Source organism: Dermacentor variabilis, chromosome 3 (assembly GCF_050947875.1).
Source record: "Dermacentor variabilis isolate Ectoservices chromosome 3, ASM5094787v1, whole genome shotgun sequence".
Taxonomy (NCBI): domain Eukaryota; kingdom Metazoa; phylum Arthropoda; class Arachnida; order Ixodida; family Ixodidae; genus Dermacentor; species Dermacentor variabilis.
The window spans coordinates 189,979,008-190,051,096 of record NC_134570.1 but is presented as its reverse complement, the minus strand read 5'-3'; positions in this window follow the sequence as shown (position 1 = coordinate 190,051,096).

Sequence of the window (72,089 nt, the reverse complement as noted above, 5' to 3'; positions counted from 1 at the left end):
TCAACCTGTGGGTAGGAAGCAATGATACTCACTGATTCACACGCGTCTTGCCGAAATGTTCATAAAGGAAGAATCTCTATGAAAACCTTAAATATCCTTACGGCTACGGCAAAGAAGCACCTGCCAGATATATACATGATTTAGCTCCGGCCCACTTGTCGCTGCTGGGTTATCAGGCAGGCGAGACCACTTTCCGAGCTCACGTTAGCCGGGCTTTCCCTTATGCGGCAACTAAAATGTATTTGGTAGGAGGCACGAAACTTGCCAAGAAAGATATTAAACGGATCGTCAGGATCCGTCGTGCGTTCGACATCGTCCCACTTAATGAGACTTAGGTCTGCCCGAAAATGCTAAAGCCAAATTGGTGTGATCAGCTAGGCGGTTTCTGTGCAGAAGTCAGTTTTCTTTCGCTGCCGCGATCAAAAGTTAGAAAACCTGACATGTGGTCACTAAGGCTGCATCAAAGAACGCCTGACTTGATGCTGCATAGGGTGACAATAGTTAGTAAAAAACCAAGGCATGTTTCCGTAGAGCACTTAAACCTCGTGGGCGCTTTGATAGAATTGAATCACCCATGATATTACGAAAAAAATAAGGAGGTCGCGCTTAGGCTGTACGGTTTGCTAAAATGTTTGTATCGAAATCTTCGCCACCATACATCATTATATTAATATTCAGAGGTGTAAAAAGTAACTTTTCCTTGAAACAAGAACAAAAACTCAGCATTACCAGATGGCAGGCGCTAGAAAGAGGAAAATACAGTCCGCCCATAAGAATAGAAAGCTCTTCGTATTGTTTAGTTGTAACAAAGAGCTCTACATAGCACTTTGCTTAAATTTAAGTTGATAACCAAGCTGACGCCTCCAACTTGTGTAGTTTTTCTGCATTGGGTAAAGCACTAGTAATTAAGGAAGTTCAAAAGAAGCAAGTTCGGCTCATACCCTGTTTATGAGAGCATTCTGACGTTGTAGAAGCACAGACTACCAAAAAATATGTCAAGGTCATGAAATTTTTGTTTGGCTGACTGGCAATAAACAAGAAGCATCGCATATATTTTTGTGCGCAGGAACAACCTAATCAGTGCATGCAACGATTGGGAAGACACAGCATTCATTACCCACCATAATTATTTCACTAAATGCTCAAAATCAGTTGCTAATGTTATCACTTGCACACGTACGCCTTCGCCTTTGCGTACGAAAATATTTCCGCTGCAATCACACCCAAAGCAAGAGTGATTCTTTTCAGTCCATGGTTTGGTTGCACGAAGGAGGGCCCTGTTTTGCGCTGTCAGGTATTCTGTCATATACAGATCAGATTGGACGGTAAGCGGGATGTTTCTTTTGCAAGCCATTCTTCCTTGACATACAGATGGGCGAAGCGGACAATAATTCCAGGAATCTGATCAGTTTTAGACGCCATTGTATGAACCACTGAGACGACATATTCAGTTAGTAGCGGAAGCTCAAGTTTGGAAGCAATCTTGTTGATCTCTGTCATGAGACATTTATCTTTTTGCCGCTTCAAGCCGTGAATTTCGGTGTTGAGCTTACGGGTCTGGAACTCAAGGTCACTAATGGCAGTACATACTTTTTATATCGCGGTGTCTACTTTGACCTCTTCAGTCATTGTCTCCCTAGAGTTCATTTTCTTTAGTTGAGCATTAAGATTTCAGACCACCTTAAGGCTTTCATTATTTTTAGTGATATTAGGTTAAGAGAAGATTCAATGTCACTGACCCTTTTCTTTAGAGGAAACAATTTATCTAGCTTACCGTTGAGGTCGAGCCGCAATACAGCAATTTTTGGCAGTTTACATTCTTGTCCAATCGAAGCGCACTTTTTCTCCTGTAACAGTCCTCACATTTCCAATTCCTTTCGTGCGCTTCATCCTCAGATTTAAACGTGGATTTTGCGATTCGACAAGAAGATACAGGATAGTATTGGCGGGAGCACGCGGAGCGCTACGTAAAGCTATCATGTAGTTGTAGTGTAGCTTAGCATCTTGTACAATTGACTGTTAAAAGGGGCATTTCAAAACACACTACGTACAGTTCTACAGATTTACCATCCGTTAAGGCAGGTAACGCAAGAGGTTGAAAGATAACGAAGTGGCAGCAATAGCGGGGAAAAAAATATTGCTAGCAATAACTAAGTATTTCATATGTTTACCTGTGTAACCCGCATAAGCTAAAATAGTTTGATGTGATAACAGAAACGAAAAATGCAGCGCACATATTGAAGATATATGCAGGTCTCTCCCGCATTGCTGCAAAACTATTTTAAAGTAAATTATTACATCGGCCGCCAACTAAGCATAACAAAAAGGCACGAATTCGTTAGAGTTTCAACGTGGATTGGATACCCACATGGCTGCGTGCGAAATTCGGTGGCAAATAAGGGTGAAATTTTGGTATTGTCACCACTGCAAAACAGCGCTTGTAGTGGTGAGCGAGTGTCCCTGTATATGCAGCAAAAATGGCTAGAAAACTGTGCATACTTCCCGTCAATTTGTTCCAACGCTACGAGGCAAAGCCGCTTTTTTGCTTGCGTAGGAGCCGATGTTGGAACAGCGCCTTTACGCTTCTGTCGCCATGCTATATTAATGCGAAATATTTTTTCGTCTACCTTGGGCACATGGAGTCCGTCTGTACATTTACGACGTCTTGATGCCTTAGTGGCCGTTTCTTTAACTAAATCACATTTGAATGGGTTCAATGATGATATAGTTGACATGAATTGACTGTATGGCATGACATGAATACACTCTTACGCAACGTGATGCCACCATGGCCATTATGTATGACATGTTATGCCGTGTATGCATAACATAGCATGTAGATTATGACTGAATTACGCAACGTGCATTGAATGTTTCCGCTGCAATCACACCAAACATTATTATCACGATGCAACGTGATAATAATGTTTTTTCGGTCATTACTCACTCCATCGTGTAATTCCCTATACCTGAGGCATTTGGGGCGTATCTTGAAATAAATTTCTGCAACTCTAGAAAGTAAGGACTGGATTTGAATTGCCGTGCTCAACAAGCACTACTTTTCGATAGTTCAGTTGAAACTAGACAAGGCTACCATCTGCGTGGTAGCGTTCAAAGCTCGGCCCTGCGCAAAGAGCCTTCTCGCCCCACCAGAACCCGATCCTGGTTTCCTTGCAGACGTTTTTTTTTTATTTCCATCTCGCTTCATGTAGAAATCCACGCATCTGCGTGTAGGTTATTGCTTCTTTCCTGTTGGTGGAATGTGCGACGGAATGTGGCGCTAAGCAAACCGTTTCATGTTCAGAGGAAGTCCTGGCCGCCCTTTCTTCTCGGTACCGCCGTTATGGGAGTACTTGTTGATGATCTCCTGAATAAGTTTCAGCCTGTAATGCAGATGAGATGCTCTGCCCCCTCCTGTATGATACAGGACGAATGAATTGTAGGCTACATCATACAATAAGCGTTGGAAGATGTTCTGTTATGAGATCTTCTTTCGGTTCCACAGCACTCAGTAACTAGACAGCATCTGATCGGCCCTTTCGACTCCCCCCATTGTATAGTTATAATCCAGGGTAACTACTGACTTCATGGTTTAGTTGCCCGTTTTCTAAGTGAATGGCACCATTTCAGCACTGTGTGCCGTAGATAAAACCGTTACCAGCTTTTTATTCATCCACAGTACTGCCAAACACTTGCCCCCTTTAGAAGGCGTTCATCTCTCCTTTCTTGAGCTTTGGCGTGGTGAAACCAGGAGGAAGGTCTTTGCTTGTGGCTCGTGTTGTGCCATAGATATCGGTAGACTTTTTAAGAAGGAAATCAACCAGTTCTGGTGATGTGTAGAAGTTGTCGGTTGTGATGCAGTAGTCATTGTGTGGCAAGAGCTCTGCAGGATTCAGTATAACTTTCATTGCTATTCCAAAGATTTCTGTTCCTACTGACGAGAACTCAAGGTGAGCGCATTTTCCTGTATATATTACTGTGTTTCAAGTATAGCCGCTTTAATATTCGGACTGCAAGAATGGCTTGATGCCAAGCCTTGCGCTCTTCAAAGGCATGTACTGCTTCCAACTAAGCCGTCCTTTGAATAGCAACAAGCTCTCGTCGACACTTAGGTCAGGCTCAGGCACGTACAACGTGTGGTATTTGTTCAGAAGCTCCTGGAAAATCGGCCAGCTTTTTCCGAGATGAGTTTGAGGGTGTTATTTCAAATATTCAAGGGTGGGGTTGTCAAGAAAGTGCAGCATTCTGCTGATGAGTTGGAACCAGTTTCTGGGCATTATCTCACCAAAGGCAGGAGTCTCAAGCAGCTGGTTTCTCGACTAGTACATCCTCTCATTTGGTTTCAGTACAATTGCCTACAGCAACAATATGCTAATAGAAACACGAAGTTCTTCTCGCGTAAGTGAAAACCATTTTCGGAAACGGGAATGTTGGCCCAGCTTACTCGAAGTCAACAGCTGACACGCGTACTGGTTTGTCTCCACTACGATAGCATCAAGCAGTTCATCATCGAAGTAAGCCTCATAAAGCTCAAATGGGAGAAGAAACAGCGTACTGTGATCGTCACCCACGGAGAACCCTTGAATTCAAACTCTGTATGAGATGTTGTCGGGGTCTATCCGGTACCATGCGCGGGAACTGGCCATCTTATCATCGCTGCTTTCTTTCGCTTCAGAGTTGCTGTGCGTAAAAAAACCATCACTAACTTCTTCACTTGAAGAATCAAACACCGACATCCTCATAACTCGCGCTTTCATCATCTGAAGCAGAAATATTTCCCGCACAACAACGCCGCACGGATCTGTTCATGTTTGTTCGTAAAGCATGGGAAACACAAGGTACAAATTCCTGCCATCTAGTGTGCACACTGTCATTGAGTAATAGCAGCAATGACGGAACCCGTGCTGCCATCTATGTTTTAAATAGAAAAGCACCATTTGACGTGCTGCGCTCGTCAAAAGCCTCTTGAAACATTGCGAAAGACCTATGACGACCACAGGTTGTCATGAGCAAAAAAAACTGGCGACTGCATATGACGAACTTAGGTCATCATGAGCCATTAAGGGGTTAACGTGCACCTAAATCTAAGTGAGCAGGTGTTTTTCACAATTCCTCCCCACCGAAATGCGGGCGCCGTGGCCGGTATCCGATCCCGGGATCTCGTGCTTGGGAGCCCAACTTCATAGCCACGTCATGCATGCATGCCCACTCTTGTCATGTCATACCATGTCATTTCATGTCATGCACGAATTTCATGAGATGTATTGTTATCTATGTCATTTCACATATGTCATGTCATGCATGCCTACCAATGTCATGTCGGCATTTTATGTCATGGAGGCAATGCCAATCTTGTCACCGTACGTCGTGCTATACATGACATTACATGTCATTCATCTCAAGCCACGCGTGTTACGAAAACAGCGAATTGCGATCCATGGTAGAGTGTATAAGCGCGACTGGACGAGGACGTAGAAAGAAACAGATACACTGTATCTGTTTCTTTCTACGTCCTCATCCAGTCGCGCTTATACACTCTACCATGTATTCTAACCAACTAGCCCACCAACGTGTTTTAACCAAGGATTGCGATCTTCATGGTATTGAAGGTAAGGAAAAGTCGACGTCAGGTACGTGAAGTTGGCTTCCCTGGAGAGCGGAGAAACATTTAACGTCATTTTACACCAAGTGATGGCACTGGGCGAGTAGCGGTGTGAGCTGCGAAACGAAAAGGTAGGCGCTGCTGTTTGTGAGCCTTCTGTCAGCGCCACCTATACAACGCGCCTGCCTACTTCGTGGCGCTTAGTTCATTTCGCCGCGAATGAAAGACACAATGGTGCCATAATCGAGAGTCGCCGTGTGACCGCTATATACATTCTGCACAACTGCGCTTGCTTTGCCGGCAAGATAGTTTTCAGTGCCAAATTTAGCACAAAACGAAAGTAATATACTTACATATAAATTATCGTTTCAGCGGGAGGCAAGCATGTGGCGCCTACAAAAGCGGGTAAGAATGATGGCCGCTTTTTTGATTTACTATTGCGTTCGAAGCACTCATGTGTGTTATTGAGTGTGCGGGAAACAGAAGCAAAAATGTATAAAGAATTGAGTAACGCCAACCAACCGCTTTTTCTCTTCTTGGCCAACTTGCTGTATGCAAAGGGTTTGCCAACGCAACCAGCCGCGGTAGTTAAATGGCTAGGCCGTTCCACTAGCACAAGTTCATGGGTTCGAACTCAGCCGCCGCGGCCGCATTCTGATAATGGTAGGAATGCAAAAACGTCCTCATGCCCTGCAGTGGGCACACGCTGACGTTTAATCCGGACATTTTCACTACGAATAACCAATGATTACCTAATTCTGCACTTTATTGACGTTGAACCGAACGAGTTAATTTATTGTCGCCCCGTAAGAGCCGGCTCTTCAGGGTTGAGTTTTGCAACAAACATAAAGCGAAGCGCACTTGGCGAGCGCTCCCGGGCATTGCAGACCATGGCTGTGTTGTCGAATAGCTAGCGCATGTATAGAACAGCAAATATGCAGGATTTTCAAAGTTAAAGTGATTTTAGTGACCATGCCATGCTAGCTACGTAATACGTGCTCGCACACGCGGACGCAGTTTTGAGACAGAGCCACCAAACGCGTCATTAACAAAAACATCTGAGATCAATTTTTCTGCACTCACGATTGTGATGTGCGGTGCGGAGGCTATCTCACGGAAGTATGAACCACCACGGGTTCGGGCGTAGCGGGCCTCATGGTCGCGTCAGTCATCGCCTCGCTTATCTGGCGCCGCTGCGCGCGCGAGGGCTCGGCCTGCAAAATAGTGGCGAGCACTGTGCCCGCAAGGAGCACAGTGTTGTTCGACGTTTAGAGAAACATTTTATTTGTCATGATAGAATGTTACACTGTGTCAGCTAACTTCATCCCCATTCAGGGGCATGAATCTCGACAAAATCTCAAACCGTGTAGAAACGTCAACGGGCTAGAAAGGAAAAAAAAATGTTGCCGTTTTGCCCGACAGGCCAAGCATCGATTGCAATAAAAATTTTTTTAGAGAGCTACACGAAGAAAGGATAGTAGTTTAATGGCCCGTATAAACTTCCAAATATCCGCTTACTAAATAAATTACCAAGAATGGTGTTACGCGCACAGGAGAAACATGAATACATCTCACTCGTTTACCGCCCAGCCTCGCTGTCAGAACGCTGGCGGGAAAAAGCGCGGCAGCAACAGCGAGAACATTTACCGTCGTGCAGCCTCTCGCTTCAGCGCTAAGCGGTGAGAAGACAGCGCCACGCGGTGCTATCGGCACTCGGCACAACCTGTTCCCATCGCAGATCGTTTTAAGGAAGGGCCCGCACGGCCGCGCGATACGCAGCCGCCGGAAGATTCTTGCCCGATTTTCTACCTGACCGCCCCGCTTTCCTTCCTTGCGCGCGCGCGACTGAGGCACCCTCGTCGGCTCACGCTAGCAGACTTTCACTCGAATACACGGCGCGCGGTGACGATGTTATCGCCGTTGGACTTGATATGTAACGCGAGGGTGACGACGGCAGAAAAGCGCCGGGAATGTCCACATATTGCTATCGCAATGAAAGCATTAATTGCTTGTTTTCGCCGATCGGTAGCAAGGACGTAGCTGTTTCCATCTACCTCTAGCTTCCAAGCCACATGTCATATGTAAGCTATGCGAGAATGGTGGTCTGATGTTATGTCGAGATGTGCGTCCCTGAACGGTCATATGAACACACTGAATGTGAGATTTGATGATGAATATCGCCGAACAAGATTGCTCCTGGAGAGTGAAAGTGAAATCATATACGACAATCGCGATAACAAAAAATTACTAGGAACTTCTTTGTTATTATCTGTTTGTTTTTATTGTGTCCGCAAACGGAGCATAAATTGCTTTCGCAATTATATTGTCACAAGCTGTCATGAACCACGCCTGCCGCGCAGACAACCAGATGAAAGAAGGAAGAGAACGACGTTAGCCAAGCGGCCGCGAGACCGCTCTTCAAGAACCGCGCCTATCAACCAGATTCATCAGGTTCTGCATTAAAACACCTCGTGTGTAACATTTGGTGGAGGTGCGGGGTAACTCCCACGACCTACAACGGAGCCACCAGCACAAGAGCTACGCCGAAGCCGTCGCCTCGCCGTACTTTCGCCGTCGCGCTCAGTCATGGCACAGAGCAAAATACCCTCACCAGCAGTGCCTCGGCGAGCCCAGTCCCTATCCAGCACTACCGAGAGCTACGCACGTTCTCGGCGAAGGCAGAGGAAGATGTAGATGAGTGGCTAACCCATTACGAAAGGGTAAGCCAATACAATAACTGCAACGCTGCCAGTCAGCTTAGGAACGTTGTTTTCTTCTTGGCCGGCACGGCGTTGGTATGGTATGGCAACCACGCGGACATGCTAACTACATGGAGACGCTTCGTTGAGGAGATCAACAAGTGTTTCGGGGACTCGGACGCAAAGAGGAAACGTGCGGAACTCACATTAGCCCAGAGAGCTCAGGTACCCGGCGAGACTTGCACTACCTATATCGAAGAAATTTTGAAGCTGTGCCGCACCGTCAGCCCTCAAATGACAAAGGAAGATAAAGTGGGGCACGTAGTAAAAGGAATAGCGGAAGACGTGTACAACTTCCTCATTGGTAAAGAGTACTTGCACAATGTATCAGAACTGATACGGCACTGCCGCACATTCGAGGCGCTGAAGACTCGCCGAATTACACCAAAGTTTGGACGGCTGGCCAATGTAACGACCGTAGCAAGTGTTGACACGAGTCCTCCGCTCCCAGACCTTTCGTCCGCCGTCCGCCGATAGTCCGCGACGAGCTCCAGCGACATGACGAACAGGCACGTTATGCGGCGCCACGTTGCAGCTCCTTTGTTTTCCGAGACACTCTTTGGGAACCTCCTTCGGCTACTTGGAACCACTCGGTAAACGTCGCGGATCTTAACGGCTCCAGAGACGAACCGCATTACATTACGACCGAACCACCACGCAATGATTCGCCCCCTCAACGTTTTGATCCACGCCCACGCAACTTTCGTCCACGAAGACTCGCCGCTACCTACGACTTTCAAGGGGAAGGGCCTCGTTACCCTCAACCGATGTCTTCGGCAGAATACTTCAATCCGCATTCTGAAGTTCGCCCTTCGCCAGTGTGTTACTGCTGCGGCATGCCTGGCCATATAGCTAGGTACTGTAGCCGACGCCGAGCATCAAACTACGGATCGTCAGCGCCGACTATGTGGTCTAGCGTTCGTACACTGCGCACTGAGTGGCCAGGAGACTCCACTTCAGGAAGCCACTTTCGAGAGGACCGATGCACCGCCCAGCAGACCTACTTTGGAAAAGAAAGAACCCGGAACCGCTACCGCTCCCCTGCCTCCGACCCTACTCTGACGCCACCACCAGCCTTCCGAGCCTCCCGATCACCATCCCCTCGGCCGCGATTCACGTCACCATCGCCTCGGCGCCGTTTCGTGTCGCCCCCGCCGGGAAACTAGCCAGCGCGACCGATGGAGGTGAGGTCGCTGGAAAATGTGTGCTGCCGACTCAACTGCCTCCAACTATTTTCATGCCAAAGAATAAGGTTCATGTACTGATTGATGGGGTCTCTACAATGGCTTTAGTTGACACGGCAGCAACTGTCTCCGTCATGAGTGTGGGGTTTAAAGGCCTTCTGGGACGCAAGGTTTTGTTTCGTTGGGACCAGTGCACAAGTTTCCGTGGAGTCAGTGGGGAAGCATTATACCCGGTTGGTGTGTGTAACGTGGATGTGTATTTGGGTGGGAAAGTTTTTAATGCAGAGTTTACTGTTCTTCCTCGCTCCTCACATGACGCGATTCTGGGGAGTGACTTTTTGCAATTGTGTGGTGCGAATGTTGACTGCCGGACGGGAGAACTGAGCGTCGACACCAGTGTTTCACCTGTGCTCTTGAAAGGTGAAGCTTGCCCTGTGAGTGTGTTGTGCGTGTCTGAGGATACAGTTGTGCCCGCCTTATCCGCGATGCGTGTTGCCGTCGCCTGTTCATCTCCGACTCCTATCTCGTTCGATGCTGCAGTGGAACCTGTACATCGGAACTGCCTCAAGAAAAACGTGTTAGTTCCGCACTGCGTGGTCTCAGTGACCAATGGATGCGCTGGGCTGTGGGCGCTAAACTGTTCCACTGAAGCGGCAGTGCTACCTCAAGGCCTAAAGGTTGACACGTTTCAGGAAGACTCGCCCGTATCGGTGGCAGTACTTGCAGAGCTCCCCGATGGAGGAGCAACCAGTGTCTCGAGCCCCGGGAGCTTGAAGATACCTTCCATGATTGATAAGACACTCAGCGATAACGAGCGTCAAGTTTTGATGGCCCTGCTTACGAAACATACCTCGGTGTTCGGCTTTGCGCAGCACGATGGACCGCCATCAATTCCTGCGTCCAGAACTCGTCACCGCATCAACACAGGAGCCGCCCAGCCAATCCGACAAAAACCCTATCGTGTATCCCCATCAGAACGCAAGATAATCAGCGATCAGTTCCAAGAAATGCTATGCAAAGGCGTCATTAGAGAATCATCTAGTCCTTGGGCAGCCCCCGTGATATCGGTGAAGAAGAAAGATGGTACGTGGCGGTTCTGTGTTGATTACCGCCGCCTAAACGCCGTTACTAAGAAAGATGTATATCCGCTCCTACGAATTGACGACGCCATCGACTGTCTCTTTGCGGCATCTTACTTTTCCTCAATCGATTTACGGTCAGGTTACTGGCAAATTCCTATACACGAGGACGACAGAGAAAAGACAGCATTTGTAACACCCGATGGACTATTCGAGTTTAACGTGATGCCTTTCGGGTTGTGTAACGCGCCCGCAACGTTCGAAAGGTTCATGGACCCGATATTACGCGGCTTAAAATGGGAAGTTTGCATGTGCTACTTAGACGACGTTGTGATCTTCGGACGAACGTTTAGTGAGCACAACAAACGTTTGGATTTGGTCTTGAACTGCGTGGAGAAAGCGGGTCTTGTGCTCAATTAAAAAAATGCCGTTTTGGGGAACGAGAAACTCTTGTGCTAGGCCATCTGGTCGCTAAAGAAGGCATCCGACCAGATCCACAAAAGACTGCGGCCGTAGAAGCATTTAGAGTACCCAACTCTGTCAAGCAGTTAAGAAGTTTCTTGGGCTTGTGCTCCTATTTTCGTCGATTCATTCCACGGTTTGCTGACATGGCTCATCCCCTTACACGCCTTCTCCAAAAAGGCATTCCCTTTGAGTGGACTGGAGATTGCGACTCATCGTTTCGCCAGCTCAAGTTCCTGTTGACATCCCAACCAATTCTTCGCCACTTTGATCCTTCATCACCAACTGAGATTCACAGCGATGCCAATGGCGTAGGCATCGGTGCTGTGCTAGTTCAGCGTGTTGGGGACAGTGAGCACGTGATCTCTTACGCTAGCCGGTCCTTGAGCCGCTCCGAGCGCAACTACACAGTCACCGAACAAGAGTGTTTGGCGGTCATCTTCGCCGTGCAACGGTTTCGTTCGTATCTCTATGGGCACCCCTTCACTGTGATAACAGATCATCATTCGCTATGCTGGCTTGTGAATCTGCAGGATCCCTCAGGACGACTAGCGCGCTGGGCCCTCCGTCTACAGGAATACGATTTCGTTATTTGCTACAAAAGTGACCGGCGGCATGCTGACGTTGATTGCCTCTCTCGGATGCCACTTAAAACAACTGAATGTGATGCGGACAATTTTAATGAATACATCGCTTTTGTGTCCCCGGAATTTCCGGATATGGGTACCGTCATATCCGAGCAGCACAAGGACGAGAGCTTACAACCGCTCTTCGCGGCAGCACAGCAGTCACCTGCAGGCAGTCGCTTTCGCCTACGGGATGGTGGCGCGCTGTATAAGAAGAGCTACTCGACCACCGGTGCACACTACCATTTAGTTGTCCCCAAGAACCTTCGCCACCAAGTATTACACGCCATGCACGATGACCCAACTTCCGGTCATCTTGGTTCCACACGTACACTCTACCGGGCTCAAGAACGTTTTTACTGGCCTAAGATGAGGAAAGATATCGAACGGTACGTCGCCAGCTGCTCTCAATGCCAGCGCTACAATCGTCCGCCACAAGCGCCACATGGCCTGCTTCAGCCAGTTCCCCCTTCTAGCGTCCCCTTTGAGCAAGTTGGTATAGATCTTCTGGGCCCTTTCCCGCGATCCTCCAAGGGTAATCGTTGGGTTATCGTTTGCGTAGATCACCTTACCCGCTATTGTGAGACCGCCGCATTGCCATCGGCCACAGCTACAGAAGTTTGTATCTTCTTGCTGGCTAACGTTATACTCTGACATGGACCTCCTCGCATAGTAATCAGCGATCGTGGGCGACAGTTTACCGCGGACGTGGTTGAAGAAACCCTTCGTCTGTGTTCATGTAGCTTCCGCCATTCTACGCCCTACCATCCACAATCTAATGGAGTGGTCGAGCGCACAAACAGAACGCTTGCCAACATACTGTCCATGTGTGTCGATTCAGCACACAAGAATTCGGACAGTATCTTGCCTTGCATTACCTATGCCTTCAATACCGCGAGACACGAGACCACTGGTTACTCACCATTTTTCCTTCTGTATGCTCGTCTGCCGCGCTACACCCTCGACACATTTCCCTACTTCGCTCATGACAACGAATCAATTGATGAGATCCTATGTCGAGCAGAAGAAGCGCGACGTCTCGCTAGGCTACGCACCATAGTAGCATCGCAGGACCGGTCCAAGATACGCGATGACGGGCGTCACCGCCACGTTTACTTCGATCCTGGTGACCTTGTGTGGCTCTGGACGCCGTTGCGGAAGCGTGGCTTGTGCCAGAAGTTTCTCGGCCACTACTTCGGCCCTGACGTTATTGTGGAGCGCCTCAGCGAAGTAAACTACCGCATTGCGCGTCTCACGAGCAGTGGACGACGCTCGGCCAAGGCTGAAGACACGTCGGCCAAGACACGGCCAAGACACGTCGCGCGTCTGAGGCGGTACAACCCACGAGATGACTGACTCGCCCGGCGGGCTTCGTCTGCCAGCGGGGAAATGTCACAAGCTGTCATGAACCACGCCTGCCGCGCAGACAACCAGATGAAAGAAGGAAGAGAACGACGTTAGCCAAGCGGCCGCGAGACCGCTCTTCAAGAACCGCGCCTATCAACCAGATTCATCTGGTTCTGCATTAAAACACCTCGTGTGTAACAATATTTTGCATAACTAGCATAGCGATTTCTTAAAAAAATCACTGTTTAGCTTTGAAAACTGTTTTTAACTAATCAACTTATGCAGCTGTTAGCTTGAATGTCTAAGTACCATACTTAAAGAAAGCTTATTGAACATTGCGTCTTTCCTACTTGGCAATTGCCAACTCTTAGGTGTAGTCCACCATTGGAAAAAATAATTACACCTGCCACGCGTACGCATGAGTGAGGCTGTGCAGGGCGCATAGGTAAGAGGATCCATCGCGCTGGGAAATCGTCGCGCTGATTCGCGAAGCATAATCAGGGGTTGAATCTATTGACGTCACGCTATCTGGCCGGGAATTTTTACGGAAAAGGTTGGCGTGAAGAAAGCGGCGATGTAAAAATCACTGTTGCCTAATTGGTAGCATCGCCATTAGATTATATGGCAGTCGGGTCAAGCGACATGATGTCATGGATCGGAGTAAAAAAGCCTTGTGCTATCTAACTGGTGTTGGATTGGCTGCACAAGTAGTGATGTCGTTGCTCCCCGTCACCGCCCAGCGCGCGCGCAGCAGTACTCCTCCGGCTCCGAAATGGGTGGGCCATGCGTCAGGCGTACTCCTTAGGAGCAGGCAGAACTCGATCAGCAATGCTGCGTGCCGAACCTGGAACGAGCTCGCCTACGCCGTGCGGATGCAGCAGCCCGGGCACAAGAACAGGCTCGTGCAGCCGAGCGCAAGCTGCAACTGCGTACCGAGGATACAGCATCCAACCAAGCCTTCATTTAATGATCTGTAATAATGAGCCAGTATAATAATAATAATAATAATAATAATAATAATAATAATAATAATAATAATAATAATAATAATAATAATAATAATAATAACAATAATGAGCCAGTAATAAACACCGGGCCGCACGTCTCATCTTCGCTGGTTAACCATCTGTACGGAGTACTTGGGCAGTGATTATTTAAATTGTCCTGTTGGCTTTCACAGCCTCAGCAGCACGCAGCAAGGCTAAACGCATTCGAAACAAAAGTATAAGGAAAAATGAATTGATAAGACAGTGTCATAACAAGATGAATAGATTGCCATTTATTTCATGTGCGAATTAGTTGCTAATTAATATAGTGTACAGAGGAGTACAGTTGCAATTTCTGAATAATATCTATGGAAAATCATGTCACGTGACACGTATTTTCACCCTTAATCTTTATTTTTACAGCGAAGGGGTATATGGCTAGCCGATTCGTCCGTCCGTCCATCGCCTGTACGCCGAAAGCTCCTTCGGCGTCACCCCATGCACATCCACGAAAAAAAAAAAGAAAGGCGCGCGATTGGCTGCGCCAGTAGTGACTTCGTTGCTTTCCGTCTCAGCAGAGCGCGCGCAGCAGTTTTTCTCCGGCCCCTAAATTGATAGGTCACACGTCCTAGTCATACGTACTCCTGAGGAGCAGGCAGCTTTCGATCAGCAACGCCGCGTGCAGAACCAGGAAAGAGCTCGCCTACGCCGTGCCGATGCCGGAGCCCGGGCACAAGAACAGGCTCGTGCAGCCGAGCCCAAGCAGCTACTGCGTACCGAGGATTTGGCACGCTAATAAGCCGTCGTTTAATGAACCGTCGAAACACCGAGGCCACAATTTCAGCTCCCTTGGTTAGCCACTGTACGGAGTGCTTGGGTGGTGACATTTCTTTTAAAGTTGGCTCTTGCAGATAATCAAGCACGTTCAATGGGGACTACACCATTGTACAAGCAATGTATTGAATTCTTGGGTTGTGCGTGCCAAGACCACCATTTCTCTCTGACCACCAAGGTATCTTTACCATATGACCCCGATGTATGGGACACGGGCGTTTTTGCATTTTGTCCCCATCAAAATGCGGGCACCGCGGCCGTGATTTTACCCCAAGAAATCCTGCTTGGCCGCGCAACACTAAAGTCGCTAAGCCACCACGGCGGGTGATACAAAGAATGCAAGGATATGACTGTTAGCTCATTACTTGGTTTGTTGCGCCTTATAGAAAACACTACCTAACTTCCAGTTATCTTTAAGTGCAAACAATTGGCTTTACATTCCATTAGGCACGTCGAATAAAGTCTAATTGAGCTTGATAAAATAAGGTGAGCGCAGGAGCTTAGACGCAGAAGCTTTGCGTAAAGACGACGATTTCGTGACGTACGTGGATGTGACAAAATTTCGCTGGTGTTCGGCGAAGAACACTTTTGTTCTAAAAAGTTCGCGATGCATCCATTCATTGGAGATGACTGTTGACGCTAATGCAATTAACTAGCTTTCTTCTCTCAAGCGTGTAATTGTAATTCCCTCAAGCATAACATATAACGGTAAGCGTTATATGTTATGATGATTAATGTATCCCCATATGATATTCTCGTCTTTCAGGGAGTCTGGGAAACGCAATTGCGAAAAGTAAATCCCTAAACTAACTATGTATTGGTTTAACCGGTGCCCACAAAAGCATGGGACACTCAAATTACAATGATAGCGGCAAGTGCAGTAAGCGATCGTCGAAACTTAATCAGCGGGTCAAGCACGTGGGCTTTTACACATGACTTGTCGAAAGTTTCAGAGTAATGGCTGGTGCTCGCGTGCCTCCCAGGAAGTACTGCACAATTCGTGTCGCGCATACAATCTGATTACACAAGGATGGGTGACAAAAGACGACGTGTAGAGCCATCGACAGTATTCGAGAAACTTCCAATACAGTTAGGCGCGTCCAGCGCCGAGCGATAACGTTTAACTTTGAGTAGCCGGCGAAAAGCGGTCGGAGAAAGATGAACAAGTACACGTGTCAATATAAGCACTTTGTCCATGAGCCACGAAACCTTATGGACACATCAATAAACACAAAAAGTACCAGTCTGGCTGCCAAATACAATACCGGCTAGTACCATGGCATAATATATCTTGTAATCACTGCACCCCTGTTGAAATCCCGTAACAACCGCCACTACCCCTTATGCACTGGCTGCAAAATTTTTTTTCAATGGCTGTCCATCCAGTGTAAGCACTCCACGGGGAAGTGTCTGTTGCGGATTGAGCGCTATGTAAGAGTACATATACACTTGAGCTAACTTGACACAATTCGTTTGGAGGTATTGGCCAAAGTTCGGCACGTACCAATATTGCCTACGCGTGTCTAACTTGTCTGCTTGCACACATACCCAGTGCAGCACACCCATCGAACCAACCTGTCTACTAGATCAGCAAGCAGCGAGTAGCCAGCCGTCTATTTGGACACATATACAGTGGCCTACGCTCGTTGCTCCGCAAGACAGGAGCCAGCGCATTACATCATGCCCAAGCTAGTAGACAACTTGAGTCACTGGGTATGTGAGAGAGGCTAGATACATACTACACACTTGGCGGAGTTCCAGAAGAATGCTAATCACAATAAAAGTCCTACGTGCTTTCAAAGCTACCCTAGTTGCATTGAATAAGCTATAATTACCGAGCTACCGCCATCTATTTGTTCCGTACCCGTAAAAGTATTCACGTGGAGGCTTTGACAGTACAACGGCAAGTGGAGGCCACGTTCCGTCGCCTGTGGGTGATGTCTGCTCAATCCCACAGAGAAGTTGAAAGAAGCATGTAGATCGCACTCACAGACGCTTCAACGATAAGCTCGGCGTCAGTCATATGTGCATTGTATTATCACAATAACGCGCATTTTGCTGTACAGTGTCATATGTGTATTTGAAACTGTCGCAACGTGGTTGGAAGCCCTTGCTTTATCATTGCGTAGTGTTGAAAAACATAGGACGAAACTAAGCCGTGTATCTTGCCTCGTCGCAACACTGAAATTGATGCCATGACATATGCACATCACGACAGCCGGCGCCGTAACCTAATCATAAAAGAATAATGGTTCAGGTAAACTAGCTGCGGTTGGAGAACCTTAATGCAAGTACACTTTTGTACACCGTAATACTTATACGTTACAGCGTCCTAGTACGTGAGATTCTCGTGAATAAGGAAAACGTGGCTGCTACATTTTCCAAGCTATTCTCCAATTCATTTTGATAAATAGACGGACAAGCATTGCTTACTTTAGTATCTATATGAAAACGTGCTCGGCCTCATGGAATGTCAAATAAACTGGCGCTCGCCTAAGGTTCAAAAGGGTATAAAACATATAATAATGTTTCGAGACCACTACGGGTCACCTGTTCACAATAAAGATGAGCGCAAGAGAGGGGCGATTATTTTTGTCTTAGGTGGAGCAGAGCGCGCATGTATATCTCGGGGAGATTATGCCGTGCCCGGTTAATCACGTTTCTACCCGTTTGAGTATATGTAAAGATTCTAAGAGCAGTTTTGAAGATAGGCGGTTCTCTGTCGCCAATATACTCGCAGCATCCCGATCAATAATGTGATTAGTGGTGTGATGATCTGCCAAGGCGTTTGAACTTGCATTGTCCTTCGTGACGTAGTACTGGTGCTGCCGAACCCTTCTTTTAAAATTCCCAGCATCAGCTATGTAGGATGCGTCACAACTGTTGCACGAAATGTTGCAGACTACCCCTAGAAACTTTGACCTTTCCAAATGGTCCTTCACGCGTACGAGCTTCTGTTTTTGTTTGTTGGGGCACGTGTGTGATTTTTACGCCATATGTGCCAAAAAATCTTGCCAGTGGCTCACTGATGCCACGCGCGTAGGGTACAGCCACTCGTTTCCGCTCCTTTTTTCCCTATACCCTTGCGTTAGCAACCGCAGACCGCAATGTGCAGGGTAGCTCTTGTTGGAGAGGTCTTCCTTTACCACGGCTAGCTCTTGCTGGCTCAGTCCAGGCTCCAAGCAGATGCCCCATGCGCGAGGGTAGATTGAAGCGGCAACTGAGCGTTTCTTTCCTACAGGATGCGCAGAGTTGAACCTCGGGTATCGACCCATGTGGATCGGCTTCTGTTACGCACAGGTTGTACATAGCCTTGGATACACTGGTTGTGATACACTGGCTGTGATGCACTGGTTGTGTATCACCACCAGTGATACCTTGGTTGAACGTCTTATGAGGACGTGGAGGAAGGCAATCTGTCAATTGTTTTCTTCTTCCGTGGTGAACTGGATACTTGGTATAAAAGCGTTGAAATGCTGAAGGCAGAAGGTGTTGGCCACGAATCACACAATAACAGTCATCTATGTATCAAAACAATTTTTAGAGGTGTTGTACGAGGATATCGCAGAATTTTTAAGTGCCTCTAGGGCGATGTTTGCACAAGACTACTCTTACAATCTTGACGTACTCAAACGACTAGAAACGCGATTAACTGGGCACGGGGTAATCTCTCCGAGATGTAGATGCGCACTCTGCGCCACCTAACACATAAATAATTGCCCCCTCTTGCGGCCTCTTCATTGTTAACAAGAAACCCACAGTGGTCTCGAAATGTCATTATACGTTTTATCCCCTTTTGAACCTTGGGCGAGTGCCAGTGTATGTGAAAATGCATGGCACTCGCATGACGAGTTTTCGTCAAACTTTGGAATATCGGCCTCACTGAGTTTCTTATGTTCTTTATTTTTCCTTTTTTACAGGCAAGTAAGTATTTTCACTGCCTTCGTGCTTGTGAAAACAAGATAGCTGCACTGTTCTCGAAACTTCACGTAGAGTACACTAAAAGCAGGGAAATAAAGAAAGCCATAGGAGGTGGAGTTACAAAGGTTTCAATATTGGCAAAAATTTGAAAAACATCGCGGCGCTGATATCCATTCGAGATGATTAAAGCCGGTATGCAATTAGCAAGCTATCGTATAGTGGGCGTAGAATTGTTGATTATATGTTCCATATTTTGTGACCATTATTTTTGCGTTGGCAGTCTTGCGGTACTCTTTTCGTAGCTAACCGTTGTCCCGCCTAGCTGGCTCACTGCGTTGTCCGTAGTCGAAAAGACAGCCCTCCGTGCTGCTTTGCAGAGTGAACAGGGTTCGAAACCAACCATCGGAAAAATTTGGATCGCTGAGTATATGGCAAAGAGTGCATACGAGCTGCTCTTGAACATATTTTAGGCCGACATGGGTAACTGTAGAGTCGGAATCGGGTAGGTGTGTCTGTTCGAACACTCTTCTACGTCGCCTTGCAGCACTGGGTGTGTAAAGCTTTGCGCTGATCTTCAACGTACTACTTTGAAGCGAACTTGGGTCACCCGGTATGTGCCAATAGGTGCTTTACACCCTTCATATGAACACTGTTAACGCCAACTTGGGCAACCAGATATGCGCCAAGGAGAATGCGGCATTTCTACAATCACGGAAGAGTCCGCATAAATTTCTTCACTGCTAAGCGGCATCGAACCAAGGTAACAATGGTACCTCAAAGACAGCAACTCGACGCACTTGCAGGCGGCGCCACAATGCAATGCGTATGTTGTTCCGCCTTTCGATGAACCTCTCGCCAACTAGGGTCACTAAGTATGGGCCACTCATTGTGTGATTCCACTCAAGCGAGCAAACGATTCTCAGCGTTCCACTGAAGCGTTTCAGCGATTCTCAGCACGGCACGCTTCACATGTTGGAGGTCACGCGGGGACTTCGCGGAAGCGCCTCTAGATAGGGCAGTGTGTTTAGAAGGAGGTGCGACAGAGCAGCTTGGATGCACCGTGTAGCGTCCCTCAGCGTTCGCACACAGCGGTGCGGTGTGCATATCGGAGGCCATGCGCGCATTCCGCCGTGGCACCGCCAGATAGTGCCCAGATAGCGCCCAACTAAATGCGAAAGAGGAGTCTAGCTGCAGGACATGCCTCATGGATGATTCATTTCGACGGTGGCGATACCTTGCGTCACTGTATTGATTGAACACTAAACGCATTACCGTCGACAGTGATCGTGATATGGGTTTTGCTGATTTTATGAAGAGCGGCACATACCCAGTAGCACATATTCAGAGATTCAAGGTAGCATCAAAGACGTTCATTGAAGAGCGCCAGATACCCAGCGGCATATCCTCCGTGGCACATAGCAAGGGACGCTTACGTAATGCTCCGAAGCGTGCTAGGAAGCCAGCGCTTCGCCCATGGACAGGGAGAATTCGCACGTGTCATAAATATAGGTAACCCAAGTTCGTGTCAAGGGACATCCGTTGAACAGTGGCATGTGCCAAATGACACATACTCAGTGACACAAACGTTGTAGCGCATACCTGGTAGCACATATCCCGTTGAACATAGCCAGTGACCCAAGTTGGTACAGCGCTGCAGCACTTACCCCGTTACCGAAGCCGGCGTGTCAGAAAAACGGTCAGACCTATACATACCAGAAAGTGCGCGAAGTATTAAAAAGAAGCTTCACTGGCCGACTACATCTTGTGGCTATGAAGGCAGCGCTACGGATGCAAAGCATGCGGAAGTAACGGCGTTCCTGGAAACAGTACCACAATCTCATCCGCATTTGTTGAGGCTCCGGATGATAAAAGATAAATACGAGTTTTACTAAAGCACGTCAAAACAAAATACGCCATTGAGTGCTAAATTGAGATATTTGCACCCTAAACATAAAGAAGCAACTGATTAATATTAAAATTGCCTGATTATTTTGGTGAATCAAGCGTGTTGGTACATATTTGAAAAGGCGGCAGCGCAAAAAAAGGAACACACGGACGGAGACAGCACAGGGATGAGCGCTGAACTTCCAACAACACGACTGTAAATAGTTCACAAAAATATTCACCCTCTCTGAGATGGGGGTTGTCATCTGCGCATGCGGAAACATGCGAGCTCTATGTCTCGAAGGGTGATGGGGGCCATGCTGATATATTCCTCCCCAAGTATAGAGATCCTTTCAGATTCTGTGATTTCGCATGGGACGCGTTTTACTCCTCTAGATAACGGAAGTGTTTTCAAGGTTTGGCGAACAGTCGCTGCGATCCCGACAATTACTTGCCAGCGAACCCTCAAAAATCTTTTCTTCTTGGGCATTTTTTTAGTTGTTTGCGTGCTCCCATAACCTATCATTCAGACATCTCCCAGGTTGGCCAACGTACACTTTCTAGCACCTTACATGAATTGCATAGACCGCACCTTCTGCGCACTCAAGAAAACACCACCTGTGCTTTCTGCCGCAGTCACGCTGCTGGGTTACCGCTGGGCCGGTCAACCTGCAAAGCTTTGACAGCTTGCGTGAGCCAGAAAATACGACTTGTACGTCGTAACGTTGGGCCACCTTTTTCAGGTTGTGCGATAGCGCGTGACTGTAAGGTATCACAGCTGCTATTGTCTACGCTGTGCTCGAGATGCACATGTTTGCGGCTTTGTGCTCATCTTTTTGAGAAAGCCCTCTGCTACCGAAATGAGGAGGTGCTGAGGGTACCCGGCGCTCAGCAGCTTTTTGTCTTGATGATTGAACGCATCTGAGATACAGTGCGGGCAAGATTTGCCAAGTGCGTTCTTTAGACACAGCGTGGCAATAGCTCGTTTAATCAGATTAGTGTGGGTGGACTTGAAACGCAGAAGTGGTGTGTTGGCATGCGGTTCAAAGCTGCCGCAGACACCAACGCATTAAACCGGAACCAGATATAAAAAAAAACTCAGTGGCCTGCCACTCTATGAAGAAGGATGGCTAGTGTAGCTGTGTACGTGGGCCCCTTAATGGCGTACTTCACTCCCGCCGTGGGTCGGCCCGGCGTCGCACTATCTTTGCGATCGGTACATGTATGGGGAGTGCGTGACGCCTGTTCACATGCGCCGTGGGTCGGCCCGGCATTGCACTGTCTTCGGAATGGGCCCACGTATGAAGAGTGCTTAGTGCCTGCTTTCCTTCGCCGCGGGTCTGTCCGCTATTGCACTAACTTCGGGATCGACCCACGTATGGGGAGTTTCCTGCTTACCGAGCCAACGACACGAGCATTTCTTTGGACGGTAGAAGTATACAGCTTCGCTGTCAAATCTGATTTGGCATTCACTGGGAGTTCATGCGTTAGGTCAAGCGGGCTAATTCCATTTTTGTGGATAGCCAACACCTTACTGCTTTCAATTCAATGGCGTGCGCTCCAGAATTTGAAACAACAAAAAATCGCTGACTAAGCGGAAAAGCTTGCGAACATTCTTGCCTGTGAGCTCCGGCATGCATGACACGATAGAAATGAGCAAGTACTAAGCCACTGGGAACTGGGGCGATGCAGTGCCCAATGTATACACCCTGCTTTTGTGAATGTGGTGTCCCTTCAAGCTGGATATACGTTGACTGCAAATAAACGTTAAGACTACTACGAAACCGCGAACTGAGACCCCAGTTGCATATTGAAAAGGAATGAAACCATATTTGCCTATAGAATGCCGAACGCATTCAAGAAATAGGTTATGAGCTAAACAATAAAATAGCTATTTAATCTAAATTGAGAAATCCTGGCAGTTTTTGTCAGTACTTACGCTTAAAAATTCTAAAATCTGGTTAGAGTTTCTCACCATGAAAGGGTCGTCAGGAGATAAAACCTTAAGATGACGCTGTAGGAGAAAGCAACAGAGTGCTGCCATTTTCCAGATTCAGAGAGTCGTCCTTGGTGGCACATAAACCTTGTGCGTTTTCACGTTAAGAAAGACCTTCAAAATATTTTTCTTCCTCTTATCGATCGCTTTCACAAGTTCGGAAAGGTTTAACCTGTCACACAGTTTGATTTCGTGACACTTCAATTTGTCCAACGATACCCTACAGCGCGAATGGAACACAGAGGAGACGGCTTCGCTCGATTTCGATAGTGAAGCCACCATTTTTGTGCACCGAAAGAGCACGGAGAAAATGGTCATGCAGAAAGTATTCCACACGTCTAAAAGACAGGCTGGATTCTGATTTCTTGCAGTGGTTAAGCACATCAACACCTTTCGAGACGCGTTGTGCACTCGCCGCCACCGAAGCACGTCGAGACACCTGTCGCACAAAAGGCAGCTGTTCTAGCCTTGACTCCCTGTGTGGCACGGGCAACTTTAGCCAAAGGAAAAGGACGTAGCACACGTCGGCTGGTAAAGTTGCGTCCCCTACTATGTGCACGTTGCATTGTGACTCCTGCGTACTCGGACGAGACCGTGACTCCCAGTCTTCCCAGCATCTGTTGCCAGAGGAACTCCGTTGTTTGGTGGGAAACAACGTGAAAGGCACGCAAGTCCCGTTGGTGTGAGAAAATGTGCGTCCTACTGCAGACTTGCACACTCAAAAGACCTCGAAACGCACGCGCTTGGCGTCTTCACTCAGACCGCAAGATCTTGACGACCCGTATTCCTTGGCCGACAGAGGGCAGGAGTCGCCCAAACAACACGCCGATTTCCTGATGTAGATGCTTAGCCCGCAGGTAGAAATTGAGTTCCCGAGCTGGCATACTGAAACCGCGATGCGTGAAACGGTATCGCATTGGTCGAACGGAGTATAAGGCGAGAAAGAGCGCTTTGTGCGAGAAATAAGCTTGATTATTGTGGAGAATCGGGCGTGTTCGTACACATTTGCAAAGACACCAGCGCTAGAAAAGAAGACACGGACGGAGACAAGGCTACACAGACGAGTGCTGAACTTTCAACAACATGATTGTGAGTGGTGCAATCTGAAAAAGGTGGCGTAGCATTACGACGTGTAAGTCGTGTTCTTTGCCCCCCACAAGCTGTCAAAGCTTTCCAGGTTGATCCAAAACAGCAGCGTTACTGCTGCACAAAGAACAGACGGCATTTTGTTGAATGCGCAAGAGGTATGGTCTATGAAATTCCTTTAAGGTTCGAAAAATTGCACGTTGGCCAAACTGGGAGGTGTTACTGATAGGTGTTAAACTGATAGGTTAAAGGGGCCCACAAAAAAGTACAAAATGCGCGAGATGGAATAGATTTTGAAGGTTTGTTGGCAAGTCATTGTTCGCAAGTCAGTCAATCGCAAGGACTGTTGCCCAAACTTGAAAGCACTTCCGTTATCAAGAGTAGTAAAACGTATCTGAATGGGAAATCGGAGAATCTGAGTGGATCTCTAGACTTGTGGAGGAATGTATCGGCATGGGGGGGGGGGGGGGGGGCTCCATCACCCTTGGAGACGAAGAGCTGGCATATTTGCGCATGCGCAGATAACCCCTGGCTCGGACAGCACGTGTATTTCGTGAACCATTCACAATCATGTTGTTGGAAGTTCCAAAACGACTAATCTTAACGAACGCTAGCAAACGTTCACGCTCCTTGAAAAGATGGGAATGTTTAAATCAATTTTATATTGATTTGCAGATTATTGTGGCGTAATAATACTGTTCATGTGTTAGAATCACAGTAAATAGGCTTATATGAGTCACGCATAAATAAAAGAGAAACACGTGCGCTTAATATATAAGGAAATTCTATCATCAGAGAGACAGCACTGAGCCAGGAAGGGTGGAGCAACAGCTCTTACCGCCCATGGAAACCCCTTAGAAGCACTTCCAGGAGACGGAGAGAGACAGTGTAAAGGGAGTGGGATTCCAAGGGAAAAGGACAGATATCGGGAGTTACAAGAGACGTGCAAATCAGCGTGCCTGCCACGTTCATGTGGTTGAGGCATAGATACACGATGATTGTAAGACGTCGATTGTAGAATGGTGGTTTCCCAGGTACCAACACGGTTTTTCGCTTAGGCAACTGTAGTTTCCGCTAAAGTTTATCTATAAAGTCTGTCTCCAACGTTATGGCTCGTTTCGTCAAAAAAATGCAACTTTAACACATAATTGGTTATTGGGGAAAGTATTTGTATTACAGGAAGCAGTACGAGGAAAACGTAATCAATAAAATATAAAATAATCAAAAGACCCAAAGGATGACAAGTAATTATTTTCACATAATTTCTTATGTGCAAATGGGTAAATTTGACTTACTTTTCTTGTTTTCTCCCCGGTGTTCGCGCAAATAAGAAACGGTCACGAACGGAACCTATGCTGGTTGAGTATCTGTTCCAAGAAATGGAAAACGATGCAAAGTGCTGCCGGTCTGTTTTGTTCAGTACCATATTCAAAGACACCACACCACGGTGTGTTTCTCATCACTGCCACAGCATGTTGTCCGCAAGTACATTTGCAATAAAACGTGCTTACGGGCAGGAGTACAGGAAATCGATTGAAGAAAATGTTGAATGGATTAGAAGCCTTCAGTAAACAGAGGATTCACGGAATATAAAGACCCGTGGTCACGAGACCAACATTACAGAGAAACGCATCGTGCCTGGCTGATTTAGAAGCCCCAACAAAGTATGCGAATGAGGTGTATGACAATTATGAAAGCTAATTCCTCATTTTTCTTCTACTTAAGGCGGCCGAAATTCATCGTGGTATTAAAATAGCTGCAGATGCTCATCTAGTGCGCAGCTGGTTCAGTGACGACCTTGCCAAATTTTCCTGGGACAGGCTTCGATTGTTTGGCTTGAGTATTTACCTTGGTGTTGCAGTTTTTTTAAACAATAAAAAACCACTTTATTTCAGGGCATTTCCTGCGGAGACAGAGACTAAAGGCCGAAATAGCCTGACTGGGCCCCTGCCCCCGTTCAGTTCATACAGCATTTACGCGTACAATAGCATATACAATAAGGTGCACATTATATTAAAATTACAGTTGCACTCAATGTACGGCCGATGAAGGAAAAAAAGTGACTTCTAATACATCATATAAAAAGTATGAGATGCATACATGTGCACACAAATCACGCAGATAGATATACATATAGAAAAGGTCACACAAGATTCATGTGTTAGATAGCTAGTAGACATTTTATCATGTTACAGATATGTAGAGAACGATTATGTACCAGTACATTGTGCTTACAAAACAGAAAAAAAGAAACTCAGAAATGATATGGATGTCGTAGAAACGAATGTGACACAGTCTATAATACACATGCTGTTGTGACAAGGAACGCTTTGCACGTTCTTTTAAGTTTACCACGGCTGTCTGTCCAATGTATTATGTATTTCTGTTTATTTAGAATATGTATGGCTTGATATGTTACGGATTGTTTCCCGTAATTTGTCCTAATCTTCGGAAGCCTCCTGCTATGCTGCCTAAAACCGTACTTATGTTCAACTACCATATGATTGTATTTGTAAATGTTTGTGGTGTGTATATGCTGCACTAGTTTATAGAGATAAACTTGATTGGCCATAAGCATGTTCTGTTTCACAAATAACTCCCTGGTACCCAAGCCGCGTATATCTCCTGCATAATCTTCAGTAATACGTAGCATGCACTTTTCTAGTGCCGTCAATCTATAATAGTGGCGCTGAGTGGGGGAACCCTACTAGCGAACAGTAGGCAATCTTAGAATATACTAGAGTGTAATAAAGAGTTTTTTTTAGCCGAAGAGGTATTAATGTAGAAATCTTTCTAATACATCCCATTGATCGAGCTATATCGACTACCAAATGGTCGACATGACATGACCATACCAAAGACTCTTGGAACCAAACGCTTATGAACTTTCACTCACGTGTTTGCGGAATAATCTCGGTTGCATACGTAACATGCATGTCACGTTGGTCACGTTTATTTGGAGGAGAAAAAAATGATGTATTTAGTTTTAGAGGCATTTAATTGTAGACAACTATCATTTAGCCATTTGGATAGGTTTTGTAGGTAATTATTTGTCTTTTCTTGAAGTTCGCGTTCCGTACGTGAAGTAAAAAATACGTTAGTGTCATCCGCAAACATTACTATATCAAGGGTGTTGTCAATATGAGTTATGTCATTAATGTAAACCAAAAACAGGGTAGGACCTAATATTGATCCTTGGGGTACTCAATTTGTTACACTTAACGATGTCGAGGAATAATTATTAACATCTGTAAATTGGAAGCGTTTGTCAAGGTAGCTGGTTAATAATTTCGATGACATGGCACGTAATCCATAACACTGCAGTTTTAGAAGTAGAATATCATGATTCACCGAATCAAATGCTTTCCGCAAATCTAGAAAGAGCCCTAAAGTGAAATCTTTATTTTCAATACCTTGAATGATTTTCTCCTGTGCTTATTTTCCTTATTTCCATTTGTCTATTTTGGCGCGTTAGTTGTAATAGTTTTTGCGATTGTGCTCTATTTTCTCAAGCATCAATAAGTTGTAAGCCATAGTATGCCTTATAGTGATCCTGAACACAGCAACTCTCTCGGGGAACACTGTTTTATAAAGTGTAAGGAAAATTATAAATTAATATCGCACTTCTTATATCCTCCAACCTCGATTCATCATCATCAGTCTACTTTTATATCGACTGCAGGACGAAGGCCTCACCCAGTAAACATTAAATGTCCCGTCTTGCGCTTGCTGATTCCAAGTCATTCCTGGAAATTTTCTAATTGGTTCACGCGACCGAATTTTCGGCGGTCCTCGGAAGCACAGCCCATCTCTTGAGAGTCATTCTCTAACTGTGATCTTTCATCGGTTGTCTGCCCTACGCATTACATGGCCTGCCTTGCTATATTTTTTTTATCTTAACGTCAAATAGATTATGGGTTATGCCCATTTACTTTCTGATCCACACCGGTCTCTTCCTGTCTCTTAACGTTAGGCCTAACATTTGTCGTTCGATCCCTTTTGCACACTCTTTAACTTGTTCCCGACCTCTTTTGCTAACATCCACGTTTCTGCCGCATATGTTAGCTCCAGTAAAATGCAAATATTGTGCACTTTTCAATGACTGTGGTAGGCTCCCAGTAAGGATCAAGTAATGGCTGCCGTATGAACTCCAACCTCTTTTATTCGTCTGCCAATTTATTTCTCATGATCAGTGTCCCCTGCGGGTAATTCACCTATATAAACGCACTCTTGCACAGACACTAGAGCTTCATTGGCGGTCATGATTTCTTGTTTCTTTGCCAGGCTGCTGCTCATTATCTTTGTGTTGTCCATATTAATGTTCAGCCCTACGCTTGCACATTCTCGGTTAAGGTACTCGTTCATTTTTTCAATTCAGCCTCTGTGTTCCTGAACTAAACAATGTCATCTCCGAAGCGAAGACTGTTGGAACAGTATCCGCCGATTTTCACTTCTAAGCATTTCGAGCGTGATAGCTTGAATACTTTTAAGCATGCATTGAATAGCATCGGAGAGATGGCTTTTCCTTGCCAGATAACTTATTTGACAGGTATTTTTCTATTTTTCTTGTGGAGTGTCAAGGTAGTTAGGTGTACATCACCTCGATATGTGCGCTTTAAATTGTACGCGCTGTAATTCTATCTGGTGTATTGTCCGGAATTTGGACTAGCATCCATGTCACTAATGTCCAGCGAGTGACGTCATCTTCATCGCTGCTCTTCTTTCTTTCAGCTTGTCGACGCCACTTCCAGCGGGCGCAACTACCGTGGCTCTTGTGAGCAATTACTTTCCCATATTTCGATGAGAATTGCCATTGTTCCACTTCATTTGCGATCATAACTTTCAATAGTACGCTTCATCTTAACCGCACCTATTTATGTAGTCTATGTAGCATTATATAAGAACTGCTCACAACTTTTCCACTTTTCCCTCATACTTCGACGCCATTCCTGGCCGACCAACCCTTTTGTCTCACAGTTGCCGTAAGAACTCATTACAGCGATTAAACTTTTCTAGATACACTGAACCTACTGTGTCGAGAAATCACATTGCTTTGCATTCTAGAGCGTCAGCACATTCTATAAACAGCTAATGTTTGGGCGATCTCTCTGGTATGTCATTTTTGCCTTCATAACAACCACGCTCACAACGCCTTGCAACATCTGATAACCGGAAAAGTCAGAATATCGTAACCAGGAACGTCGCGGCAGCGTTTCATGAGAAATACAATTTCATGTGCAACCAGTTGAGGATTGCCTTTTGCTCTCACGCAAGCAAACCTTTTATTCCTGCAGGCCGGACGAGCTGGAGAGGAAGAAAGCAGCATGGACTACAGCCAGGTATGCCAGCTATTGTCAGAGAGCGTGGTGCGCAAATAGTTATTGTAAACATTGTCTGTTCGAGCTCTCGGTCTGAAAATGAGCAAGGGTCCAGAAGGTAGAAATAATAAAACGAGACCCTGGACTTCAATACGCCTTTTCCTCCAAGAGAAATGTGGGGCATTGTACATCCCTCAGTGCATGTGAATTTCTGTTCGAAGAGTAAACGTGTCAAAAAAAAAATTGTGAATCGGTTCTATTACCCTTTCCGTGAAATGCAGAACCTTCCACTCACTATTTCTCAACACGAGAACTTGTTATACCAGGTGCTGTTCCTTCCTAGCGCCTTTAAATGCGCAAGCAATTTTATGCCTACCCAACGAGGAAACCCGCCCGTCCATCACGTAAGACGGGATTGCTTTCACGGTACGACCCGCAGCAGCGAGCGAATGGTACTCTGAGATGCCTCTCACTTCAACGCGAACTAAGCCGAGAGAACACGGCGCACACGAAGGCGTCAGAATTTGGCGCGCTATGTGCCCTCGCAGATCGCTTTCAAAATATGACCCGCGCGGCCCCACCATACGCAGCCGCCTCAGGGGTACGGTTTATCATGGCTGATAATGGTTCGCATCGAGAGGAGGCAGCGTCGATCACGTCTGTGTACGAGGTCTACCGAACGTGACACTGTTCAACTACGCCATGTACTACAGTACACTTCGTCGAGTGCTCATCTTCCACGATGCAGCGTCATCATATAATAGCCCCATCATATAACATAACTGTTCATTTCTCCTGCTCGTCTATTTTCATCGACTCGCGCTGGTCTCAGTGAACATTTCGTTACTGCAACCACGCTGCTTCATTTCGGGATTCTTTCGCGATGTTGCTCGCAAGTATACCAAACGTAGCAGCATACGTTAATGAAACAGCAGGTCATAAGCGGCAAATGCTTACGTATAATTTAGATAACTCCCACAGGAGATTCTGCGTGTAATTTTGGGGGAGAAAGAAGCAGTACTGTCTAGGCCCCTTGCGTTTTCACCAGCACGATGCGTGACTACGCGACGTTAGCAGCGAACACGCTTTCAACAATAATTTCGCAAATAACTAAGAAAGCTAATAAGTACTATCTTTAGGGCACATATTGAAATATGGAAATTGACTCCAAGATGTCGTGATGTCATGTCCCCCCTTCGAGATCTATATTACTAACACCACTTTCAACATAAGCTACTTTATAGTACGCTACGAAATGCATGGGCGTTCCTCTTAGTTTCCGAAAAGCTCGTCTCTAATAGTCTGGAGTGACATTACCTGGAACGCAGATACATTTTGTAGGCGATTTTGAGGACCGATAGCGCAACGGTGGTGCTAGTCTTGTACCTTATGCTAAACAAAATCACGTCACTGCTCCTCGGCATCAATTTCGCAGTACCACTTCTAACATGAATTTCGTAATTAATATAGTAACAATCCTATTTAACAGCTAGGTTAAATTATTGCTGAGAATGCTTTTGCTGATAATATCTGCCTATATCCGTGTAGCCTCTAAGCAAGAAACGACCGAAGGCCAGGTTTAAGAGTATGTTAAAAAAAATATCCTACCCGCCATGGTTGCTCAGTGGCTATGGTGTTGGGCTGCTGAGTACGAGGTCGCGGGATCAAATCCCGGCAACGCCGGTCGCATTTCGATGGGGGCTAAATGAGAAAACACCCGTGTACTTAGATTTAAGTGCACGTTAAGGAACCCCAGGTGGTCGAAATTTCAGGTGTCCTGCACTACGGCGTGCCTCACAATCAGAAAGTGGTTTTCGTACGTAAAACCCTATAATTTTTAAAAAAGTCCTACACATAGAAAGAATCACCTGGAATATTTTGAGTCCGTGAACTGATCTTCTCCATCATCTCGTGAAGTTGCCCACGTGGAGGTTTGCCTTTTGCTACTGGAGTGTTTCCATGAGATCAAGAAATTGTTGAAGGCGCACACTTTGTTAAAGATTACCAATATGTACGGTACCATATATGCCCAAACTGTCACATGGGGTACTTCATAAAGGTACATATGTTCCCAGGTAAACCCATATGATCATACTGGATTGTGGGCATTATATATACTGTGAGCATTATTCATACGCTTCATATTCTCACCTGTACATACTCATCACCACCGTTTTGGACCCTGGTGGTGGGGCTCTCACTCGGGAGAATAAAGAAGAGACTGGCTGCCTAAACTTCGTCTCACAAGTGGTGGAGTGTGCTGTCCGGTTCCTTCGCCAGATGGATCCACCGCTATTTGCTGGGCTTCCCGGCGACGACGTTGAAGACTGGTTGGAGCTCTACGAGCGCGTGAGTGACTTTAACCACTGGAACGAATCAGCAAATCTTGCTCACGTCGCCTTCTACCTAACCGGAGTTGCGAAAACTTGGTTTTCCAATCATGAGCTCGATTTGGTCAACTGGAGCATCTTTAAACACCATCTACGCCAGATTTTCGCGAACTCGTCTGTCCGCTCCGATATCGCTAAGAAGAAGCTTGCTGAGCGTGTACAGCACTCAGGCGAGTCCTACACTTCGTACATAGAGGACGTCCTCGCCCTCTGCCGCCGCGTGAACACCTCGATGGCAGAGAGTGACCGTGTACGCCACCTGCTCAAGGGTATTGGGACTGCGGCATTCAATGCTCTTGTAGTGCTGAATCCCACTACCGTCGCCGACATCATCAGTACGTGTCAGCGTCTCGATGACCTTCATATGCTCCACTTACACCCTGACACGTCTGATTTCAAGGCGTCCAACGACAGCGAGCTACGTGCTTTGATTCGCTCCATCATCCGTGTGGAACTGCACGCCCAAGCTTCGTCCAACCCTCCTGAGGTCCATCTGATGCCCCCTGGTGGCGGCCTACGCCATATCGTGAGGGAAGAGATAGCTGCCGTGACCTGCCCGCAAATCACGAGCCCGCGCCCTATCTATACGCCAACGTACGCTCAGGTTGCCTCTATAGCGCCACCCTCCCATCAGCCACCACAACAGGCACCTGCACCGCACATGTCCCTGAATCCTATCACTGCAAGGCCATCGCCTGTTCCGTCTTATAACGCATGGAACCCACCTCGACCGGTTTGTTGCTACTGCGGCATCCGTGGCCACATTTCCAGGTTTTGCCGACGCCGTCAGCAAGATGAAAGACGTGGCTATGACGGCTTTGAAAGGGATCAGTTTTCTGGCCCTGTACCACGACGTCGGCGTTCTGACTACGATTATTATCCACGACATTCCCCAGCTCCACAGGACTTCAACACTGCCGGTTCATTGCGTTTCCCGCGTCGTCGCTCTCCATCACCGATGCGGCGCTCTTCTTCCCCTCTACGACCGGCTACTTCGTCCTCCGATCACCGCCCAGAAAACTAAATGGTGCAGCTTCAGGAGGGAAAGCTGCATCTTTTGGACAACGTGAAACTCCTCCGGAGCGCTCGTCAAATGTACTTTTGGTGTGTGTCGAAGGTGTCCGAATCGGAGCCTTGGTTGACACAGGTGCATCGCTTTCCGTTATTAGTGCTGACTTGTGTTCTCGATTGCGAAAAGTGAAGACACCGTATAATGGCCCTCCCCTTCGTTGTGCTAATACAGTTCTTGTTCAGCCCTCCAGTGTTTGCACTGTTGCACTGCGCGCGTTTTCATTGATGGCATCCTCCACCACATTCAGTTCGTCGTGATATCTTCGTGCACTTACGCGATGATTTTGGGATGGCACTTCCTGTCCTCCGCCTCAGCTTTCATCTCTTGCCGTCAGCGAACTATTTATATGACGGACACTGAATCTTCGTCCGCTGTCAATGCTCATAGCCTGCGTTTTGTCACGTCTACCGACTGTTTCATTCCCGCGGGTAATGAGCATATTCTGACGCTGACTTCCGACACTATTATTAATGGTGATGTGTTCCTTGCACCGAGCGGTTACTGCATTTCTGGTGGGCTTAGCCTTACTCCTAGCCTACTACGGTTTCAGGACGGTAGAGCGTTAGTCGCTGTTCATAACCCTACTTCTTCGCCAGTTGTGCTCTCCCAGGGCTCTACTGTGACATGCTTTACTGACACCGAACCTCTTTCGCTGGTACCGCTTCACTCCGAATCACCACCTTTGTCTACCACAACTGATTATCACACTGCTACCGCTGCTTTAACGGCCGCGATAAATCTCGATTTGACCGCTGCGCAGAAAGAAGACCTTCTGGCACTCCTGCACAAACACAGACCCTTATTTGACGTCCGCTCCAAGCTTCTGTGGCGCAATTCCGTCGCAGTACATCGCATCGAAACCGAAGGCAGTTCGGTTGTACGCCGCCGCCCGTATCGCCTGTCTTCCGCAGAACGGAAAATCATTGCGGATAACGTTGATGACACGCTCAAGAGAGACATCATTCGGCCATCCCCCAGTTCTTGGTCGTCTCCTGTCGTGCTGGTTCGCAAGAAAGACGGCTCTGTACGATTCTGCGTCGATTATCGAGCCCTTAATAAGATCACGCGCAAAGACGTATATCCGATGCCAAGAATTGACGATGCCATTGACTCCCTCCAGGGTGCAGAATATTTCTCTAGTCTAGACCTCCGATCCGGATACTGGCAAATCCCCTTGCACGATGCGGACAAGGACAAGACAGCCTTAGCAACACCAGACGGACCTTACGAGTTCAACGTCATGCCATTCGGTTTATGTAATGCCCCTGCAACATTTGAACGCATGATCGACACAGTTTTACGTGGCCTTAAGTGGAAGACCTGTCTGTGCTATTTAGATGACATCGTTATTTTTTCTACAACTTTTCGTCAGCACCTTGAGCGCTTGGACGAAGTTTTCACATGCATTTCCAACGCTGGACTCCAACTCAACACAAAGAAATGCCATTTTGCCAGAAAGAACATCAAAGTGTTGGGCCATCTTATCAGCAAAGATGGCGTTCGACCGGATCCCGAAAAGGTTGCTGCCGTGCTTCGCTTCCCTCGCCCTGAAAATCAAAAGAAATTAAGAAGTTTCTTGGGCCTGGCATCCTACTTCCGCCGCTTCATCAGTCATTTTGCGGCCGTGGCGTCGCCGCTACACAAGTTGCTCACGTCGGGCACTGCTTTCCCTTGGACAGATGAATGCGAACTTTCTTTTCAAGCCCTCAAGCAGGCATTAACCACCGACCCTGTTCTCTGTCACTTCGATGAGAACGCACCAACTTCTTGCACACCGACGCTAGTGGCCATGGGATCGGTGCTGTACTTTTACAGCGTGATACCACCTCACGAGAGAGAGTTGTTGCCTATGCCAGTCGCGCACTAACACCTGCCGAAAAGAATTACTCGACCACAGAACAGGAATGTCTTGCAGTAGTTTGGGCAATCCAAAAATTTCGACCATATCTTTACGGACGCCATTTCACGGTCATAACCGACCACCACGCCTTATGCTGGTTGTCGTCAATCAAAAATTTGTCCGGACGACTTGGTCGCTGGGTGGTACGCTTACAAGAGTACGATTTTGACGTTGTCTACAAGTCTGGGAAAAAGCATCAAGATGCCGACGCTCTCTCTCGCTGCCCGCTGCCACTATTAGCTTCGAGTACACCTCCCCATTGCTCGCCACTTGATGATGAGACTAAGTCGTCACTCCCGTTATTACCGTTATTACCTCTATCGGTTACTGACACGTTATCTTCCAATCGCGCCACTCACCTCGCCTCGTGTCAACGTTCTGACCCCTACTGCGACAGCATCATCCAACGCCTGTGCGGAACTACATCTGCACCAAATGCCAGATTACGTCGACAACTGCGACTATTTAAGCTTGACAACGATGTGCTGTACCGCTACGTATACAACTCCGACGGACACCGCTGGGTACCTATTCTTCCACGTTCGACGCGCACACAAGTCCTTGAAGCCTTGCACGACGACCCATCTGCTGGCCATTTGGGATTCCACAAAACATACCACCGCGTTAGGAGCCGTTTCTTTTGGCCAGGCATGTCTGCCTTTGTGGCCAAGTACGTCGCTTCTTGCGTTCAGTGTCAACGGCGGAAACGACCGACTTCGCCTCCTGCTGCGCTTTTACAGCCCATTCCATGTCCCGAGACACCGTTTGCCATCGTTGGGATAGACCTAGTCGGCCCTCTGCCCATAACGCCAGCTGGTCATCGATGGGTCGTGACAGCTGTTGACCAGCTCACACGTTACGCAGAGACCGCTCCTCTACGCTCTAGTTCGGCCTCCGACGTTGCCACCTTCTTTCTAGATGCCATTGTGCTGCGCCATGGTGCGCCTCGTGTACTGTTAAGCGACCGCGGCAAGACTTTCATGTCAACAATGCTAGCAGAAGTACTCGGAGCTTGTGGCACAGTTCATAAGACAACATCCGCATATCACCCACAAACAAATGGCTTAACCGAGCGATTTCATCGCACACTAATAGATATGATATCCATGTATATCGGGCCAAACCACGACAACTGGGACAGACTTTTACCTTTCGTGACTTTTGCTCACAACACCGCTATCCAACGAACTACGGGATACTCACCTTTCTACCTAGTTTACGGCCGTTCCCCGACATTCACCATCGACGCCGCTTTCTTCAATGCCCCAACTAACACCTCGGCCAGTATACCCGAACAGTTCATCTCGAGACTTGAGGAATGCCGTGAACGTGCTCGCTTCAACACAGAAGTCAGTCAGCTAGATCGCAAGCAACGTTACGACATCTCTCGTCGCGACGTCTCCTTTCGTCCTGGAGAGGAAGTGCTCCTTTGGACGCCCATTCGCACACCCGGTTTGTGCGAGAAGTTTGAATCCCGCTTTCTTGGACCCTATATTATCAACGAACAAACATCCCCCGTGAACTATCGCGTTACTCCCGTAGACGTTTCTTCCGACCATCGTTGTCCTGGTTCGGAGATGTTCACGTTTCGCGCCTAAAACGATTCGTTCGGCGTTCCCCTCCTGGCTAAGTCGCGGCCTGGCTGGCCGCTTGCGCGTGCGGGGAAATTAGTGTGAGCATTATTCATACGCTTCATATTCTCACCTGTACATACACATCATCACCGTTTTGGACCCTGGTGGTGGGGCTCTCACTCGGGAGAATAAAGAAGAGACTGGCTGCCTAAACCTCGTCTCACATAAACTGATCATACACAACAATGCCTGCCTGAAAAGGATTAATCTATTTCACAAATATTTCTGTTGAGAATGGATTTCTTAAAATATTTCTTCCATCCCAATTGACATACACTGTTTGAGCGGACAGCTAAGAATATTCTGGAAATAAATCGACATACTGCTCCATTACACATCGATGAACATGTTCACAATATGTAAATGAGTGCCCAAAAATGCACTTGTAAATCGTGCACGGTCCCCGCAAAACATGGCAGGCGTGAGAGAACTGGGGCGCTTTAACGTAAAACTATTTCAAACTTTTCTATTCCAATTCTGGAATCAGGCCTCCACGATTGGTCAAAACGTTTTTGGACCACCCCCACTTAACCTGTCTGTCACGTGACGTAACGAAAACCGTCATAGCTCCCCATCTGATATGACGTGTACACACGGAATATGCATGATTTGGTCGAACAAAAGAAAAATAATTATGTCTGATTCGACCCCCTTTCACCATTAGCCATCGGCTATTGGTCAGAAGCTTTCCGGCTGCACCCACTTCCCCTACCTGTGAAGCGATGTCACAAAGCCGCAAAAACTCACGCGTCAAAGTGACGTGTACGCGATAAAGACGCATTATTATGCCGAACAAAACTGAATTTTCTTCTGAATAGCCGCAGGCTGCCCCGTTCCGAAAGGAAAAAAAGATGGCTGCCACCGATCGCTCAAGCACTGGCGACTCGCACCTGCCGGAGAGCATGGGTTGAATTGCGTATCATAAATCTTCTTGCATGGCTGTATAATGTTTTCGAGCACTTTGGGCACGTTTACGACGTCGTTCTGCCAGATATTCTTTGCTGAGGATCCGTTTGAGCGTCATTCTTAAGCTTTCGTTGCATGCTGCCACGATTTTCGACGAGCCACCGCCAGCCAAGTAAGGCAAAGCGGACCAACCACTGACGCCGGCACCACCCTCTTCATCCGGTTATCGATTTTCAGTGCAGTGGCTCGGCCCCATAGAATCCCTGTCCACTTGAGCGTAATCCTCACGTCTTGTCAGCCAATTAGATAACACAAGCTGTTCATTGGAAGCAATGTTATTCGTTTTTCAAGCATACAGAAGCGACCTCCTGTGCACGAGGAGAGCGTTTGATTGGTCTGTTCAGACATCCCTGCGGGTGACCGCCCGATCCTTGCGTGAGTGGTTGCGCAAATGTGACATCATGAGATTGGAATAGAAACATATTGGAATAGTTTTGCGTTATAGAGCCCCTGTACACGCCAAGAGCGTGCACAGCATCTTCATGGGCTGCGTCTCTGGGTAAATGGAGACGCCCACTACAATGTCAACGCAGTGTGCTGTGTGAGTCGGTTGAGATTGGCGAGATGAGGCAGAGGATGTTGGCGCAAAAGAAATACCTCCCGGTGCGAGCCTTGAAAATTTTTGGGCGGGTTATGATGTGGCAAGGGCTAGTTCTGGCCAACGTAGAAAATTTTATCAACAAGCAGGAAGCTGAGAAGCAGTGCAAATGTAGCCTAATTGTATAAAAAGATTAAACCATGGTTTCCTGCCAAGTATGAAGTACCAGAAGTCGGCTGTGTTAGGCATGAGCTCCAAGGCTGTGAAAGCTGCTCACTAGATCTCGGAGGCAATGTGCTAGTGTAAAGATTGAGTGAATGACAATCTGAAATGTAAAACGCTGTAGGGGTTTAGCATGAGTATATAACAAATACATACTATATTAACGTCGCCCGCACAACATACCCAAAGCGCTATATTAACAACTAATCTGGCCATCTGATCGTGCCGTGCGTTGTCTCACGTCCCCCAACAGCCGAAAAAGGCACCGCTCCTCTGGCATAACATTCTACCAGTTTGCAGACCATCGAAATTCCTACTAGAATTGCTATACGAAACATTGGCTCTATGATAATTCCGCTATCATGGGAATGACGGTTAGTACGTAGATTTGTCGGATCTTCATGCTTGCGGCTTCGTTTATTAGGCTTTATCTGCCTTCATCGGGCACAATTTTAAATCTTTTCACGAATTTGCTTTTAATGCAGAAGGCAATAAGATTCTCAAAACACGCATATTCACTGCTAATTTCAGTGGTTCTTCTTTCCCATACGTCCGTGACGCAATGGTTTCCACATCGGGCTTTCCTGCTAAAAGTCCTGTGTTCGAATTGTGCCGTCGGACAATTTCACTAATGCATGTTTAATTGTTTATAACTCAGTAGGTTGTCGTCCATTAGGAGTTTGGAAAGTCACCAAGCCGTTTAGAGCCAGAACGACAAAGCTTAGGCAAATCCATGTACTAACCATTATTTCCCTGATAGCTGAAGTGCCCTGCTTGCAGCTCCCGTTGACTCTAGCGCCGCAGCTCCCGCTAGTAAAATATAAGCCAGACACCGGTGATTTTGCGCGCCACGGTGAGAAGCGAAGCGATAGAGATGGATGTCGCATTGGCTCGTCGCCTTCAAGTCGCACCCCATATGAACGACAGCTTTGAGCGACGTCTGCCCGGCGTCGCTGGTAAGAGGGCATCCTATACGTGGTGAAAGTAGTGTGACACGTGATTTGTTAATTTAAGTTGATGTGTTTTAATGAAGGAGCAGCGTAAAATATTTCTGAAGGCCGCCGTCGGTTTCCATCCTTGCACGTACCTAAATTTGGCCGTTTGCTCGTCCCGTGCGACAAATCGGTAGTACTTGACTGGTGCACATCCTGTCCCGGCTTCGCGCTATTGGCTAGTCACTCATAACACTTCCGAGCGACGAGGAGCGAATGCTAGGTTTCCAGAACCAAGCGATCGAGCGACAAGAACGAGCGATCTTTTCGCATAACGGCGCGGTTCGTCGTTCAACGCCATCGTTCGTCGCCGTCGCGCACAAGATCTCTCATGGGGCTTGGGCATAACTGTGTGAAACTCTACGCTGCACACGTCGTGACTGCGACAGCATGCTGATCGGAAGTTGGCGTATTCGCAGGCACACATGGGAATGCGTTGTCTCGACACCAGGCGCTTCCTTCATCGGATGGCTTAAGAACACAGTTTGACACGCAGTGTCAGAAACCGCAATATCTTGTTCATTCGTGTACATTGTTGTTTATTATGCGGGCATTTATAATTGGACTATTAACCCAACAAGGCTATCGCAGTATGTCAGGCTTCCACTGGCACTGCAATTTTCTGCTAGAGTAAGAGAGACACAACGAAGAAAATTTTTTCTATGTGATCTCGTCGGCCATAGCCAATCAAGTCAGGTCTTTGGCTCCAGGCGAGCAGGTCGTGCTCGACTCTGACGGAAGTGGTCTAGTATATACTTGACGCGGAAGCAAGCGGAATTTCTAATTAGCAATTCTCTTAAAAGCATTATTGCAAATAAAACGTGCGATTAAAGCGACTCAAAATAGAGCAATTGGACCGCTGAGGGAGTGCAATCAAAGGGCGTAGATAGGCCAATCCTAACACATGTGACGAGTGCGCGCCCTTCAAGGGCTTTAGTTCGATTCATAGCACGGGCCGAACTCGGAGGCAGTGAAGTCAAAAGCCATGAGCATATAATGATGCCAGCACACAACGTGTCTTTGCAAAGGTTTTAAAGTGGCTGATAGTATCGGCTTATTCGGAGCCAGTGTCCTCAAACGCGTGGGGGAAGAGATTTATTTATTTATTTATTTATTTATTTATTTATTTATTTGTTAAATGTGTTTTTCTTCAACGCAGTGATCTGGGCTTGTTGGTAAGACATCGTGAGGCTTATAGCGTGTGAAAAAAACAAGGACGAAAGGAAGACGTGACACACACATGCGCTGTGTGCGCCTATGTGTGTCACGTCTTCCTTTCGTCTTTGTCTTTTTCACGCGCTATAAGCCTCAAGACATTTTCCTTAGGGTCGAAGTATTACAGATGGGAGTGGGTAGACAATAAGCATAATGCTCAATGATATAACAAAGCTTGGTAATTAACGCATAATAACTCATAATCATGCAATCTTAGCTAAAGCAGATTTATATGGCGTGTTATTATAAATGGCAACATTGTCGGAAGGAAGGCGATTTAAACCCTGTGAAGTACGAGGTCGTGATAATACGCAATTGCAATTCCCTTCATTAGGCGAAAAACGGCAACCATCACATTTTTCCATGTAATATTAACTTTCGTCTGGCAGCCCATCTCCTACCAGACACTACATATGGCGCTTGTCTTGCGTTTATTGCACGGACGACGCAAGATTCTTTACATGGCTCTTACATGGTGAAGAACTGGCGCAATGCTCAATCCGTGAAATATGAGCTGTGCTTGTAGCAACCATAGTTCACTTCTTTTTAGATAACTTGAACTCCCTGTACAACCCTACGCGGTAGCCCAATGGCTGCGGCATTGCGCTGCTGAAATCGAAGTCGCTATTTAGATATCAGCCTAGGCAGCCGCATATTGATGGGAGCGAAATGCAAAAGTTCTCGTGTACTCATTTTTAGGTGGACGTTAATATAGCCCAGCTGGTCAAAATTATTCCGAAGTCCGCCGCCATGGCTTCCCTCATAATCAGATAATATTGGCACGTGACACCGCAAAATTGTATGGTGAAAAAGATTCCTGAAGCATTTTTAGTAGTGGTACGACAAGAGTGTAATAGGAAAATTGCACAACGCATTACCGAGTTGCCCTTGACGGTTCCTCTGAAAAAAAGAAAAAAAGAACGCGATGCGATTCCAGTGGCACTGTTAAAGTCCAGCTCGGTATCACATCGTGTTTCCTTTCTCTCTTTTATTACTCGTGACTTTAGCACTACATATTCAGGTCAATAAGTGTGCAGTACTGTAATTCTTATGAAATCGCGTCCATTAACGCTTACTTACTAATTTTGTTTTGCCATCCTCATATGCGCTTTCCTCCCAAGGAAAGCGGCAGCATTCACTCTGTTTCACCGCTTCTGTCGCATGACATTGCATGGTCACAAAGGATACAAATTTTTTACCTTCAGGGCTGCTGATGGCGTTTAATGCTTTGAGGCTTTTTGATGCGGTTGGCTATGGTTAAGCCAGCACTTAAGCTCTGTGTGCCAACACCGTTGCAGTAACGCACAGCTCCGTGAGAGGAGGAAATAATTTTAGCAGCACATACTGCAGTTTTGAATCTGAATATTTACAGCTCAGCTTGCGGTACACGTGTATAACTATACTTAACTCTGCACCACCCGGCTAGAACGTGAGATGTGTGAGCCTAATGTAACGGACATGGCCATGGAGCACAGGCTAATTGTACACATCGACCTTGGGGAAACGTTGAAACTCGTTCCCGTCTCTTAAGGTTCCCAGAATAGCAGGCTCTCTTAAAATTTCTTTTAACATGCGAACGGCGAAAGCCGTTGTTAGACATGTTGGTCATATCATAGTCATTGGTAGTCATTACAAGTCATTTCAGTCATTATTAGCCATTACTGGTCATTACAGAGCATCTTCTGTCATTTCTAATGACTTGTAGTTGTTAGAAATCGTGGTTAAACATATTGGTCGTTTCGTAGTCATTACTAGTCATTATTAGTCATTACTGCTCACTACTAAACCTGTTTGGTCATCGTAATCAATTGTGGTCAGTACAAGCCGTGGTAAGACATGTTGGTCATATCCTAGTCACCAGTTGTCATTACAAGTTATTTGAGTCATTATTAGTCATTACCGCTCACTAGTAAGCATTCTTAGTCAGTTGTAATCAATTGGAATCATTAGAAGCCGTCGTTAGACATTTTGGTTATTTTCGTAGTCACTAGTAGTCACATCAAGTCACAAGTAGTAATTTTATTGATTACTGGTCATTACTGGACATTTGTAGTAATTTCTATTAAATTGTAGTCGTTAGAAGTTATCATTAGACATAATTGTTATTTCATACTCATTACTAGTCATTAGTCATTACAAGTCATTTCAGCCACTATTAGTCGTTACTGCTCACTAGTACCCATTCTGAGTCATTTGTAATCAATTGTGGTCATTACAATTCGTCGTTAGTCATATGGTCATTTTGTAGTCATTAGCAGTCATTTCAGTTGTTACTACTCATTACAAGACATCTGTAGTCATTTCTAATTAATTGGGGTCATTACAAGCCATCGCTAGATATAATGGTCATTTCTGAGTCCTTAGTAGCCATTACTCGTAATTACTAGGGATTATTAACCTCTGCCAATCTCTTTTATAACGTTATCATTGACTGTCACTATTAATCATTTCTAATTCTTTAATGTGTCCTTAATCTGTCTTCATATGGCGTGATGACGCTTCGGCGGACACTCCGGCGGTAAGGTCTGCTGACGCAAATTTCACTATGAGCCTAGAAAACCTTTCGCCTCAATACCGTGCCATTTTGATGGCCTCTCTATGCTAGTACATTGTAGCTGCGCGCTGAAATTGCCATAGCGCCTCCTTATCAGGGCTGGTTCTCCACTAAAATCACGAACCACGTCGGATTGGGTTTGCATACTGACAGCAAAGCCGGAAAAACACATCCTAGCAAACGGCGCAACCATTTACCAGAGTAAGGCATGCGTTTGCTTCCTAATTAGCTATCCTTGACCTTCGGCATGAGTATTTGTGAAGCTTCCGCAACTACACTCTTTGTACGAAATGTTCAGTCGCGCATTCTGAGTAGTCATACACGGAGAGTAGGCACCCGTGTAACATCACGTTCGAAGCCATACTTGGGTTCCATATATAGCAGTCAACGCCGTCGAGGTTATAGAGACCTTTTTGGCTTCGTGCGCACATGGATATAGTTCCATGTTGTTTTAGGAGCGTTAGCTCTTGCTGATCACGTTTCTCGATTTCTTGGGGTCTGCTACCACCTCTCTTCGGCGCGAACTGTTCTCACTGAACGGCACGCTCAGCACAGCCAAGACGTAGCGCATACTAAAAGCCCTCATGAACCCAACCAAAACGAAAACAGAAAGCGGCAAAGCAATCCAGAAACTGGTCCACCAGCACGAAGGCTCCGACGAGGAACTATTGGAGGCAGTGCGTGTAAAATGTTACGGCAAAGACAATCCCAAAGGCTACGACGGGGAGTATCTGGGGACAGAGAAACCCCACATGGACAGAACGATTACAAGAGAGGAAGTTTACGCGGCAATTAGAGCGACAACCAAAAACACAGCCGCGGGCGTCGACAAGATCAGAAACTCCCTAATACGCAACCTCAGCGACGAGGCGATAGATCAGCTCACAACATACCTCAACGCACTGTGGGCAGAGGGCATGATACCGAAGGAATGGAAGCACGCTGTCGTGGTGATGATACCTAAACCGGGCAAAAAGCTTCAGATTGAAAACCTGAGGCCCATCTCCCTCACCTCGTGCCTCGGTAAACTCTACGAAAGGATAGTCACCAGAAGAATCCAACACCACCTGGAGGACAAGGAGCTGTACCCGCACAGCATGTTTGGCTTCCGGGCGAACCTGTCAACAGAGGACGTTCTGCTAGAGATAAAAGAAGAAATCATAAACACGTCACCCAGAGCAGGCGAAAACGTTATCATGGCCCTAGATATCAAAGGAGCCTTCGACAACGTTAGCCACGAAGCCATCATGGAAGGACTGAACAACGCCAACTGCGGCAAGAGAATCCACGACTACGTGAGGGCCTTTCTGACCAAACGCATGGCAACGGTGGGATTGGGGGATCTGCGAAGTGACGTCTTTACCACCCCACGCAAAGGCACACCGCAGCGCTCCGTGATCTCACCAATACTCTTAACCATCGCAATGATCGGACTGGCTCGAAGACTCAGCAAGATTGATGGCATCCAGCACACAATATATGCTGACGACATCACGGTCTGGGTCAATCGAGGCTCCCTGGGACAGAAGCAAGAAAAATTGCAGGAAGCGGCCGAGTGCGTGGAAGAATACGTCAGAGAAAGGGGCCTGGCGTGCTCCACCGAAAAATCAGAAATCCTGAGAGTGGGAAGAAACCCCACCAAGGAAGAACTAACAGTAAAACTAGAGGGACAAATATACCTGAAAGGAGCATGATACGCGTCCTTGGCATGTGGATTCAAGGAAGCAAGAAATGCAGCCACACAATCAGCTTACTAAAAAAATCGACTGAACAAGTAAGCCGAATGATAACGAGGGTGTCTCAAAGAAGAAGCGGAATGAGAGAAGAAGACACAATCAAGCTGGTCAGAAGCCTAGTGGTCAGCAGAGTCACGTACTCGCTCCCGTACCACAACATGACCAAGCACGAAAAAGAACAGACAGAAGCGCTACTAAGGAAAGCGTATAAAACGGCGCTAAATCTGCCTACAAACACGCCCAACGATAAACTGTTACAGATGGGCCTAAGCAACACCTTCGAAGAACTCGGGGAAGCGCAGCTCGTTGCACAGATCGCCAGACTCCAGCAGACTGCCACCGGCCGCAAGCTCCTAAAAAGAATAGGGCATAACACAGACGGAATAGAGGATCGGGCTGCTAGCATCCCAGGCAGCGTTCGCCAGACACTGGAGGTTAGCCCCCTACCGAGAAACATGGACCCGAATCTCCACGCCGCCAGAAGGCAGGCACGAGCAGATTTCGTGGAACGAAACCTAGCCGCACTAGAAAACACAGTATACACAGACGCGGCCGTATACCCATGGGACCGCAACACTAGAATGTTTAAAGTCGCGGCAGCAGTGGTAAACCACACGGGAGAACCAATTAGCTGCGCGACCCTGAGAAATTGCACGGTAACGGAGGGGGAGGAAGTCGCCGTAGCTCTAGCGGCGGCTGAAGGTTACCGCAGGAAGAAATCTCTGATAATTCTAACGGACTCCAAAGCAACATGCAGGAACTACACACAAGGCAGAGTTAGTAAGGAAGCACTGAGAATCGTCCTCAAAACAGAGCCTCCTAAAAAAACGATAAAACATAGGATCTTCTGGATACCGGCACACACTGGGATAGAGGGCAACTCAAGGGTGGACCGCCTAGTTCGCGAACTCACGCACCGAGCAGGGCAGTCGGAAACCCTAGAGGCCCCCTTAACGGTGGAGCCGACGTATGCAGAAATACTTAACCACTACAGAGGAAGGATACTTAAATACCCCCCACGCCACACATCGCTCACACAACATGAGGCAGTAAGCTGGCGAAGGCTGCAAGCAGGTACGTTCTTCAACCTGCACACATTACACAAAATATTTCCTACCCAGTACAGGGATACATGTCCGTGGTGCGGAACAACCCCCACGTTATACCACATCACGTGGGAATGCAGCGTAATTTCGCATTCCATAAAGTAAATAACCCAAGTGCGGAACAATGGGAGGGTCTGCTCATCAGCAGCGAGCTCGCAGCCCAACGGGCAATTGTGCAGCACGCCTGCGAGGGAGCAAGACTCAGCGGTGCCCTGGAATAGGGGCGCCGACCTTGTGAAGCGGCCAGGACTCAAAACATGAAGACACGGGCCCACCGCCAATCTCTCTGAGATATAGAGAAATAAAGTTTTTCCATTCCATTCCATTCCGTCCGAGGAATTCAAGATGGCGGTCCGCATAGTAAATCGATATAGCAACCAAATTGTCGATTGATTGGGGACGTCATTAGTATATCGAATTGGTGATTGATTGGCGACGTCACTGATAAATCCAAGACGGCGGCCGCCATAGCAAATCAATAGAAACCAAATTGGTGACCTCACGTGACTGTGACGTCAACATAAGATGGCAGACAAATTCTGGTGCCAATGACGACGTCGTAATGGAATATGGCGGATAAAGTTAATCCACGTGATTATGACGTTATAATCAAAGATGGCGGCATAGTTTAGGGACGTAGAGTTTCACTATATTACCTAGAGGGAAATCTAGCGCTGCTGCGCTGCGATATGCATGGGAAGGCCGGTATGTTGTGACCGGATTGGCATCGTTCTCGAAGAGCCAGGCAAACACTGTTCCGTCTGTCACATTAAATTTCTACTAAACCCGCATGTAAAAAGCTGTTTTATCTTTATTGCTACGGAAAAACATGTTTTGTTTAACCATGAAAACTTTTCATTGTATGCACAATTATATGAAACGCAAAGAGTATCAGCGGGCCGCTAAAATTGGAGGACAAATGACAAGATTCGTGCCCGCTTTGGAACAGTTTGCCGTCTGTTCTTCCTTCTCTTCGCTTGGTTTTGCATTATAGGTGAGTAAACTTCACTGGAAGATGTAATATGCATGAATGGAAACATTTTATGAAGATGTTACTTTAAGAATGCGTTATTTGTGTAGCCATATCCACGTTTTAGACGAAGCCTCTTAGAACACCAGCCAACACAAGCCTCGCAGACACACATACCGTCCTTCCCATGATTGTACAGCGCCCCTTAGGATACTCCCATAGACGATGGCGCCAGATGTCCTTCAAGGTGTTATAGGGAGAAACGCTGTTTAGGAATCTCAAGTCCAAGATGACGGCCAAATTTGGGTGCCAATGATGACGTCATAATTCAATATGGTGGCTAGACGTGAAACCATGGATTATGATGCCATAATCAAAAAATGGCTGCATAGTTTGGAATCTGAAATCGCAAATGGCGGCCAAATTCGGGTGCCAATAACAACTTAACGCTTCAATAGGCGAAGAGGTGTAATCACGTGATTATGACGTCATGAAACACAATAGCGCCATAGTTTCGGTTTCCCAAATCCAAAATGGCGGCTCTCGGTGTGCCGTCATATAAAGATGGCGGCCACTAAAATTAGTTGTGCCTGTACGCCATAATCAGATACTTCCGACAACGCCGGGCTGCTGAAACCGAAGAGGAACGAAAGACGAGACAGCAGAGGGATGAGTACGCAAGCGAGCCCGCATTGTGGAAGTGAAGGAAGATGAACGCGCCGCTCTCACTTTAATCTCATTCATATCAATTCTAGTAAACCAAACACCTAACGCTCGTCATTAGAACGTCTTCCAGACGGTGGCCACAATTTTCTTTTATAGCAATTGTGCGCAACTGGTTTCTATATAGGCTCGGTATTGAATGAAACAAGTTTTAACCCTCACAAGCGAACACACTATAGTATACGTCGGCTAATGCATTGTTTTATATTACATTTATTTTGTTGTTCCTTTCTGGGTTTTTGTTTGCAACCCGTCGACAAGAACCTCATGTGCATGCTAGCGCGAGCGATCGCTGCTGGCGCGATGCGAAGCGCGGACGGAATGCGCGGAGTGATAACTTTTCTTGACCAAACTTCTTGCGTAGCTTCCACAGCATTGACTGCTATGTATGGAACGAAAAATAGAGCCATCTGAGCAGAATTGGGCAAAGTTGGCTTGCCCTGGCCCGGATTGGTGCGCAAGATTGTTATTGGTATAGCAATTAAATGGACACTTCAGGCGCATTTCTGCCGTCGGCGACGCCGTCGCCGTCGCCATGAGGTACCGTATGAGTGAAAGCATGTGAGGCAGAGCAACACCACCTAGACGTGTTGGGGAGAGCCGGCGAAGGTGGTTCTCCTCGCCCACCGCTCCGTACAAAGTGGAGACACTGCGGCGTCTACTACGGCGTCGACCACAAGAATCGCGGAAGCCGTAGTAGACGCTTTTGGTACACGCTGTAGAGCCGCGTTGCCGGCGATCGTGTGTCTTGTAAGCAACCTGCGGCGTGGCCAAAGTGGGCGCCCGCGCGGGCTTCATCTTCCAGTCGATCTGCCATGTTTGCAGAGGGCTCGTAGTGTCGCTTCCTTCGCATGCGTGTTTTGACGTTTCGTTCGCGTTGAAGCGGCAAATGCAGGGAGGTCAATTGGCTCGCGGCTGCTGCCGCGATTCCTAACTCCAGCGTTTTCACAGAGAGTTTCCCGTGTCATTCACCGACATGTGTGCATGTTTATCCTTGCACGCGGGATACCGTGCTCGTTAATTTAGTTAAAACAAGTTGACGGGCTAGTTGGTTTGAATCCATGCAAAAATGGGTAATGGCGGCTGAACAAGGGTGGTAGAAAGAAGCAGACACACAAAGACAGCCCTGTCTCTGTGTGTATGTTCCTTTCTTCGTCCTCGTTGACTCACGCTTGCACATTCCATCATTAATAATTTAGTTAGTAAGCGATTGTCTACAAGTTCATACGGCCTATGAAACTACTATCGTACAGCCACCTACCTACTAATTTGCTATCGCAATTGGCGCTTGGCCTTTCGAGCGGAACTACGATTTTAGTTTTTTCATTGTGAGAGCAATTACACGGACGCTTCGCTCCAGGCGTATTTGCGCCATCGCTTAAGGTGTATTCGTGCTGTCCTGCTATCGACGAGCAATTCGAGGACCCCCCTTGGGGGTGTGCAACATGGAACGCCATTGTTGAAATATGCCTCCAGGGATACGCAGTGCGTTTGACCTCGAAACTGGCGCAGCCAAGTGGACGCACTTGCACGCTTCTCCTAAACGGCCTGGCCGGAGCCAGGGCAGGGTTTCGCGTAGCGCTGCTGACAACACTCGTGTAGTGTTGTGCACGCGCACACATTAGCTTTCCTGCTGAACAGCTGTGCGAAAACCTCCGCACAGTGAACGTCGAGCTAAAGTTATGTCATCATTTCTTTGGACGCTGACCAACGTCGACGGTGTTTTCCTTGTGTCCCTTGCAACACCGAGGTGCGAGCTATGCAGCCCCACTGGCACGTTTTTCATAACGCCAGTGCTGTGACGCGTCTTCAGCGTAACGCTAAACCTAGATATCACTTGCATTGTTTCGCCTCGAGGCAAAATGAGCCATTTATTTCATTGTTATCCTGAATATTCGCCGTTTGTCAAGTGTTCGTTCAATGGCTTTGTGAATTCCTAAGGCCGCCTCAGGTCGATGCCGAAAACTGTTTTTCGTGCAGAATATGGTGTTTCTTTTCTTTACCGACTGCTTAGTTTGCTGTTCTCGCTCGCAGGATTTTACCGCTGTTGTCGACGATACAGCGCCCCCTTACAGTACAGAAGCCAGGGAGTCCGACGACGCCAACTACACCAGCACAAGTACAGAGAGAGAAGAAATCTTCGGGGACAGTGAAGATATCTGAACAGTCCTTTTCTATCCTGTCTCGAGCCTTTGTACTTTCTTTAGCTTGCGGTTTCATACGCTGATGTTGTGTCCACGACTGGCGTGTCTACTAATGCGCTGCCACATAAAACGCTGCTTCTCTTTCTTATTCAAAAGCATTGGCGTCCTCATCGCCAAATGTGGTTAAGCGTTGTTAGGATCAGAAAATTGAATAAATCTATTCGTTGCCGCAACGCATGGCTGGACGAATTCGGCCACAATGAACCTAGACCACTGCGTTTGATATTCAGGGCAATAATCTATTTTTGCTTTTCTTCTAAGACCACTTATTATTTTGTGATTACTCAAGAGAAGGCTTCAGAAGAACGACGAGGCTGATGAAGTGCAAGAAAAACCCAAATATTGTAATTCCAGAAGTATTCACAGTTAATAATATATGTGCGAAAAACGCTATATAGGGATACCCTTGGGTCCCTCCATTTAACCAGCCTACTCAATCGCGCATTTGACAACACTTAGGGCGCAAAAAATATACCGCACGCAACAAAATTATTCGTACGAACCATGACCTCAACCGCGCGTATTTAAAAACCGTTGGAAAAGTGCCCATGCCCATTCACACACTCAAGAGAACCATAAAACCAACGTCCCCGCAGGGAGGAGGAGGAGGAGGAGGGGAAACATTTATTTAAAACATAAAGGACAAGCAGGTGTCTGCGGGCTCCTGCTTGTCGGCAGAAGCCCTGCTCTTGCGGACAAGCAGGGCTCCTGCGGCTCTTGCTGTATCCCGGGTCTGCCGCACCAGTTGCTGCTGGTTACGAGGGTCCGAACTAGTCAGCACGGCCCCCCACTACTCGGGTGTGGGGTTGGGTATTTGCGGGGCCGCCTTCACGTTGGGGCACGCCCATGTGGTGTGACATAGGGAGGCGTAATCATTACAAAGGGGGCATTTGTATGAATATAGTGTAGGGTGTATTGCGTCATCATCATTATCAGCAGCAGCCTGGTTACGCCCACTGCAGGGCAAAGGCCTCTCCTATACTTCTCCAACTACCGCGGTCATGTACTAATTGTGGCCATGTTGTCCATGCAAACTTCTTAATCTCATCCGCCCACCGAACTTTCTGCCGCCCTCTGCTACGCTTCCAAGCTTCCCTTGGAATCCATTCCGTAACTCTTATTGACCATCAGTTATCTTCCCTCTGCGTTACGTTTCCTGCCCATGTCCCATTTCTTTTTCTTGATTTCAACTAAGATATCATTAACTCGCGTTTGTACCCTCACCCAATCTGCTCTTTCCTTATCCCTTAACGTTACACCTACCATTCTTCTTTCCATAGCTCGTTGCGTCGTCCTCAGTTTAAGTATAACCCTTTTTGTAAGCCTCCTGGTTTCTGCCCCGTACGTGAGTCCTGGTAAGACACAACTGTTATAAACTTTCCTCTTGAGGGATAATGGCAACGTGCTGTTCATGATCTGAGAATTCCTGCCAAACGCACCCCAGCCCATTCTTATTCTGTAGTCTGCTTAAATGGGGGTATGTATTTGTTTGTAGGTGTCGCCATATTACGGCGTCTTCACGTGGGAGGGTCTTGTGTGTAGGTGGGTATTGTCGTCTGTTCAATCTGTGGTGTTGTAGTATGGCGTTGTATTGTAAAGGTACAGGCTCCATGGATGCGGCCACATCCCTCTCTTGTAGCGCCCGGGAGTCATGAGCTCGGGCTACAGCATGCGCACGCTGATTTCCGCGGAGGGACTCGTGTCCTGCAGTCCACACTATTTCAACGTCCGGGAACTGGGAGGCTTGTTTGAGGAGTCGGTGGGCGATTGAAGATATTCTGCCTCTCGCGTAGCTACGGCAAGCTGCCTGGGATTGGATTGAAAAATCTTTAATAAAAGCCCTGCAGGACGCACGTCAGCGCGCAGTGGGCGTCTCCAACGCAGGGACCCACAGGGAGTACCTGGCGGCCGCAGCGCGAGCCTGCTGGACGGCCCATTGCTGGTCTTGTAGAAGTGGGCTTCGTATCGTCTTCTCCCACTTGCCGGAGGTAGAGTCGGGCGGAGCGTTTCTCCAGTCCCAGAGCGCGTGTGCGAGCGTCGCCGTGAGCCCGCACGAGGGGCACTCATCGTCCGGGTAGACGTCGGTGTAGATGATGTGTAAGGTGGCGGGTCAATAATTGTGACGTACTCGTTGGTCAGACTAGAGGTGATGGCCAAGGCGATGGCTGTCCGCCTCCGCTACGAGGGCGCTGGCTGTGTGGACAGTCATCAAGACCACCTATTGTACGTTATAGTCGAGAACGCTGGCCGTCATGGCTGCTTTTTGGGGGTACTGCGCGGCATCTATGTATAGTGTGGAGGGGAGACTGCCATATTTTGTCTGTAGAGTTTTTGTGCGAGCTTGGCGACGATCAGCATGATGTTCCGGGTGCATGCTTCTGGGGATAGTGGCTACCTTGATGTGCTCCCAGAAGTTGCTGGCCAGATGGATTGTTTGTTCGAGGCCTTTGCCGTGTGTAGGTTAGCCTAAAGCCTCTGCATCTACGCGCCACCGCCGCTTTCTTAAGTAGCGTCAACCTTTGTTGTGCGACGCCTTTTCCCCTCACACCAAATGCGGTTCCGGTATTTCTGGTTCCGGCATTTCCGGTTTAAAAATTTCCGGTTCCGGCGCTTCCACTTCCTGCAGTTGCGCTGCGGGAATTTCTGCATTGACTGCTGTTAGACGCAGGTGAGACGCCCGCGCGTGTTTAGCAGAGCTGTGGCAGTCACCATAAAAAGAACGCAAAGGGACAAGCTGTTGTATTCCACTGAAGTAGTAGTTCGCGGTCGCTGTTGTCCAAATGCACGAAAAACGGCAGTGGTCTCCAAGCGCCCAGGCACTACATTCCACTATACGTTGTCGCTCGTGCCACAACCCGTCGCAGGTTAACGCGAAGCAGCGAACACGAGCAGATCGCTGGTTACAGTAGGCGGTGGTTCTTGGATGTAATCGCATTCACAGTTTCAACCGCAGCTCAGGCAATTAAAGCCTCTCCAGCGGCGCGAAAGTAAACAGCGCTAAAAAACAAAGTGTCATTTCTACTCGGAACAGGAAGCTGCAGCTACGTAAGTTCCGCTTGACGCCGGAAGCTAAGGGGGTGAGGGGGAGAGGGGCGTGGAGGAGGAGGGCAGGTTGGCGGTACATAAGATGTATGGAGGGGTTTTAGGTTAGCCTAGGCGCGCTAGGACTGTTCTTCATGTTGGTGTGAGGGCTAGGCGTTCTCGTTGGCTTGTGAAGTGGGCGTTTATAATTTCTCTTATAGTATTATGGACAGAAATCAAACTTGCGAGCCTCACAGAAGACGAAAGATCTGTACGCCGACTTCCTAAACACTCGTCATGTCACTCCCCTGACCTCGATCTATCCACGACAGGTCTGGAGCTCGGGTTTAGAATGCGTCCTGTGTAATGGCAATTAGGTATAACCTGATAGGCGCACAGTGTGGTTCCAGATGCTGCCGAGGGGATGGCCAAGGCGCACCCTACGCCGTACCCTCATTGCTGTCTCGCGGCTGTCTTGCGAGAGCTGTCGTCGCGTTCAGTTCAGTTTCAGTTTATTCGTCATTCAAAAACAATAAGTAAACAAAGAATAGTATGCAGACGAGGGTCCCAAAGTCAATGACTGCAAAGGGGCCCTCGGTTCTAAAAAAATATGTGTACAAAACGTGGGTTAAAGCAGCAAATATAAAAAAGTACGAGGAAAACAAATGAATGCGCGTAATGCAGTAAATTGTAAGAGAAAGCAAACAAAAAGTACATATATCAACCAACATAATTATACAGAGAACATGTTATAGAATATGAAACTATTTAGAATAAGAAATAAAGCATCTTAACTCCTGTTTCAACACATTCAAAGATGACGTTAGTTTAAGTGAATGGGGTAGGTCATTCCATATTTTTAAAGCTGAGAACGAGGATGCCATTTTCCCACAGTTTGTGTTACATTTAGGTAATAAAAAGTTTTAATTATGCGCAAACCTTGTATGGTTGGTATTAGTGAGTAATTTGTAGTCCACAAATTCGTAAGGAAGCTGTTTGTTAAGTAATTTAAGAAAGAAAACACTTAGATGATACTTAAACAAGCCAGATACAGGTAGTATAAGGTTTGCCTGGAGTAGAAGGAGAGCATTTGAGTAAAATGAACTGTTCGTGATTATGCGAATAGCCTGGTTCTGTATGTGTTGAATAGACGAGAGGTGGCAGTTATACGTATTTCCCCAGGAAGCAATACCATAGGTGATATTACTGTGAATGAACGCAAAGTATAAAGATAATATTGCGTGTTCTGAAAAGAATGCACGTGATTTTATGAGAGCTCTTATGCCGAAAGCTGTTTTCTGTTTAACAAACGCAATATGATTAGTAAATTTCAAGTGAGAATCTAATTTCATGCCAAGGAACAAAACACAGTCCGCTGCACGAATAAGGTGACTGTCGAGAGTTACTCGGGGGAAAAACGGCACGATCTGCTGCTTTGTTTTAAATAACATGAACTGAGTTTTGAGATGGTTTAAAATAAATGTTTTAAATGACACCATTCAACAAATTTTGCTACTTCATTGTTCAGTTTAAGGAGTAAGGTTGCTAAAGAGTTATCAGACATTGAAATAGTGGTATCATCAGCATATAAAATGGCATTAGAAAGCTCAAGAACATCGGGTAAGCCGTTAATGTATATGCAAAGCAACAAGGGTCCCAGTATTGAGCCCTGTGGTAGCCCATGATTAACAACTTTCGACTCGGAATAAGCGCCCCCTAGAAAGACTGTTTGCTCACGGTCATGTAAGTAATCTTTAAGAAAAGTTAAAGCTGGACCTGTTATACCAAAAGACTCTAGTTTGGCAAGTAAAATCGTATGATTCACAATGTCAAAAGCTTTAGTAAAATCTAAAAATACTGAGCGAACAAATTTACCACTGTCAATAGAACCCCTTATGTAATCGGTTAAGGCAATAAGAGCTAAGCTCATTGCACTGCCAGGACGGAAACCGAATTGGCAAGATTTCAACAACTTAAACTTTGTTAAGTAGCTGTTTACACGTTTCAGAAATAATTTCTCGATAAGTTTACTAATGGAGGACAAAATAGAGATTGGGCGATAGTTGGACACAACAGATTTATCACCTTTTTTAAAGACAGGAATTACTTTTGCCTTCTTAAGCGAACTTGGAAAGGTACCGCATTTAAAAATTAGATTAGTTATGCTGCTCAGTGTTTCCGCAATGCAAGGGGCAACAATTTTAACTGATAGGCGGAGACATTGTCTAGAGCTGCGCAAGTGTTTTTTTTTTAGGTTTAGTATAGCAGAACAGACCTCATCGGCTGTGACGGCAAGAAGAAAGAATGTATGATTGCAGCGGTTACATGGATAGGAAGAGGCTATCGGGCTATTACTGTACACTTCATGGAAGTAATCACTGAATTAGTTAGCTATGCAAGGCGATGCAGTGTAAGTGCCATGTCTATAAATTATTTTATCAATGATTCTACTAGTCTGGGGTGCATTCAAAAAGTCTTTCAAATGTTGCCATTGTTTCTTAGGATTATTTTTAGCTTTGCAGAATTCTTTCTCCTAATAAAGCCGTTCTGATTTCTTGAGTAGGTTGTTCAACATGGTACTGTATTTTTTATAGCGATGCGCTATATTCACATTAAACGGCTGTTTTTTATTCATTGATTTATTTATTTATTCATTTCCTCAAAGGTCTCTGTTGAGACATTACATGAGGGAGTGGGGAGTTAGTGACAAATATAGATACTACAAATTACAAAGGGATATTTCCGATGAGTCGCTTGAGTCTTCCTGTAAAGATTATCTTTTTTACGCATGCTCGTTAAGAAACCTTTTGTTATCCAGCGGTTACGGGGAAATTTAAACTTTTTTTGCATTTGACAGTTGTAGTGCTAGCGCACGCAGCTTTCAAAAATAATGAGCAGAATTTTTCGAGGGCCTCTTCAGGATCACATAGATTACCAATTGATGACCAGTTGATACTATTTATTGTATTAAGAAAGTTATCCCGGTCGAACCTCGATGCGAAGTAACTAGTGTCATAGTAAGGTTTTTCTGTAACAAAGGTAGCGAAAATGGGAAGATGATCTGTGATAGACATGTCAATGACACCCGTACTTGGAGATGGTGTGATATTGCTTAAGGCGTGATCAACAAGAGCATTAGTTCCGGAAGCGGAAAATCTAGTAGGAAAAGTAGTTAAAGGCTCAAGCCCGAATCCAACAAAACAATCGCTATATGATATTACTGAACTATTATCAGTATCCATTAAATTGATGTTAATGCCACGAACTGTTAAAATCTGTTTATTTTAAGCTGAAACTTTATGAAAAATTGTGGAAAGGTTGTGCAAGAAAGCCAGGAATAGATGAAGATGGGGAGCGATAAATGCAACCAATGGTTAGACCATTGCGATTACTAGGAGGCGACAGGTTAGTTTCGATCCACACTGATTCACACTTAGATACGTTTAAACATAGGTCAATGCTACGTTCGTACTTGATTTTCGTTGAAATGAAGATAGCCGAACCGCCATGACCATCCGAACTGCGGTGACAGCATTCGGAATGGAACGACCGAAAACCATATAAATTACCATCAGAAGAGTCAAGCCAAGTTTTGGAAACACACAATAAAGAAAAGGAATGACCAACTGAATCAATAAAGGCAGTAATGCTATCTTGGCTTTTGCAAAAACTTCGCGCATAGATGTGTAGTAATGAGTAGTTAGAACCAGCGAGCAACGATTTTGTTTATGCTGTTGAGAGCAATGCCATAGAGGAAATGTTGTCAAGAACAGAATATGAAAATGACAAATGTTGCGAATTAATATCTACGTGAAGATGCACACATCTGACTCGGCACTTATTCTGAAGACCCTGCTGTCATTAGTCTTGCGCCCCTTGATATGGCAATGCTCGGTCCAATAGTAACGAGATTCCATTTCTTTTTTGAGGGCCAGCGCTCTCCTGAATAGTCGTTTGTTGTCAATGGTCAGGTGTTCGTTGACGTAAATAGCGCTCTCCTTGCTTCCTGTCAGACCTATCAGAGACGTACGCAAACGCGCTTTTCGAGCTTTCCGAAGGAATTCATTTTTCTGGTCACGCGAACAAAAACGAGCGATGATGCTTTTTCCTGGTGCCTTGCAGGCGACACGATGAACAGCGTCGATGTCTGTCGATGCAATGGGGCATTCAACAACTTCTGCAATTGCGTTCAATATGACAGCGCAGTCTTCGCCCTGTGTACAGGGGATGCCTTTGATTTCAATGTTATTTAGCCGGCTGTATTGTTCCATTGCTGCAATCCTCCTGACGAGCGCTTCGTTTTCGGCCCTCAAATCATTGTTTGAATTTAGCAATTCATTGACAGCTGTCTGTATTTTATCGTACTGGTCACTCATGTGACGCACACTGTCAGCTAGAGATGTAAGGTTAGCAAGACCCTGGTCATCAAGCTGTTTTGCAATTTTAGAAGCAATTTTATCAACAAGGTTATCAAGTTTGTTATTAAGGAGTGATTCAAGTTCCTCAATTTTTTTAGCCAGTTCAGCATTTGAAGGCATGTTATATAGCACAGGCCGTAACCACAGGCAATAACCAAAGAAACACTAGTGAGCAGCAGCCGCAGGCAGAAGCACAAGATCGGAAGAAATAAGGTAAAGAAATCCAACCTGCGGTGGAAAGGTAGATAGATCTTCAAAGGATGTCCTAATTCCAGCGACTGCCGCTCACAAGTGGACCGAGTGCCTCAGTTGTTCTTTTTATAACCCTTTCCAAGCCAGGCAGCGCAGGCGCGGTGGTGCTCAGGGGGAGGCGCAATAAGGCCTCACGGGCAGGCAGGAGAGCCACAGTCGTGAGTCCCGTAGATCCTTTTTGTCACCCTGAGGCCGGGCAACGCAGGCGCAGTGGCTCCTAGGGGGAAGCGCAGTTAGGCAGCACGTGCAAACAGGAGTGCAGCTGCAGGCGGAAGAAGGCTGCGCAAGACGGTGACAGCCGGAACCACCTAGTCGTCAGCACTGCAGTGGAAAGGTAGATAGATTTTCAAAGGATGTTCTAATTCCAGCGACTACTGCTCAAAAGTTACTTGACTCATGGCGTGACCCCTCCGTCATCAGTAAGTCATGGCAGAAAAGGACGGACAGGAAAACAGCACACAAAGTACGTCATCTTCACCCAACTAAAAAAAAAATTGTTGTAACAGTGAGGGTTCGAACCCCAGCTCCACCGCCACTGCAACCGTTCCGTAGCCCAGCATGCTAACTACTGCACCACTGTTCGATTTTTTTTCCTTTATTTTCAGACAATCAACACACTACACAAACGATACACACTGCTATCACCATCTGACAATATTCACGGCTACAGCCAGTCGTAAGCGGATAAGCTCGGATTTAATAGATATGTTCCCAGAACCATTATATCGATTTATGTACCGCGAAGGCCAAGGGAAAGATGTGCTAAAACGTGTGAAACGAATGATTGTGCCAGGGGGAGTGAAAACATTCTTTTTTAAACTACGTACTAATACCTTGCCTGTGAAAACATGGCTAGAAGAAAGAGGGGACTATTTACCATGGGACGCGAACTGTTTGATTTGCAAGAAACCGGAAACTATAGAACACGTTTTTCTAGACTGTTGGAGTGCGATCTTCTTTTGGGATATCATGCAAAGAACTATTAAAAAAGAATTGCCGTTAACAGCGCATGGTATCCGTTACCTATCCACGGTGCAAGACAGTATACCTTATGACATGTTCTTTCTTCTCGGCCTTCACGGTATCTGGAGAAACCGCATGGCTGTAGGGAATTGTGATATAAATGTGAGAACAGTAAACTCATATTTTGCTGAAAATATCAGTAAACTACGGGAAGTGTTTCAGAAGCTAGCGTATCACGATGGACTGTTGTTATTGATGGATGCCCTTGCTAAAATGAAAGTTTTGTAATCTCAACCGCAAGCTCCAAGCGCAGCGGTGGGAAAGTGTACCACTGTTCGATGTCGCCGCCATTGCAACAGGCGACAGTGATGAATATCTTCAAGGCTGTATACATGGCAGGACTTCGCCTAGCGGTTGATTCACTAGATGGTGCATCATGTACGGGCATCGCAAGTGCCCTAGGTAAAACAATTTCACAACGTAGCGAGACTCGTTGTTCTTTGCGCTGTACTCCGCCTTGTCGCACTTTCTCTTTTCGACTTGATCCGAGTCTGTGATTGTCACCACCGCCTAGACTCAGTGAAGGCCTGAGCGTTCGGCGAATGACATAGCGCATGAGAGGCAGGCGGCGCCCTAGGGAATATGAGTTTATTGAGGGGATCGCTCGTTTACGTGCAGCGTTAACCCGATCGCAGTTACTGTTTTCTAGGCGTTGTTCAATAGACATAACGCGGTGCCCAGAGGCTGTTCAAGGTGATTTTATTTACGCAGATGCATTTAGGGGCTGCATTATTAAAAAAATCTGTCAATAAAAATGAAATGGTTCAGGCTTATGATTTAGAACCGATTTTGCGTACATGATGACCGAGAGCATGGTTCATATTTAAATGTCGCAGGGCTTCCCTCTCCTTCAGCGTAGCTTCTTTTCTTTGCCTTGATTTATTGGTGACTTCAAAGAGTTTGTCGTTCCTGTGACCAAAAAAGTCATTCAACAAAATCTTAGCGCTGCACCAAACACACCACCATCAGCAGCAGCAGCAACAGCCTGGCTACGCCCATTGCAGGGCAAAGGCCTCTCCCATACTTCTCCAACCACCACGGTCATGTGCTCATTGTGGCCATGTTGTCCCTGCAAACTTTTAATCTCATTCGCGCACCTAACTTTCTTTCGCCCCCTGCTACGCTTTGCTTCTCTTGGAATCGAGTCCGTAACCATTAATGACCATCGGTTACCTTCCCTACTCATGACATGTCCTGCTCATAGTCATTTCTTTTTCTTGATTTCAACTAAGATGTCATTAACTCGCGTTTGGCCCTTCACCCAATCTGCTCTTTTCTTATCCCTTAACGTTACACCCATCATTCTTCTTTCCGTAGCTCGTTGCGTCGTCCTCAATTTAAGTAGAACCTTTTCGCAAGCCTCCAGGTTTTTGGCCCGCAGGTGAATACTGCTAAGACACAGCTTGTATACCCTTTTCTCTTGAGGGATAATGGCAATCTGCTATTCATGATCTGAGAATGCCTACCAAACGCACCCCAGCCCATTCTTATTCTTCTGATTATTTCAGTCTCATGATCAGAATCCGCGGCCACTACGTGCCCTAAGTAGATGTATTCCCTTACCACTTCCAGTGCCTCGCTACCTGTCCTAAACTGCTGTTCTCTTCCGAGACTGTTAAACATTACTTTAGTTTTCTGCAGACTAATTTTTAGACCCACCCATCTGCTTTGCCTATTCAGGTCAGTGAGCACGCATTGCAATTGGTCCCCTGAGTTACTAAGCAAGGCAATATCACCAGCGAATCGGAAAATACTAAGGTATTCTCCATGAACTCTTATCCGAAATTCTTCCCAATCCAGGTCTCCGAATACCTCCTATAAACACACTGTGAATAGCATTGGAGAGATCGTATCTCCCTCCCTGACGCCCTTCTTTATTGGGATTTGGTTGCTTTCATTATGGAGGACTGCGGTGGCTGTGGAGCCGCCATAGATGTCTTTCAGTATTTTACATATGGCTCGTCTACACCCTTATTCCCTAATGCCTGCATGACTGGTGAGGTTTCGACTCAATCAAACGCTTTTCGCGGAATCAATGAAAGCTATATATAATGGTTGGCTACATTCCGCACATTTCTTTATCACCAGATTGATAGTGCGAATATGGTCTATTGTTGAGTAGCCTTTACAAAATCCTGCCTGGTGCTTTGGTTGACAGAAGTCTAAGGTGTTTGTTATTTTATTTGCGATTACCTTAGTAAATACTTTGTAGACAACGGACAGTAAGCTGATCGGTGTATAATTTTTCAAGTCTTTGGCGTCACCTTTCTTATGGATTAAAACTATCAATATGAATTTCAGAACAAGTGTACTTAAAAGGCCTTATTATCTATTAGAGATCAAATTATTCAACACTTTGAGCAAAATATCACACAATTGGAATATTTCTCGACTTAAAAAAGCTTTCGACTCGATCAAGCATGAAATTCTTTTGCAAAAGCAGAGTGAATATGGAATAAGGGGTACACCCCTTAATTTAATAAGAAGTTACCTTACTGCTTTTTCAAATGATCTTGGTGAATTTTTTTGCCAAATCCTGGAAAGTTGTGCATCGTTCGACGCAGTATGTAGCAAGGAACCAGCCCATACCGGACTCTTGTCGATAGGTGAGCTCTTCGACAATTTCAAAGACTTTGAACTACCGACCAAGGTGCTCGTCGGCTCACCCTACCGGACGCAGCCTAGCGTCGGCGCGGCGTCCGTGGTAAGCCACGGCCTACTCGGCGTTGTGGGGCGAAATGCCTGAAGTTGAGATAGTGGAAGGGTTCGAGATCGACCCCGCCGAAGCAAATTGCCGGGGCTGGACCACAGCAGTGGGCAGAAACAAGAAGGCTCGACCGGAGACACCGAAGTCGACGGCCAGCACGGAGACGCACAATGGCGGGAAAGGTGGCCGCCGCGCGGCCACCCGACAGAGCGCGATGAAGCAGCTCGTGAATGCCTGAAGACTCCCGAAAATGCCTCGGGACCATATACGCATCATCGTCAGACCAAGAGGAGGCCTCGACGTTAAGAAAGTCAGTACGATTCGACTAGCCCAAGCTTTGGTCATGGCGGCGGCCTTAGCTCCGGACGAAGTTGGTGAAGACATTATATGCCCCAACGCTGCTCAGAACATTCTGGTCCTTTCTACGCCAGTGAGGATGAACGCGTGTGCCTACGCGTTCGTTCAGCAAATACACCTCAGGGAAGGCAAGTACGATGTGGCAGCTTATTTAGCCGCCTCGGACAACACATGCAAGGGAGTCGTTCGAGGGGTCGACGCCGACTTCAGCGATGCTCAGCTGCAGACAATGATTGTCAACCAACGGAACCCGAAAGCGCTCGAGGTGAGACGCATCAAGACTACTACGACGGTGGTGGTGCTCTTCGAAGGTATGAGAGTGCCATACTACGTCATGTGTGGCGCGGGCATGCTGCCCTGCAGGCTATACAGAAGACAAGTGGAAGTGTGTTACAACTGTGGCGATTTGGGACATCGAGCTGATGTGTGCCCTAACCCAAGCAGGAAGAAATGCAGGAGATGCGGTGTAGCCTCCCCAGCCGAAGATCATCAGTGCACGCCAAAGTGTTCCATCTGCGGGGGTCCTCACCTCACTGCGCACCGCAAGTGCAAGCAGCGATTCCAGCAGCCCTACATAGTACGACAAAGACGACAACGGCGCAGGCGCGCCAAGATGTCACAGGCGGCCCAGGAAGTTCGTTCATGTGACTCCAGTCTCACAAGCGCGCCTGGACGTGCACGTTCGCTGACGCCAGCGGATCGCCAACGCAGCCTCTCCAGAGGGCGCCCTCGGTCTCGCTTCAGGGACCGCTCCCACTCCAGAGGCCTTTCCCGCTCCAAGGGGCGTTCCCAATCCCGGGCGCGCACCCAGGAAGGACCTGGACCCTCATGGGCGGACCGAGTCAAGTCCAAGACTGACAAGGCGCCAAAAAGGTAACGCAGATAACATTGCCAGAGCATAGGGAAGACCCCCGAGTAACACAGCTCTTGCAAGAAAACGCTAACCTCAAGGCAGAAATTCAAAAGATGAAGGCCGATTTCGAGGCCTTTCGGCAAGCAAACTTACAACAAAGGCAAGAGTTTTCTTCGGCAAACGGAGAAGCGCAGGCGCGTACTGCTAAACGTAGAGCCACGTCCTCGCAGGAGGCAGCCGAAGAAACTGCCACGGCAGAGGCAGCGATGCAACGCTCGCTGGACCGTTTACAAAAATCCGTGAATGAATTGATCAAGGGCAATCAAATGCTGCTCTTTAGAGTCCAAGTTCTAGAAAACGTGCAAAATAAGCGCGCTGAACCAGTCAGAATGGAAGTCGCTCCAGCGGCAGCTAGAGAAGCTACAGGTAGCGTCGTGGAGGCCCTCTCAAGCCTTAACAATGTCGGGCCACATTAAAGAATTTGTCATATGGCAGTGAAACTGCGCCAGTTTTCAGAGGCGAAAGGCACCACTGCAGCAATTTATCGCGACATAGTCGAATAAACCGCATGTTATCTTACTACAGGAAACTAGAACTGAAATTAAGTCATTTCCAGGTTACCGAGCTATCTCGGCAACCGGAGAGGGCAAACTCGGCCTGGCGGTCCTAGTTGCAAAGAAGTGTTCCTTTCAAGAGCACAAATTTCAGTTGGGCAACACGAGGGCGGATGTAATGCTTATCGAACTCATTCCCAGCAGCTGGCTTAAAAACAGCGTTTTCATTTTAAACATTTACAGTTCCCCGAGAGACCGTCACCAGGCATTCATATCGATTATAGCCAAGGCAGCGGCGAAACCAAGGGATGATCCACTTGTGGTAGCTGGAGTCTTTACGCAGCGCATCAAGCGTGGGGCTATGTGAGATACTCCCCTAAAGGAATAAATCTCCTTCAATCGGTTACAAACTGCTCATTAGAGCTAGTTACGGACCCACAGTTTCCCACGCGCATCGGTAATTCAGTCTCGCGGGACACCACGCCGGATCTGGCCTTCGTTAAGAATGCCACCTCTGTTAGTTGGCACAATAAGCAAGAAAACCTGAGAGGTGACCATTTTATTGTGGAGATTTCTCTGGAAGTTGCCGCAGCCCCCCTTTGGGCGTTCACCGTAGTAGACTGGGACGCCTTCCGTAAACGCCGGGGAGAGGACTTGGAGGAGTACGCGTCCTTCGAAGACCTCTTAAGGAGAATCAAAGAGGACGTCAAGGCTGTTACTAAAACAGTCGAAACTGACTTAAATGTAAACAGGATGGAGGCTCACTTGGCGCACCTGGTAGAGGCCAAAAACTCCTTACTCGCCAGATGGCAAACGCAGAGGCTCAATAGGAGGCTGCGTAAGAAAGTAGCGATGTTAAATCGTGAAATCGAAGCGTATTGCCAAGTGTTGAGCAAGCAGCAATGGAACGAGGTTCGCTCGGCAGTTGACGGACAGATGCGTACGGGAGGCAACTGGAACCTCCTGGAGCAACTATTAGATGACTCACAATCCAAAAGCAATCAGAGCCTAGCTATTGATAGAATAATTCATAATCTTAAAGGAAAGGGGCTAACAGATGTAGACATACTTCAGAGCCTAGCAGACAGGTATCTCCCCGTAGGCCCCACGGGGAACGAGGACTACCCAGAGTATACAGGCGAACCCATGGAGGAGCTTGATGCCCCGGAGACTAAAGCGGAAGTCAGGTGCTACACGAGCTAAACGGCCGCTCAGCACCCGGGCCGTATGGCATTTCCAACAGACTCCTGCGTAACCTCGATGAGAAATCAATTGAGAAACTTACGGAACAGATAAACCGCACGTGGGAAACTGGCTGGGTCCCAGAGGACTGGAAAATGGCCTGTGTTGTCCTTATCCCGAAATCAGGTAAAACACTCACACCCGACAATCTTAGACCAATCTCGCTCACGTCCTGCGTGGGCAAGGTGGCTGAGCACATCTTCCATGAGAGAGTAACGAGATACATCGAGGAACGAGAACTGTTCCCTTATAACCTGGTAGGCTTCAGGCCCTCTCTATCCGCGCAAGGTATCATGCTTCTCATCAAAAGGCAGATAATCGACGTGAACACCAAGGATGTCAGAGGCATTTTAGCGTTAGATCTCGCCAAAGCGTTTGATACCATCACACACAGATTCATTCTGGAATCCATCTCGCACCTAAACTTAGGGAAACGCTTTCACGCTTACGTCAGCTCTTTCTTAAAGGACCGTAAAGCCACTATTAAAATCGTTCAACTAAGATCCAACGAGTTCAAGTTAGGGGCTAAGGGCACTTCGCAGGGTGCAGTGATATCACCCCTTCTTTTCAATATAGCGATGAAAGGCCTCTCGCAAAAACTGGCTAGGGTCGAGGACGCGAAACATGCGCTCTATGAGGACGACATCACCGTTTGGAGCGGTGGGGATCCGTAGGGGGCCGTGGAGCGTGCCCTTCAGGAGGCCTTGGATATTACGGAAGAGTACTTAAAAGGGACGGGCCTCTGTCTACCACCTTCAAAGTTAGAACTACTGCTTTATAGACCGGATCGCAGGGGCAAGAGGCACTCTACCCCTCTCGAACAGATTCCTATTAACCTATACGCTGAATCTGGTCAGATGATCCCTAGAGTCGAATCGGTCAGGATTCTAGGTCTGATCCTAAATGCAAAGGGAAGCAACAATCAAACTGTTATTCGCGTCAAGGCAAAAACGGAAAACATACTCCGATTAATCACAAGAGTCTCGAACCGCAGAGGCGGCCTCAGTGAGAGCAATCTCCTTAGGCTGCATCATGCGTTCCTCATGAGTCACAAAAACTACGTAGCATCGGCGCGCAACTGGTCCCGCTCGGAGGAGGCCAAAATTGATGCGCTGATGAGAAAAAGCATTAAACACATACTGGGAATTCCCACTAGCACCAGCACGGAGAAGCTGCTGCAATTAGGGGTTCACAATACCCTGACGGAAGTAATCGGGGCTCAAAGAACGGCACAAACTGTCCGCCTCTCGTCTTCGAAGGCAGGCAGAAGCATATTAATGTCCGCAGGTCTAGCCCCCTTGGCAGTCGACGAGAATGCCATCATGCTCTCTCACACCTTTAGGGCAACCTTTCAAGTTAGCCCTTTCCCTCGGAATGTACACCCCCAATATAATGCAGCTAGACGCAAGGCACGAGCCCGCTCTCTCATTGACTTTACGCACAAAAGCCTGCAATTAACTACCTATGTAGATGCTGCCCAGTATGGGCGCATAGATTCATTTGTAGCTGTTGTAGATGATCCTCACGGGAAAATTCTCAATGCAACTCCGGTAAGACACACCACGGTAGCGGCGGCTGAACAGGCTGCCATCGCGCTAGCTATGAATGACCCCTCGCGGCCTTACGTCTACACTGACCCAAGATCAGCCATACGAGCCTTTCTATCTGGCCTAATCTCGAAAGAGGCGGCGGCTATAATCAAACTAGGACCGCCTGATGCTGTTCACACTATCGCATGGTTCCCGGCGCACATGGGAACCAATGTACATCCCAGCAAACCCAACCCGAATGAGCTAGTTCATGACCAGGCGCGATGTCTAACATTCCGCAATGGTCCTGATACGCTAAGCAGTCGGGATTGCGAGCATAACTCTGCTCCTCTACTTTCTTTTAATGAAACAGTTAAACACTATCAGCTTGGGCGCAAGCAATTCCCACTGCCACACCCACAGCTAACTAGACCTCAATCTTCCACATTGAGAATGTTACAGACGGGATCTTGCCCTTCGAGAGGAAAGTTTAGCCGCTTTGCTCCGGACATCGACCCACACTGCCCCGAGTGCAATGAAGAGTATTGCTCGTTAGCACACATGCTCTGGGAATGCTCTGCGTTACAAAACGCATCTTTTAATAAACAAGAGGACTGGAAAGAGGCCCTTGAAAGCGGTGATCCCCAGGAACAACTAAGGGCTGTCCAAAGGGCCCGCGAACGGGCGGAGGACCATGGTCTTCCGGCCCCAACGTGGGAGCGGCCCGCAACTACGACATAATAGTTCCTTAGGACCTTAATAAAGTTTGTTGACTGACTGACTGACTTCTATTCTTATTTTATATAAATGACATCGTAAACGTACCTCTGACACCAGATATTATATTATATGCCGATGACACTAACGTCCTTTTTTTGGGTCAGGATATGTGTAGTCTAGTACAAGAAGCGAACCTTTGGCTTAGCAATTTGTCGCTATGGCTGAGAACAAATAAGCTGGAATTAAACGTTAAGAAAACAAAGCACATTATTTTTAAACCTCGAAACAATTGTGTTCTCCGCAATACGCAGCTTACATTCCAATGAGCTTTGATTGAGCGCGTCCAGACTCAAAAATTTCTAGGCGTTATCTTTCACGAAACATTGAGTTGGTCCAATCACATATATAGTCTTCGCACCCACATATCGCGATCCATTGGCATAATTGGCAAAATCAGATTTTTACTGCCCCTCTGCGTGACAAAGCAGCTTTACTACACTTTAGTTTACTCGCGCATACATTACTGCCTATTAATCTGGGGCACAATAAAAAAAAACAAATAAAGATAGTATTCACAGGCTGCAAAAAATAATCTTGCGTATAATCGAAAATGTTCCGCGCCGAACGCCTTCTGCTCCACTTTTCCATAAACACAGCATATTAAAATTCGAAAATATATTTTATAAAAAGCTAGCGACAGTCATCTACAGTCAAATTAAATCGAGCACAGATATATTTCAGTATACCTACTCCCGGAAAACACACACGTATAATCTTAGGAATACCACCTATTACAGTAAAAGGATTCGAACCAACTACGGCAAGCTAAAGCTAGCACGCCTTATACCTTCATTTTTAAACTCTAACATGACGGCCATGAGCATAGTGAATGAAAGTCAATCAGTAGCAATTTAAAAAAATACATGCTTATCTAATGGCGCTTCAAACATGACATTTTTAACCTTTTTTTCTCTTTCTCTTCCGTGTAAGACTTGCTTATATTGTATACTTTCTTCCAGAACTGTATTGTGCCTCAAAATTTAGCCAAGAAAATTTCTTTTCGATAAGCTGTTGTTATCAAGTATGTTCTAGTTCACTTATTAAAACCACGCCTTAGTTCTTTTTCTTTTCTCCATGGCATTTATGTATTGCATGACGGATTAGTGTTACATAATGTAATATTCTGTAGTATTATATTTATGTATTGTGTATTACAGGCTGAGTGTACTGCAATATTTTTGTTGTTCTTTTCTTTTTTTTCCTTTTTTACTACATTGATGTCTTATAGAGTGACACGCTGAGCGTTTTGCAATATCGTGGTCTGGGCGGGGACTGGCGCATTGTCAGGCATTCAGTTACCTTTTCGCCACTCCTTCCTGCTGTACCACTGGATATGTATGCTTGAACTGGTAATGAAATAAACCATTCATTCAGTCATTCAATGTTGGCCTTCTGCCAAGATTCCGGTACGATCGAGGTCATGAGGCATTGCGGATACAGGGTGGCCAGTTTTTCCAGAACAATCGGCCCACCATCCTTCAACAAATCTGCATTACCTGATGCATATGATATTACATACGTCATTAAAACTGCACTGGTGTGTCCTTCTTCTAATTAGTTGAAGACTCCTCAGTGGCAAGCAGCTCTAAAGTAAATTTGTATATAAGTTGCCGATGATTTGCTACCGTCAAAAAATAAGCCTTCTCGGATAGCTGCTGTACAACAGCGTAGCAGCGGATAATAGCATTTGCGGCATTTCTCATTATTTTTATATATCACGAAAATCAATTACGACAGATTGAAACTTAACCTCGTGTGCTTTGTAACAAATAGGGTTGCTCTTGGAATTGATCTCATCCATTTCCTACAAATATCATCGTCCTGAACATATCTGAAAACGAACTTTCGGTCCTGCTGCATAATTGCCGCGGCACTTAGGTACACGGCACTTGCTCGGCATTCCCAAGACAAAAACTTCAAGGATGCTTCAGCTTCAGCTTTAAGAGTAGAACGCGATAGATTTCGTTGATCCCTCACTGCTTGTTAAACTTGCCGGCGACCGCAGCTTCCTTGCGGATACGCGGAGACCAGCCCGATGGTGGTGTTGCAAGGAACCGTGAAGCCCTCGCCGCTCGCAAAAGGGATTTGTTTCCACGTAATAGAATTATCTTTTCTGGTATATTTAAATTAAACTACTAAGCTATCATATGCATAGGTTGTGTTCAGGTCGTACTTTGCGATTTTTCTACGCATTGTACGCTTATGAATTTGATTAGTTCGGCAACGCGTCTGTGCCATACGGAAGGGCTGCGTGGTTGTGATTCGGAATGATTTTTCGTCAAGTTATGTCTGACGCCGACATCGGATATTTTGCGACACGGAGCCCTTAACACTAACGCGGTAAAATGTTGTGTAGCCGACAGCGCACAGCGCGCAATCATACTGCACACATAGGAGGTACGCAACAATGACAAAAGTTCATTCGCACACGCAGCCTAGACTGGCGGGACGGCTGTTCTCGAACAAGCCCGAAGGCACAGGCAAGCCCCCCAAAAATCACCGCCCCGTTCAGTCCGTGAAGATGGTGGAACAGCGAAGCTGTTTCAATTACACAGACTTTTACACCATGCAAGTCAAATTATGCAAGCAGCCTATATTGTAAATACTTTGTTTCACCATTATTTCGCCAGTCTTTCATGTGATCTTTTCTTTTGTGGTAGGCAGCGTTTTCCTTCGGAGTACGCACTATTCGTGGTCTTCCCATAGTTGTAGCTGAGATGGAATGTGTGGAACGACTAGTCCAAAATTCTGTATATTGGGCGCAAGGCCCACCACTGGAGATGCAGGCGCTGTAATGGTTTTGGCGATTACATGGATTAGTCTGACGACTGACGTCTTTGCGTTTCTTAATGAAGCTATACACACGTTCGTCTGTGACGAAGAGAACGACGTCAGTGACGGTATGTCCAGAGTCCGCCATTGTCAGTTGCGCTCTATGTATCGAGCACGGCCGCTGGATAAAGGAGAAACCTTTCCAGCGGCCTTGTCTCGAGTCTGTCAGTTTGCTCGGTGGCGTGGTTAGCAGCATCCGCCTGGCACTGCGGCTTGCGATTCTTCAAAATTGCTTCAAAAAGAAATCAGTCCGTGACGTAGGACAATGGATGGATCATGCCCCCTTAAGCAATGGCTCATACCCCCCCCCGTAAACGCGGCCTCCCCATTACGACGACAGAAGTGAAATTCTGCGCTGCAATGACGAGCATCAACGGAGCCAGCTGTGGAAGAACACCACGACGACGACGAACGCGGGAGCAGGCGCAAGAGCGCGATCGCGCGGCGCTAATGAGCCAGCTGCGGAAGAAGACGACGTGGGTGGAGCCATTGCTGACGATGATATTTTTATGCGAAGCATATTACTAGAGCTCAACCCAGCTCCTCAGGCGCGGCGGTGTCGCCTTCAATGACCTTCACGCAATACCACGTGACACCGTGACGTCACGACAGAGGAGAAACGGGGCTCCAACTCGCGCCGTCGCCTTCAAGGCTGACCACGTGACACCGTGACGTCACGACAGAGGAGAAACGGGGTTCCAACTCGCGCCGTCGCTCTTGGCGTCGCGGCGGTATATAAGCAGCTGCGCCTGTTTCTAGGTGGCGTTGGCTCAACTCTTGCAAGATGGGCTGAGTGGGAATCGAACCAGGGTCTCCGGAGTGTGAGACGGAGACGCTACCACTGAGCCACGAGTACGATGCTTCAAAGCGGTACAAAAGCGCCTCTAGTGAATGCGGTGTTGCCTTAGAAACGAGCTGTTTCTAAGGCTCAGGCGTGCGTCGCTTGCTCAGGCGCACATTTCGTTGCCGCGCCGAACGCTGCGTTGCTGGACGCTCACCGCGTCCAATGCGGGGCGCGTAGTCGCTGCGCCGTAGCCCATTGTCTTACACCCCTTGGCGGGTCGACGGGAACGCTGTCGCGTTCCACTTTTGAAGGCGAAGCAGAGTAACGCGTGAGTTGTTTCTTCGTCTAGCCGAACCAAATATAGCCAAGCAACAGCAGTTCACCAGGCTAAACAGTGGTTCAACAACTAAAATAAAGGTTAGTATGCTTCGCATCCTGGGCTTAACCTTAGCTAAGCCACAGCCATTTTTTAGGGAGCCCCGACCACGACGGCGCAGGGTCCGCTTAAACAGCTTCGCAGTAAAACACTTCACAACATGCCCGCGCCACGAGCATATGGTACCGCGGAGGCGCACATTCGTGCACACGCGCCCCTGCGCGCCCGTCGTACGAACCTCACCGCCGCCTTTGATGGCCATCTCCACGGGACCTAGTGATGACGTCGCTGTGGAGCGCTCAGGCATTCTTTGATGGCGAATTCGGGAAATCGCACCTGTGCGCACCGGTGCGCCGTTTCATCCAATCATCGTCGCCACAGGGCGGCTTGGTGAGCGCCAGTGCGATTTGTCAAATTCGCCCTGTCTAAGTGGTGTTCGATTGATGCATGCTTGGACGTGATTTCCTTAATGGCTAGAGGTGATATTTAAAATACTGCAAAAAAATTAAAATTAGTGCGCATAGGCTGCTCATCTGGTCAGATTTTTTCCAGAAGAAAAGGCGCAGTGGTAGCCAAGACACAGGAGGGCGTTTTAGAGTGTGCTACTGCAGCTGGCATAAAAAACGCACATGGCGCTGTAAAAATCTCCATGACAAGCTCCTTCCAGCTTCATAGAAGCTACTCGTGCCTCGAACAATCAGGAAGGCGAATGCATCCAAATGTTGTCGTCCGCGTTTGGTTGCCTGCTACCGACGCCTGTAGCGTCATAAGTGCCCGCAGTGTCCCTCGTTGCCCAAAAGTACGCAAATAGGGCGCGGTAGCTTGCATGCGAAGCATATGCATCGTGTGCAAGCATTTGCATTTCCATACCTTACAGCTTTGGCCACATTAAACGCCACTATGAGACTTGCATGCGAAAACTTGCCTTTACTGAAGGAAGTTTTTAAACACGAAATCCTTTTAGCTCACATTGTACGCGACCTTATAGTGACATTGAGCCAGAAGCAAGAGCCGTTATCCGGGTGCGCAAACGAGAACATTCGGGCAAGTTGCGAGTACAAAACGATATCATCCGGGACACTAATCAATACCGCATTATATACGCTAGTTACTTCCCAAGCAAGAGACGAAAAATATTCCTTCCGAGTTCTTAAGCGTCCTCCAATTTTTTTTCTTTGTCTCTTTCTCTCTCTCTGCGCGCCATGCGCGCCGGCACGGGTGGCTTTTCTTTTCCGTTATGCATTTTTTTCGTGGACGAAGGATATGCGCTGGCAGGTTGTATGACAAACGCTGTGGGCTATCGTATGAGACTGGAACGCTAACATGAATGCGCTGTTTGTAAAAGCCGTTACGGGGCCCTTAAGACGTTTTGTTAGTGGATTCGCCGTCACCGTCAGGGTTCGTTTGGAGCGGCGAAACTGCTGGAAGAAACTGATTTGCGGTGCCGTCTCACGGGCCTTAGATGTCGTCACTCAATGGACAGACGCGGTGGCCACTGTCTGCGGGGTGAACTCAGGATCAAGAGGCGCCTGCTCAGGGCAAGACACGTGTTTGCGAAAACCCACTCACCTTGGTGTGGCCAGTGAAACGTGTGCGGAAGTGAGTGTGTAAACCCTCCCCCTCAAAGGCGGGTCGGCTACGATGACTTTGGACGCTACGAATTGGTCGAAGGTTACACGGCCGTTTCCCTCACCTAGGGATCTAGGGAGGACAGAGTGTTTATAAGCAGCTGTTGCGCGGCTGTGGGGGTGCATTCTCTTTTAGTCATGCTAGACTGATTAACTATGACGTTCTCCATGTTGATACTGTAAATAAATCCCATATTCCTCGTTCTCGATGAGAAAAACTCTCTCCCTTCAACAACGTCCTCAGCGTGGACGAGTTGGACGATGGCATCGGCCAGCTACCACTTATTTCATGCCCGACTCCCATCCTTACGACTAGCTGACAGCGGTGAGACAGACTTTGCGACGTGGTGCTGTCTCTGCAGTGAATGCGTGGTTCTTGCTTTGACTCTCTAGGCTTCATTTTGTGCTTGTTCTGTTTGGAACAGTA